Source organism: Bufo bufo, chromosome 2 (assembly GCF_905171765.1).
Source record: "Bufo bufo chromosome 2, aBufBuf1.1, whole genome shotgun sequence".
NCBI lineage: Eukaryota > Metazoa > Chordata > Amphibia > Anura > Bufonidae > Bufo > Bufo bufo.
The window spans coordinates 378,349,871-378,421,959 of record NC_053390.1 but is presented as its reverse complement, the minus strand read 5'-3'; the positions used below and the strand labels follow the sequence as shown (position 1 = coordinate 378,421,959).

The window sequence follows — 72,089 nt, the reverse complement described above, 5'->3', positions numbered from 1 at the left end:
AAGTATTCCTGAGAAGATCAATGTCTGTATTGTTAAAAATGCCTATAAGTCTGGGAATTATATTCCTTTTGGTGGGCCTGTTACAGGTACTACTTTAGCTCCTTTACACACTGTCTAGTCTGGACGTAGAGCTGTACTGCTTTTTGACAGAAATTTATACTTGGTTGTATAATTTGATATGTATTTTTTCCTATCTTGGTGTAAATGTTTAATAAATGTATTGTCTTCAGCAGGTCCTGGCGACAGAGGTTCAGAGGGAAGGAAAGCAACTTCCAAATGAAAGCACCTAGTTGCAAGGATTGTGATACTGTACGTCCTTGTCTGATTGCTGCATATTTTAGAATCTCAGCTAAGGTGGTCCTACTCCTGAGTGAGGAGCAAGGACTTATGCTACTGTAATTGTAGCTCTTGTCTCTGGTGTCAAGATTGCCTACCCAGTCTCCTATATTAGAGAATGTTTAAGAACAACTGTTTATAAAGCAGACAGTGTCATGCTCCTGAAATTCACAGCCCATCTGTTCAGGATCTCCTCAGCTATTCCTTTATACAGGTGAATTTCTGTGGCTCCATACCTGGATGATTGGCCATCTTCAGTCTACTGGCCAGTTAGGGCGGATTCACATCAACATGGTTATAACAGAAAATTACAGCATTCATAACGTTGATGTGAACCCTTTCTTATTTCAACATTTGTGCTGGGGAAAGCATCTTGGCATCTTAGTGTTTCAGGCATCATGTGAGCAGTTGCAGATACAGCTTCTTGAACCTCATGGCGATTACACCCTCTATATAACGAAGAGATACTGACCCTGTGGAAACATAACTCAGAAGGGTTGAACAATAGCTACATCCTATCATTTCAGGCTCATCAATCCCGGACCCTCAGATGGTAGAAACAGAGAGACAAGTCTTCCGTGTTCCAACCGATCTGTTTTCTGTTGACTAGTAATGACTATCAACTAGGTTGAGAATTGCACCCGGAGGAGCATACAGCGAGCTCTTGGAGTCTTTTTAGAGGTCTCTCTCTTTAAACTGCAAAGAATTTAATGCTATAAAATATGCTGTCTGACTCTCCCCAAAGACTGAGGGATACAGTCCGCGTAAGACTGGACAAGCAGGGTGGCACCAAGTCAGAACCTTTTCTTAAGGAAATAGAATGATCATGGCATGGTCATAATTGAACCTGGCCGATCTGTCTGCTATATTTTTTTGAGGCTCCCTCAACACTGTCGCTGACCAACAGGAGAATGGTCTCTGAATCCAGAGAACTTCAAGCAGATTACCAAGATGTAGGAAATACCAGATATTTATCTCAGAGCAATCAGGTTCAACTGCCAAGATGGAGACATTTCTTTTCCTTTCTCAGAGGACAATCCCTTGGCAGCATTTTCCCTATCTATTCCTTGGAGGTCCAGACCTCCATTTTCCCTCCATTTTCCTTGATACCTAGGGTATTGATGAAGATCAGGCTAGACCAGGCCACAGATATCATACCTTTTGGGCTCAAGAGGTCATGGTTCCCAACTAATTCAGATGAGTTGAGGGTGTTACTGAGACTTTACCCAGTGCAGATCTTGAGTGTCAAGGGTACTCAACTCTGCCAAGATCTGAAAAGATTCAGCTTGACAACCTGAAGGTTGACCAGCCTCTATAACTAGTTAGAGGCATCCCTGACCGTCATGAAGACCTTACCAAACTTTGGATCTCAATCTACTAAGAGGTCTTGTTCCCCAACTCATTCATATGAGTCATGGATGTAATGAGACTTGTCCCACTGCAGATCATGTGTGTTTAGTGCACTGAACTCTGCCAAGACCTGAAGAGGTTTATTATGATTGCTGTAAGGTTGGCCAACCTCTATTACTATCCAGATGCCTCTCTGATTCAGTCATGAAGATCTTGCCACACTTTGGGTCATAATTCATTCAAATGAGTCAAGGGTGTAACTGGAGACTTCCCCCACAGAAGATTGTGTGTCTAAGGCACTAAATTCTGCCAAGACATGAAGAGGTTCCGTCTCATAGCCTGAAGGTTGATCGGCCTCAGTCATTTTGTTTGCACCTCATTCAGATGATTCAAGGGTATATCTGAAGACTTCCCCCAGTACAAATTGTGTGTCTAGAGCACTCAACTCTGCCAGGAGCTGGGGGAGACTCAACCAAACAGCCACTATAATAGCCTAGTGGCCTCTCGGCCGTAGTCGTGAGGATCTTGTCATAGCCAGGTCTTAATCTACTTAAAAGGCTTACAGAAGGAATACGTGAATCCATTCATTTGGATTCTACTCGTGAAGTGGGTAGATGCAAACCACAGATTATCAACCTCTGTGGTTTGGGAAAGGCCTGAGTTTGTCAACATAAAAAAATCCAAATTTTGTCCATATCTATTCTTCGCGTGTATCCTTTTCACAAAAGTCCTTGATGAAAAGGTTCCTGAAAGGATTGCTAAGATTTGGCCTTCAATACTCAGATTTTAATCTGTATCAAAATAGGATTAGCCTTAGTCCTAAAAAATTTAAGCTCATCTCCCTTTAAACCACTTTACGAATATTCGCTTTATTGCTATATATTCTTGTTTTAGAATATGACGAATATTCAAAAAAGTTATAGCAATATAATATTTGTAAAATACACATATAGACTGTAATTTAGCTAATATAGTGCTATAATATATTTTTTTTATAGTCACATTTTTTTGTCTCTTCTGAACTTCATATTTGGAAAAAATTGACACTATAAAAAAAATACTATAGCACTATATTAGCTAACTTGCAGTCTATATGTGTATTTTACAAATATTTGCTATATTGCTATAACTTTGTTTTTTAGAATATGACAAATATTCAAAAAAAACGAAGTTATAGCAATATAGCGAATATATTCGTTATTTAGAATATTTGTCTTTTTTTTTCAATCTGTACTGTTATTCCACTTTGGCATACTCCTTCCCGACTAGCATCCCCATCATCATGGGAACGCCTGTGGGTTAGAATATACCATCGGATCTGAGTTTTCACGATCTCAGGGAAAACTCAGATCCGATGGTATTTTCTAATCCACAGGCGTTCCCATGGTGACAGTGACGCTTGTCAGGGAGGAGTATGCGAACAACTGTACAGATTGGGTAAAAAAGGGCGAATATTCAAAATAATGAATATATTCACTATATTGCTGTATATTCGTTTTTTAGAATATTCGTCATTTTTTTTCCATGTGAAAACATGATTCCTTCCTGCTTAAGTTGCTTGTGGGCCAATGACTCATTGACCCACAAGAAAGAAGCAGGGAGGAATCACGTTTTAAGATGTTAAAAAATGACAAGTATTCGATATAGCAAATATATAGCACTATATTCGAAATATTCGCGAATTAGCAAAATTGCGATATTCGCGATTCATATTCGCTATTGAAATATTCGCGCTCAATACTAGTTAGGAAAAGGTAAAGGGTATATTAAACTGCCAGATTTTATGCCCCATGATCCGTAATGAATGTTCCTATGGACGCTCGTTACTGATCATGTGGCAGTCTAATACAGCCTCTAAATGCCCAATGAACAAACAAGCTCATTCATCAAGCAATCTAGATCTTTCAGCATGCTGAAAGATCTGAATTTGCCGGTGGCAGATCGCGCTTTCTAATAGCAATCTGCCGCTGGCACTCCGCTGTCCTGCCGTAAAATGATATGTGATATAATATTATATGATATATGATATAATCTATAGTGATACACAAGGGCAATGGGAGGTCTGTATGGGAACGTCAAGACGTATATTTGAAGTCTCCATATATGACAATGTAAAAGCACATACATTAGTAAGACATGACTGTATCTATGGTATAAATGACTGACAGTGACATACAAGGGGGTCGGTCGTCTTCTTACTCTCACTCTGTTGGGGGTTGCTGCTGAAGAAGATGGAAGACACACATGGAGCCTGAGAAGGAGGTTTCTACCCTTCAGAAAGGATACTATAAGGACATTCATATTCATGCGTGGACAATAAACTAAGACTTTTCCTAAACAATTTTCAACTAATCGACAAGTAATCAACTTTGTTAAAGACCGAAAATAAATCACATTTTTCATTTTTTTATACAACTCTTGTTGAATCCTGGTGAATGAGTCCTCCAGGTGTTCCTTACTCCAAATAACGCATACACTATATTTGGAGACGATTAAAAAACCATATTTTTCATATACATATTACACCTGCATGGGGATGAGTGATGGCATAGTGATCGCTCCTCCCAATGTTGCTGAGGCTATCGCTACAGCTATCTGCATGTCCATTCACACGTCCGTAAGTGTTTTGCGGATTCGCAAAACACGGACACTGACAATGTGCATTCCGCAATTTGCGGACCGCACATCGCCGGCACTATAATAGAAAATGCCTAATCTTGTCCGCAATTGACGGAAGATGGCAACAGATGTAGTGTCACATCTGTGACAGGTCCCAGAAGGTCTGAAAGATTATCTACCCATTAGTGATCTGACAGCCTCTTTCGATTTCACTTTGTCTGTGTGTTGCTGGTATGTCGACACCTCCTGTTCATGTGTGGATCATGTGACCTTTAACTCGCCCTATTTAGTCTGACTTTTCCCATTACTCCTTGCTTGGGAGAGCTGGAGTGTGGTTCGTGTTGAAGTCCTGTTCATCCTTCATTCTCTGACGTTAAGTGTTCCTCTTGTCGTGTTTTGTATTCCCCCCCCCCCCCCGTTGTTTACTAGGCCTCAGTGAGATGCTAGTTCCTTCACCAGGGATGGAACAGGTGGTCTCTGCACCGTCATTATCTTTAGGGCATCTGAGGGTCACCAGGGTTTTCTAGGTTCCCGTGTATGGGTATCTCTACCATCGAGAGGTGCCCATACGGATAGGAGTTAGGGCCAGGAGCAGGGTTTTATAGGTGGTGACCCTTTTCCTTCCCTAGCGGTGAGGCCTAGTGTCTTTCCCCTTGCTTCTTGATTGTCTTTTGGTGTTCTCCCCTACTACATCCGTGACATTATCCCAAGCCAATACCTCCATTTTTGTTCTGATCTGTGCCGCTATGGATACTATGTCTGCACTGATTGAACAGATGCAGAATCTGACTTTGGAGGTAGCAGACCTCTGCGCAACTGTCTTGCAGATTCAGAGGCCACAGGCTGCTGGTTCCGGTGGTGGGTCCCAGGCCTGTCCTGGTGGTTTTCCCGGACAGGTTTTCCAGGGGTAGTGACAATTTCATCTGATTCTTTAAGCTGCGTCCATACTCTTCTGGGGATGAGTGTCAACGTGTGTTATGATTATTTCATTGCTTAAAGAGGACGCCCAATCTTGGGCTTTTTCTCTGCCGACCGGATCACTGTCCTTCCGGTTGGTAGATGAATTCTTCAGAGCCTTGGGTCTCATCTACGATGACCCGGATCGGATCTCTCAGGCCAAGACCAAGTTTCGGAGTTTGCGGCAGGGAGATCGTTCCGCAGAGACCTATTGCTCTGAATTTAGGAGATGGGCTACCGATACTGAGTGGAACGATCCTGCTCTCCACAGCCAATTCTGTCAGGGTCTCTTTGATAGACTGCAGGACGCGTTGGCCTTTCATGAAAATCCTGTGTCATTGGAGGCAGCTATGTCCCTTGCTGTACGTCTAGATAGAAGCCTGAGGGAGAGATCTAGGGGTCCTTACCTTCAGGACGTACTGTCCAATAAGGGTACTGCTTCCTTTGACACTTATGGTGGAGAGACACTGGTAGTTGCGCCTTGTTATGAGCCTATGCAATTAGGAGGAGCTACTCCTGGCAAAATCTTGGGTCATGTGAAAGGAGTCTTCTTTTACTGTGGCAAGAAGGGACATTTTGTGAATATTTGTCCGTACTTGCAGCATCAAGGTGTAAACAAAAAGAAAAAACCTTTTAATCCTCAAATTACTATTGGTGGTGTGGATGGGGAGCAAGAAAACCTACATTTTTATTTTACTAGTAGTACCAGTTTTCTCCTGTCTGCCGAGGTGGCGCTAGAGTCCAAAACTGTGAAAATCAAAGCAATTATCGACACTGGGGCAGGAGTTAACTTGATTGATGGAGAGTTTGTACGCATTAATGGGTTGACTACTAATGCATTAGAGAAAAGTATTTCTGTCTTTGCAATTGACTTAGCACCTCTCGCCCAAAAATGCCTGTCGCAGGTAGTGAATGACATCCATTTAAGAGTGGGTGATTTGCATCAGGAATCCATCTCCTGTTATGTGTTGGAGGGTCTGCCTGCTCCGTTGGTGTTGGGTTTACCATGGTTAAGCAAACATAACCCTATCGACTGGCAAGCGAGACAGATTCTTGATTGGAGTGATTTTTGCATGGACAACTGTCTTAATGCATCATTCTCTATGGTGACCACTAAAACTGTACCCTCGTTCATTTCAGAATTATTTGATGTTTTCTCTGAGAGTGGTAATCAGGAGTTGCCTCCGCACCGGGAGTATGACTGTCCCGTCAATCTTATTCCCGGAGCAAAATTGCCCAAATCTCGGTTGTATAATCTTTCGGAACCCGAAAGAAAGGCCATACGATAGTATATTACCGAGAGTTTGGCAAAGGAACATATTAGACCATCCAAGTCCCCAGTAACTGCTGGGTTTTTCTTCTTAAAGAAAAAAGATGGTACTCTGAGACCATGCCTGGACTTACGTGAGCTCAATCGTATTACCGTCCGTGATCCTTACCCCCTTCCTTTGATTCCGGATTTGTTTAGTCAGATTGTTGGTGCCAAGGTGTTCTCTAAGTTGGATTTGAGGGGGGCATATAATCTGGTAAGGATCAAGGAGGGGGATGAGTGGAAGACCGCATTTAATACCCCTGAGGGCCATTTTAAAAACCTGGTCATGCCCTTTGGGTTAACCAATGCTCCTGTGGTTTTTCAACACTTTGTCAATGACATCTTTCATCATCTGGTGGGGAGGTTTGTCGTTGTACACCTTGATGACATACTAATTTATTCGCCTAATATGGAGACTCATCAGGATCATGTGAGACAGGTGTTACAGATCCTAAGAGAGAATAAATTGTACGCTAAGATGGAAAAGTGTGTATTTGCTGTACAGGAAGTGCAATTTCTGGGTTACCTGCTCTCATCCTCAGGATTTCGTATGGATCCCGAGAAGGTGTTGGACTGGGATCGACCCGAAAATCTGAAAGTGCTTATGCCGTTTTTGGGGTTTACCAACTACTACCGTAAATTTATCTTGAACTATTCATCGGTGGTTAAACCTTTAACAGACATGACTAGGAAGGGTGTGGATATTTCTGTCTGGTCTGATGTGGCATTACAGGCCTTTTCTGCTGTGAAAGAATCTTTTGCTTCGGCCCCTATTCTGATGCAACCGGACGTGACTGAGCCATTTATTGTTGAGGTTGACGTGTCCGAGGTAGGGGTAGGAGCAATCTTGTCCCATGGTCCTTTACCTAGTAAATGGCGCCCATGTGCATTTTTCTCTAAAAAACTCTCTACTGCTGAAAGGAATTATGATGTGGGGAATAGGGAATTGCTGGCCATTAAGTTGGCATTCGAGGAATGGCGGCATTTGTTGGAAGGAGCAATTCACCCTATTACGGTAATTACGGATCACAAGAACCTGGCCTACCTGGAGTCGACTGAACCCAAGGCAGGCCAGATAGTCATTGTTTTTCCCCAGATTTAACTTCATCGTCACTTACCGCCCTTGGGTTAAGAACGTCAAGGCAGATGCTTTATCGCGTAGCTTTCCTGGGGGGGGTGAGTCTAATGACCCTAGTCCCATTTTATTTGAAATGGTAGTCATATCCGCTCTTTATCCTGATCTTGAGGCCAGGGTGTTGGAGGCACAGGAGGATGCTCCGGACTCTTGTCATTCGGGGAAGTTGTTTGTTCCCTCCGAATTACGTCACAAGGTGTTCGAGGAATATCATTGTACGGTGCTTGCTGTGCACCCTGGGAGCAGATCGACTATCGATCTCATCTCTCGCAGATTTTAGTGGCCAGGGTTGCGTAAGTGTGTTGAGGACTGTGTGTCAGCCTGTGTTGCCTGTGCACATGCTAAGGTGACACATACTCGGCCTTCCGGATCTCTGCTTCCATTGCCCATCCCGTCCAGACCTTGGACCCATTTGTCCATGGATTTTATTACGGATTTACCGAATTCTTCGGGAAAAACTGTGATTCTGGTGGTTGTAGATCATTTTAGTAAAATGGCACACTTTATTGTATTACCTAGTCTACCCAATGCTAAAAATCTTGCACAAGTGTTTGTCGACATCATCGTGAAACTACATGGCATTCCCTCTGATGTGGGGTCCGATAGAGGGACTCAGTTTGTTACCAGATTCTGGAAAGCGTTCTGTACTCGTCTAGGTGTACAATTGTCCTTCTCTTCGGCTTTTCATCCTCGGACAAACGGACAGACGGAGCACACTAATCAGAATCTGGAGACTTACTTGGGATGTTTTGTTTCAGAGAATCAGGAAGAGTGGTCTTCATTTTTGTCGTTAGCTGAGTTTTCTATAAATAACCGTAGACAGGAATCCACTGATGAGTCAACGTTTTTTGGGGCATATGGGTTCCATCCACAGTTTGGTACATTTTCTGGTGCTCAAAATTCCAGCAGTCCTGAGGAGGAACGATTTTCCTCTTATTTGTCTTCTATTTGGCAGAAAATCCAAAATAACCTGAAAAAGATGGGCAACAGGAATAAGCGTGTGGCTGACAGGAGACGTATGAGTGGTCCGGACTTTAGAGTGGGTGATTCTGTGTGGTTATCTACAAAAAACATTAAACTTAAGGTACCTTCTTGGAAGTTCGGCCCAAGATTTATTGGTCCATATAAGATCACTGCCATTGTTAACCCTGTAGCCTTCCGTCTTGAACTTCCTCAGGCATTGAAAATCCATAACGTATTTCATAAGTTGTTGCTAAATAAATGTGTCGAACCTGTTGAGCCGTCCTCCTTGCCTTCCACTCCTGTCATGGTGGATGGCAATTTAGAATTTCAGATCAGCAGGATTGTGGACTCCCGAGTTCTCCGGAGATCCCTCCAGTATCTCGTTCATTGGAGAGGGTACGGACCAGAGGAGAGGATGTGGGTTCCAGCGACTGATGTTAATGCTAGTCGTCTGGTGAAAGCATTCCACAGAGCTCATCCTGATAAGGTCGGTCCTGGGTGCCCGGAGGTCACCCGTAGAAGGGGGGGGTACTGTCACATCTGTGACAGGTCAAAGAAGGTCTGAAAGATTATCTACCCATTAGTGATCTGACAGCCTCTTTTGGTTTCACTTTGTCTGTGTGTTGCTGGTATGTCCACACCTCCTGTTCAGGTATGGATCATGTGACCTTTAACTCACCCTATTTAGTCAGACTTTTCCCATCACTCCTTGCTTGGGATAGCTTAATTTGGTCTTGGAAGAGCTGGAGTGTGGTTCGTGTTGAAGTCCTGTTCATCCTTCATCCTCTGAAGTTAAGAGTTCCGCTTGTCGTGTTTTGTATCCCCCCCCCCCCCGGTTGTTTACTAGGCCTCAGTGAGACGCTACTTCCTTCACCAGGGAAGGAACAGGTGGTCTCTGCCCTGTCATTATCTTTAGGGCATCTGAGGGTCACCAGGGTTTTCTAGGTTCCCGTGTATGGGTACCTCTACCTTCGAGAGGTGCCCATACTGATAGGAGTTAGGGCCAGGAGCAGGGTTTTATAGGTGGTGACCCTTTTCCTTCCCTAGCGGTGAGGCCTAGTCTCTTTCCCCTTGCTTCTTGATTGTCTTTTGATGTTCTCCCCTACTACATCCGTGACATGTAGGCAGGGCCAGCAGATATAGGCAGGGCCAGCAATATCATAATGCAGAGCAATATATCACCCCAGCTAAACCAAATACCACAGTGCAGCACAAAATACTGCCACCTGTTTTATTCAACTGTATCGCCTACCTCCCAATTTTTGGATGGTCAAAACGGACATTTATGGTTTATCGTGTGAAAGATCTATTTTTCCTGCATATCTATAAACTTTAATAGTTTTCTCTTATGAAATACTGCAAAAATAATCTGAATGTAGAAATTTCTAAAATCCCAATTGCATCAAATAATGAAATAATATACAAGACTGGCTCGAATATACAGAGAGGAACCAAACACTTTCTGGGTCAATATTGTGAATGTAATAATGCAAATATATACCTCATATGAAAAAGAGGGACATTTAAGGAGCGAGGAGAGACAGAAGGATTTGGGTAAAAAATAGGGACTGTCCCTCCAAAAGAGGGACATTTGGGAGGTCTGGTATCGCTATCCTGAGGACGTCAATACAGTTGAATATACTCAATACCCCATAATGAGAAAGTGAAAACAGAATGTTGGAAATTTTGGGAAAACAAAAATGTTGCATGGACATTAGGGTGTTTAATTTTTCCAAAGATGTGATTTTCATATGACTTTGGTTACGCCATGGCATGTATATCTTATACAGTGATGTATAAGATATACATGCCGCATTTCAAGAAGATTGGATAATATTTAGTGGTTGCATACATTGATCACTTTTATTACTACTCTCACTCCTGTACCTAGGAGGTTGGTCTAAAAACAATCCCAGGGACTCTGCATCAAGCAAGATGGATGGCAAAGGCATATATGCACTTAAAATTGTCCTCTTCATTAAACAGTTGAATATTTCTCAACGAGAATTGAAAGGAATGAAACGGGTTGCACATTTTGTCAGCCTCATATATGTTTGCATTTTGCACGAGGCAATTGTAAGTCGATGGGCTCCAAAGAATGATTTGGATATGCTATAGCTTCTGAGCACCTACTCAGATGCAGACATCAAAAAAAGTGCTCTCACAGTTGCTAAGAGACACCTTTGGTATCTGTCAGAAACAAACGTAGGGTTGGCTTTTTTGGACGAACGTATTACTCAGAATGTTAAGAAAAATATAACTAAACATTTTGAAACCAAACCTGCAAAGAAAAAGGAAATGAAACAATTATAGGGTAAAAACCTAGTTTTTGAAGGAAAAGACCTGAGCCATTTTGTTACTAATTCTTTGAATTGTTTGGGATCCACGACGTGACAGAATACTGCAGTGATTCTCTAAGAAGCCATGTGAACGCTCTTAAGGTGGTCAATGATACTGCAGAAAGAGGAATTGCTCTGATAAAAAAGTTGAACGAATCGGTCAGGTATGAACAACCAAAAGAATTCAAGCATCACATAAAAGTCGTCATCAAGCTAACAAAAGAAAGGATTAGATCGTTCAAAGTTGATTAATACAACACGTTTTGCCTATCATACTACCTATTAATCTTAGTGTCTAGTTTTAATATTATTTTAAGTTTGTGATTTCTAGTATTCCCAATAAAAGTAATTAACATTGAAAAATCCTATTTTTTGCCTACTTTTACAAAATTTATCAAAGTGTGCAACCTCTAAATATTATCCAATCTTCTTGATATTATATATCTTTTACATCACTGAAACTCGGGGCCTAAGCAAAGTCTGCAAAAATTTTAAATTTTATTTTTTCCATTACAAAATTAAACACCCTAATGGAAATAAGTATTCAGACCCTCTACTATGACATAAACATTAATAAGGAAGGAGCCCAACTGGCTCCTTGTATTGCCCATATGGCACAGGTAGGTTAGCGTTAGGTCCCGAGCTACTTGAGATACCTTGGCACGGTGCTTGGGCTTAACATCCTCAGTAGTTCACCTTCCTTATTAATGTTTATTTCATATAGCTATTTATATTCAGAAATTTTTCTATCTTGTGTAGGATGTCTTTTTGTGGTACTTGTGGTCCGCTGCGGGCATCCTCCACTGTATGCATTTTTGCTGGGGATCGCCATTAGCAACAGGCCACAAGTGCAGGATCTGCTCCCATGGGTGTAGATGCACAACTGCATATGGGGTTGAGCACTTCCTGCCTTTTGACACTACGCCATTTTTTGTAGTTCCTTTACTATAACACTTGAAATTTAGCTCTGGGGGCCTCCAATTTCTCTTGATTATTTTTTAAGGTGTTTTTTCAGTTGACTGGACATGATTTAGAAAGATGCACCCTTTTCTAGATAAGGTCTAATAGCTAACAATGCATATCAGAGCAAAAACCAAGCCATGAGGAGGAAGGAACTGCTTGTACAACCCAGATACATGATTGTGAGAAGGCACAGATCTGGAGAAGAGTACAAATAATTCTGCTCCACTGAAATTTCCCAAGAGCATAGTGGCCTCTTTAATTCTTTAATTGAAGAAATTGGAACAACCAGGACTCTTTCTAGAGCTGTCTGCCCTACCAGACTAAGTAATCAGGGGAGAAGGGCCAGGAACCCAGAAATCAGAAACCTAATGGTCACTCTGGGATACCTCCAATGATCCTGTATGCATATGGGAGAAATGCTCAGAAGGTCAACCATCACTGCAGCACTCCATAAATCTGGGCTTAATGGCAGAGTGGCCTCCTTAGTAACATGAATGTTTGCAAAAAAGCACCGAATGGACTGTCAGACTGTGAGAAACAAAATTATCTGGTCTGATAAAACTAAGATTAAACTTATTGGTCTCAATTCTAACCATCATATTTGATGAAACCAGGCATTGCCCAATACCATCCCTACAGTAAAGCATGGTAGTGACAGCATCTTGTTGTGGGGGTGTTTTAAAGCGGCTAGGAAATGGACACTAGTCAGAATTGAGAGAAAGCTTTATGGAGAAAAGCGCAGTGATATTTTTTAATAAAAACTTCAGTATGCTGTGGACCTCAGACTTGGTCAAAGACTCTAAGCACACAGCCAAGACAACACAGGGGTGGCTTAAGGACAACTCTGTGAATGTCCCTGAGGCCCAGAGCCTTGACTTGAACCCAATCGAACATCTCTGCTGACACCTGAAAATGGCTGACAAACAACAGTCCCCATCCAACCTGGCAGAGCTTGAGAGGCTCTGCAGAGAAAAATGGCAGAAAAGCCCCAAATCCAGGTGTATAAACCTTGTGACATCATACCCAAGAAGACTGGAGGCTGTAATCACTGCCAAAGGTGCTTCAACTAATTACTGGGTAAAGTATCTGAATACTTATGCCAATGCAATATTTTAGTTGTTTACTTTTTAATAAATTAGTAAAGATTTTGAACATTTTGTTTTCAGTTTGCCATTATGGGGTATTAAGTGCAGAATGATGGGGAACATTTTAAACTTTTTTTTTTTTTTTGCACAAGGCTGCAACATAAAATATAAAAAAAATGTTAAGAGTCTGAAGACTTTTTAAATGCATTGTATATGTTGTATGGTGCATAAGGAATAATAATACATTTTATTATGAAGACACACAGAGTGCTGTCTCAAATGTGAACATTGATGACTTTGACCTACGGGTGTTGGCTTTGTTGATGTGTGCCGACAAAATCAAACTGTTAAGTGGTGTGTTCACGTGAAATAGCAACCTATATATGAATATTCAATGTTTTTTTTATATATATATATATAAAACTTTTAGCATTTACCTGTTGTATTCAGAACATCATTATGAATAGAGAGGCCCCCCCCCCCCTGTAGTGACTCAATTAGAGCATTACTCATTACACTAATCAATGTTCTCCTGTGAGTATCTTTATCTAGGTCTATTAAAAGAATAATAGAGCTGTCAAACTGTATTTCTAGGTCTACAGTTATCATGATTATTACCTTATAGATAACACCCTCCCATGTATATGTTTTAATGGTACTGCCAAAATGAAATAGCAGCCAAAGATTCTACAATAAAAAGGTTTTCTATGAATATTGAGTTAAAAAAAGATGCTCCTTTTTGGTAGACATAATTTTTTAATGTGCAAGCATTCCTTTTAAAGGGCATCTGTCAGCAGATTTGTACCTATGAAACTGTCTGATCTGTTGCATGTGCACTTGGCAGCTAAAGGCATCTGTGTCATCCTCATGTTCATATGTGCCTGCCCTGTTGAGGAAAAACAAATTTTTGGTATATGCAGATGAGCCTCTAGGAGCAATAGTGGCATTACCGATACACCTAGAGGCTCCTTTTTCTCGGCACCTGCAGCGCTCTCTTGCAGTTTGATTGACAGGGCCAGGCGTGATGATGTTTTTACTGCCTGGGCCTTTCAATGGTGGAGTGGAGAGGGAGCAGCAGTTGCAGAGAGAGCTTATCTCTCTGCAACGGCATAGGTAGGTTTAGAGTAGGACCTGCCTGAACTGAGACCACCTTGGGGCTGGGTAGGTGGGCACAGATGTATTTTTATCAAAATATATTGGCTAAGAGTCTCAGATTTTATCATTAGAGTGAGGGCTTAGTCCATATGTTATGTTTGCATCTATTATTATAGTGCATTATTTTCTGTGAATTTATAAATGTAGCCATGTACATCCGCAACATTCACCATCATACCGTGCAGGATGTTTATATCTTTTTTCAGTGATTTGTCTATGGTCATAGGGACACAAAGTGATATCATTTGATTGGCAGATGAAGGATATAATCTGGAGGGAAGTGGCATCACACAGGAAATATGTTGCAATCATGTTACAAGGCATATTGTATCTTACATAATTCAAGTGTCACTTTACCATGTACAGTATGCTGCATCCATAATTTAGCAGCAGTGTTGTTTGGTACAGAACATCCACAGTAGTTAACATTACACAGATAAATAATTTGTCCCTTTTTTAATGTCCAGAAGTCATCAGGATTTTTAAGTCTAGGAATATAGCTTTGTTATGCCAATTATATGGAAAGTGAAGGCTAGACATCAAAACATATTGCTGTGAGACTGAAAGCCTAAGTAAAATACTGCACATTCCGCAAAATCCATTACTGTACTACCTCAATGTCTTAGCATCCTTATGTTGCAATGCTGATTGGGCAGTATTAAGTAAATCTTTAGTGCTTTCTTCTGGGAGCGCCTGAATAGAAGTGCAACGTCTGCACTACACAAAGCATTAATAACTTGGTTTTCTTGTTAAATACCAGTAGCTTGTCTTTTAAGATAAGTTTCATTAAGCATTTATTATTATAATGAGAAGTTCTCATATTTCAATGCATAAACTGTACATAGGCACCAGCATATTAAACTTGATGGTGATCATGGCAATTTTCATTTCTAAACCAAATTGAAAAAGTTACATTTTTATAAAGACAAATTAAATCTTACTGAAAACTTCTGGCCAATTCAAAGTCTAACATTATAGATTGTTGTCTATGATAAAAAAAACTATACTATTGTATGATATGCTCTTTATTTATTATGTCAATTTATAGATCAGTTCATCAATTTCAAGATATCAACTGCTTAAATTGGATAAACAAAAAATCAAAAGTTTTTTTTAAATATTTTCTTGAGTGTATAAATTGATTGGATTATTTACAAACTACAGTTTACTGCTTAGTTTACTGTACTTTAGAACCCCATCAAATTAATATGCATTATATTATGCAATGGCATGTCATGTGAAAGGTGTGGCATCTGCCAGATTTATCAACAGGGTGCAAAAGTGATAGAAAATGTTGGTAAAAAAGTTGTGGTCAATGCTACTTTGAAGCCCAGACAACATTTTAGGGTACCCTAACCATTGAATGTAACCTCATAACCTGCCATGAAAACAGCCTTACCTTCTTAAACTTACTTCTTGTTACCACTTCTTGGAAGCATACCTGGTTTTAATTTTATTCACCATTTATTATTTCTGTTCTCACCCCTTTGATGTACCCTGAAACATGCCTTTGCCCTTCAATGTATAATTTAGCATTAATGTGACTAGGAACTAAACAAAGACCACAGACACTTTTATATTGAGTGGCAGGGTTTCCCATTTTTTGAGGGGGTCATTTGATGCTTCTGAGGTAGCTGAATGATTATTTGTTTAAAGTGGTGGCAGGTTTCACAAAGATTTATGCTATGATCAAGGATTGTTTCTGTGTCTGAAACATGTACACATGCATACCTTTTGGATAATCATCTGGTTTTTAAAGTTTATGCAAAATAGTCTGGAGTATACTTTTCATCCTTGAGCAAGATAGTTGCTATATTTTCCTGGTTGAGAATGTCTGGTTGGGATAAGATCTGTGCACAGGGAACTGTAGTACCGGTAACTGGTGAGCTTGTATTGCTTTATACTTTTATACACCTTTAAGATTTGTTGCAGATTTTTTCATGTGAATTCCACACCAAAACCTAGCATCATAGTACAATACAATGCTAGTGAATGTGATTTATAAATCCCAATTCACAGATGGCAAAAAGCATTTCCTCATGACATCTTTTCAATTTTAAAACCAACACATTTCAGATGTGTCCTCTTAGCAAAAGCAACAGGATTCTTTCACATTATGAGGAACTTTCAAAAGATCCTAACATTCAAACAAGCTATGATCAAAATAAAATTTTCTTATATTAGATAATGAATACATCCATATGAGCATAGGAGAACTCCAAGGAAAATAAGTGAAAAACACATGGACCACCAAAGCTATCACCCTCAGGCAAGCAGCAGTAAGCAGCTTTTATATTAAAAGGAGTTGGCCTATCTGGGACATTGATGGCCAATTACTAAGATATGGCATCAATGTCAGATAGGTTGCGGTCTAAACTCTGTGACCTGCTCCAATCTCCAGAATGGGGGCCCAAAAGTGAAGGAGAGCATCCATGTATGTACTGTGAACTCTCCATTCATTGCCATGGGAACTCAGAAAATAGCCAACCGAGCACACTCAGCTATTTTCAGAAGTCCCATAGCAGTAAATGAAGAGTGCACCATGCAAGCACAGCCACCTATCCATTCACCACTCTGATACTGCCTGAAATAGCTGAGCCACTGCTTGAATATTTTCACAACTCCCATGGCAGTGAACAGAGTATGACAGCACATGCACGGCTGGTATGTGGTCACTTCATGGGTCCCATTCTGGAGAAATTTGCAGGTCGCGGTCTGACATTGAGTACATATTCTAGCGATATGCTATCAATTTCCCAGATAAACCAACCACTTTAAAAAAAGAAATGAGGAAAACTAAGGCCTACTCCTGATCAACTGTATATCAGAAAAAATCCTCAAGTGTTTCTTGGCATCATTCTACTTTGAGAAGACACCTCAAACATATGCGTCTGAGAGAATGAAAAAATAAGGCAGTAGAGCTTCAATACTGAACACTTGAGATGTGGATAAGGTTTTATACACTGATGAGTCTATCAAATATTTGTAAGTACAAATCTAAGAGTCTACAACCATCAGTCAAGCATGATGAAGGATAAATGCAAGCACTTCAAGGGTAGGTAATTTGTTTTTAACAGATGGGTTAAGTATAAGCCAATGTCAATATATCCTAAACAAAAACCACAGTTGCTATTTTGAGAACAATGGTCTGGCCTCCCAAAGCTCAGACCAACAGAAGAGACTTTAGAAAACTGATAGTCTAATTTTCTAATACAAAGCATAAACCACAACTCCGTAATATGAAATTCACTTACCAATGAATGTCAATGAAAAAGATTTTCACAGATGTGCTTTTTCTATTTAACAATATGGAATGTGTTTATAGTTCTTAGATCATGAGACGCATACTCCTATAATTGGCGATAAGTGATGTTTTTAAAAATTTGATTAGTTTCGAATTACTTTGTCACAAATCACTTTCCATTGTATGGAGCGGGCTCAATGATGGGGAATGGCAATCGCGCCGCCCCCATCATTTAACCCCTCAGATGCCACGTTCAGCTCTGATTGTGGCATTTGTGACTCACATTAAGCCTTTAAGGGTTAATCAGGGGTTAAAAAAAAAACCTCATCCAATTACTTGTGTGGAGGCCATCCGCTCCTGTCTTGATTGAAGAAAACCTGCCAAAGGACCTGCAGCAAGCATGATGATGTCACCAAATGATCACGCTGGGCATGCATGGTGACATCATCACTGATGACATCACCGTGTGTGCCCAGCGTGATTACATGTTGAGGTCATCATGCTCACAGAAAGTGCTTTGGCGGAGAGGGAGCGGATGAGATGAGCATAATTTTGTTTTACTTTTTTCAGCCATTGATTCGTTACCATAATGCACGGGGAAATTCGGCATCATGACGAATTAAAATTTTCCTGCATTTCGGATCAAATCCACTTCGGATATTACCTATAATTTGTATGGAAGCTCTAGAAAAGGCAAAGAGTGGACATTTTTTTTTATCATCAATTGTCCAAAACTATAGCTGGGCGTTACAAATCTTTATGAATGACCACATCTGCTACAAAGGTTATCATAAAAACAACATGAGTGCATTTTACACAGTGAACCACAACACAATATTTTATGTAGAAAGGCCCACACATGCAGTTCAATAGAGAATGATTCAATTTTATTATGATTTTTGGCTGTTATTTGAACATGTTTAGCACTTGAAATGTTATTGGTGTTTCAGTTATTTATAACTAGAAAAAAAAAATGTAAGCATTCAAATCAAAATTTGCACAAATTACAGGTATTTTCACTGACTGGAACATTAATAAACAGATACTCTTATCTGGATCAATGTGAGTTAGCATTACAGCACTGGGACATAATGAAGCTGAATTGATATGGTTCAGTAAGAATTATGATTTTTTTTTTTCATATTTTGAGCCCTTTGGTCATTATTTTCATGAAGCAGAACAAATAAGATTTCTTGATTTAACAAACGTACACTCAAACAAGTGTATTGTAAGAACTGTGAATTACATGATATTAGTCACTTGGAGAAATAAATACATCTCTCCTGAAGCTGAACAGTTATCATTCCACCATTAAAGGGATTGTTCAAGATTTTGAAAAAAATAAATAAAAATTATATGCTTTTTTTTCTTTCAGAAACAGCAACATTCTTGTTTATGGCTTTTGCCTGGTATTGTAGATCAACCTTATTTAACAAAATTGTACTGGATCTACAGTATCTGACACATTCCATGGACATGATTGGTGCTGTCTCCCAGGAATCATCTCTATCAGGAAGGAAAATAAACAGATTTTCCTCTTTAGGAATATACCTTTTAAATGCCACATATATAGAAATTAGCACAGATAGATACTTTCCATAGTGTCTGACACATATATGTACTGTATATAAAATAATTATTTTTATTTTAAACAAAAACACTGATGTGTTTGATGGCTTTATGCATACTTTTTTTAAAATATTTTTTAGTGGACAGCCTATTAAGCTTTATTTATTTCTATTGCAAAAAAGAGTTTGTCTTAGATCTATATAGACATTTGCTAGAATACTAAACTTTTAGCATTTACTGCAATTCATAAGATACAACTATGTAATTCTGACCTGCACTCTTGAGTCTCACTGAATAAAATTGGTCAACAGTATCCTCCAGTTTATCAGCTTGAGTAAAGACCATATATTTTTTTTTTACAGTAAATGGATTGTTTGTGATACTAGGTATAAAAAATAACTCAGCTCTGTATCAAATTAGGTACATGTCCTTATAAATATTGTCACAACCAAGCATTAGTTTAGCCTTAAAGTGGTTTTCTGTGAGCTAGAAACAAACAAACAAAAAGGTGTTTGCTCAATCGAGTTTCCTATGGTTACCATATTAAAAACCATGCAGCTGAAAAGGTAATCTCTATAAAGACACATTGGTAAAGGGGGCATTGCAATTTCAAATATAAAATAAATTTCAAACATTTATAATTTAGATTAAATAGAAATATGGATCTCTTTATACAGATAAAAATATTGTGGCATTTCAACTTGAACCCACTGAGTCATTTCTGTAAGGTTGACCAGTCATTGATCAGCTGCATGTGATCTTTAGTATGAGAGCCATGGTTGATTATATTAAAGTCATTTTTCAGTGGAGATTAAGCACAATTTCTCTTTTGTATTGCTTCAGGTTGGGCAATTGTATAAAATAAACCATACCAATTCATTTATAGAGTGGAACCAACAAGAAAGAATGATGCTCAGCTTAAACAAATGATATCTATAGATACAAAGTACACTCTATGTTTTGGACATGTCATTTTATATGTAAAGCCTACACTGTAGGTTTGTTTGCTTGTTTAGCTTTCAGAGTGGTAGAAAATGTTGAGTATGTGTCCATGAGAATGAGCCAAGAGTTTGTTACTGAGATCCCCAGAATGCCAATATTTGCAATGCAAACAATTAGTAAAACAACTCCATGAAATGCCCTAATGTTCTTGCCCATAGATCACTGGCCTCTTTTGAGCATCTCCAGATGGTCTTTCCAATTCCATAAAAAAATGTTTGACACAGTTACAGCTACATATAGCTGTCTTCACCCAGCAATCCAAATTGCCAGGCTGTATTAGTGGGTAGAAACAATACCACGTGAAAACAAAGCTCTGTAGGCAACTATCCACTATATCATTTTCATATTAAATCTCCTGGGTACAGTGCCTGTGACATCGGCTTCTACTACAGCCCCATTGTTTTTCCGAGGAACATATTCCAGGTCAATGTTGTTTTTATGCTTTCCTTTTCCACGGCTCCACACAAAAAGCAGTAAGAAGCAAAACAAAACCACTCCAAGAAATGTAAAGCAACCCATTGCTGTAGACACCAAAATTGTCTTGAGGTCAAAGGAATATGTCATGTTTGTATTGGTTACATTGCTGTTTGTTTCATTTAATTCCGTAATGAACATAGGTGTCATATTAGTGTAAGAACGATCAGGAACAAATCCTTTCACAGTAAGAGAAGCTGAGAAGGTGTCATTTCCAGCAGCATTACTAGCAATGCAAACATAGGTTCCAGTGTCTTGAACTTGAGCATACCTTATTTCCAGAGTGCCATTTCCAAGAACTGTGGCTCTTCCATGGGACTTTGGAGAAACCATTCTCCTACGTGGAGTAACCCATGAAATCATTGGTTGAGGATCTCCATCAGCATTGCAGTTCATCTGAACCCTCTGCCCCTCATCTACATGTAGCTGCAATATTTCTCTGTCCCTAATTTTAGGTTTTTTACATATAAAGTAAAAGGACAATACAGTGGCATGGAATTCCTTAAATTGTTTCTCTTTAATATTGTCTGGACTAGCACACATTGGCTGTTGGATACCAAATTTCAACATCGGATGCCTCTGTAACATCCAAATTAGGCGGCAGTCACATATTAAAGGGTTATTATCAATGCAGAGCACTTCCAGAGCTTTAGGGGAGTGAAACACATTCTCCTCCAATGTTTCCAATAGGTTTTGAGACAAATTAAGTACGCGCAAGAACCGTAGTCCTTGGAAAGCATGTGGCTCAATAATGCGCAGCTGAGCTCCTACCATGTGTAATTCCTGAAGTCGAACCAAATCTGCCAGTACTCCTGATTCAATAACAGTAATGGGGTTAAATGAGAGGTTTAAGTGCGTTAGATAAACCAAGTGTTTTAAAGCATGATAAGGAATTGCTGAAATATTGGTATTGGTGATTGAGAGAAACGTAAGGTTTAGACTGTAAAAAGTATTAGCAGGCACCGTGTCCAGCAGAGGCCAGTTGCTTATTTCCAAGATTTTCAGACGATACAATCTCTTAAAGGCAATTTCAGGCAACACATTTATATTTAGATGTTTCAAATGCAAACTATAGAGGTTGTGAAGGTGTGAAAGGGCATCAGTAGGAACGGCTGTCAAGTTACATTTCTCCAAAGTGAGCTGCTCCAGGCTAAGCAGTCCATTAAATGCTCTATGAGATATAAAAACTAACTGATTATCTCCAACTTCTAGGGACTTTAGATTATGAAGACCTTGAAACATATAGTCTAGTAAAATAACTATTTTGTTTTCACTTATATCAAGCATAGTCAAATTCGACAAACCTGTGAAGACACCTAAGTCCAACAGTTTTAAGCGATTTCCTTTTAAGTTCAATGACCGAAGATTATAAAGATAATTAAATGCTCCAGGCTCCACGTTTGAAATGATGTTGTCACTAAGGTCTATTTCCTCCAACAAAGGATAAGATGAAAAATTATCTGGTCCAACACTTTTCAGTTTGTTCTTACTTAAATCCAGAATTTTAGTCTCTATGGGGATTCCTTCTGGCATCAAGGTGAATTTTTTTCGATGACAGCTGACTGATTTGTTTTGTGGTAAGCAATCACAACGACCTGGACAACCAACAGTGGATCTCACATAGACCAAGACCATGGTCACACACAGGATTGTTTGCCAGCAAGATGTGGCCGTGTGAAGCATGACTCCTCCCATGAAGTACAACTCTCCGGTCAGGGACCTGAAATGGGAAAGAAAAAATTGTGTAAATGATATAATAATAATAATAATAATAATAATAATAATAATAATAATAATAATAATAATAATACAAATAAGAAATTATATATTTTAAACAGAGAAAAATCTGAACTCTATCACTGACAAAAACTGAATAAGAATACATAAGCATTCACAAATGTTGCCCATCTTTTATGCAATCACTGAAGTTAAACATCTGACTCATATCTATAGTTCTTCCCTCTCCTCTGATGAGTAACACTGATGGCATCATGAACGTACTACTCCTACTATGAAGTACTTTTGTCACCAGACCTCATTAATGCCAAGAGCAATGAACTTACATGAAGACTTCAAGTGGCATTAATAAAGCCTTAGTAAAAATATGAATCAACAATGCATAATGTTCTATTTCATACTTCAGGAATGTACATATGTTTCTCTGCAATTATCTGGATATCTCAACAGTTTGGATACAAAACTTAATTCTAAAGATTTTTGTGAGACCAAGCTGCATTTTTTGTTACTTGACTCCTGTAACTGATGATAATACCCACAGCCTGTTCTACATATCGTCTCACTAAATTGGAATAATGTAACATTTTACAACTGAAAGCTGCAATGCTGTCATTTCAGATCCAAATTTTGATTTTGAAAAATAAAACAATTAAAAAAGATATATTGTAGGTCAAAGTGAATTCCAAAGACAGATTGGAATCTAATGACAAGACACCTGTTTCCAATATGTATAATTTCAAGGAAGATTGAGCAATATTTTCTATGATGATTATCCTATATTTCTTGTCTTGACAGTTGTCAAACAGGCTGCCTGAAATATTGACATTGATGAAGGTAGGCTCTTGTTTGCATTTATTCCAATGTTACATTCATAGCATCCACATTTTCAATTTATTGGATCAAAATTTCTCTTTCTACTAGTCCATCAGATGCTTCTAATTTTACCCATTAAACATATTCTGATTAAATATATAAAAATAATTTGGGGAACAGTCTGTGTGGGGGAGGAGAAGTGCTGTTTATGTATGGTTACTCAAGCAGTCAGTTATGAGAATTTTGCCTCCATATAAGCAGTCCACTTGAATGTGAATATGCTGACTCATTTCTGTTACAAAGTAGATTTGGATCCATGGTTCCACTTGGACAGATTTACCTTGGGGCTACTCCTGTGTAATCTAAGTAGCCCCCCTCCCACCCCTGTCTTCACCTTTTAACCCCTGTAAAAGCATCTGGACTCTATCAAGCTTCTCTAACTCTTGGATTAGTCTCTTTTTAAGTGACCTTTGACACATAGGGGTCAAAAGACACTGGTGCCAGGCACAGAGGGATTAGGCAAAACTGTAGTCAGGGACAAGCAGTGGTCAAGGCAGCTAGCGCTTGTGATATTTGATAAACAGTCCAAGGTCAGGGCAGACAGTTTAGGGTCAGAATGGAAATCAGAGGGAGATCTGGTCAGGCAGCAAAGGATCAAATCCAGACAACAGGCAGAAGTTGGTGCATAAGCAGGTGAACATAATAAACAACACACCTTTGCAGGAACCTAGCAAATTAGAACATATTGCTTAGATACCTTCCCACAGGGGGAGGTGCCTTAAGTACTCCTAGGTGACCATTGGCTAGGGAAGATTAGGATGCAAGCACTGGTCATTAAAGAGCCGGAAAGTTCTTGTGCTCTACGGGCAGAGCATAGGTAGACCTCAGCTTAGAAGGAGGAGAGGAATGCCAGCAAGAAGCAGGAGACAGCCTACAGTGGAGAACTGAGCTACTCCAGTGGTTGAGTCTGCCAGGAAGGAGAAGATATACAGTATGCTGGCCTGTCCAAGCCACCAGACCCTGATTTAGAGTGGTTATTTGTCACTTAAATAGGGGAGGATTCCTCATTTTTTAATCCTCGCTCCCCCATAGTCCTTGAATTCCCACTAATCACACATTTATAATGCAGCTGTATACTAAAAGCAGTAGGAATATATGTTTGCTGCCCTCCTTCATGTATAAATGTTACCGAAGAGAATTGTTCTATAGCATCACTCTGCTGCTGCCTAATGGTAATTACATATTTCATTTTAAAATATTTTTGTAATCTTTCAGGTTTTTTTTCTCTGCCACTGATAACACAGCACTATTCTACCTCAACAAACTGATAGCACTTTTATAAATTTTGATTGATGAATAGAATAATATAGCAAAGAGTGATAGAGTACAATTAAGGGAGTCGTAACAATATAGATTTATATACCATTCACATAAGATCTATGCCCTGAAATGGCTGCCAGCAAGTATTTTTAACCTGTGTACGAGGCAAGGTTAACTGAGAAAAACTTCAGCAGAATATGAAAAGACTTTACACAAGAGAACAACTCTGTTAATTTCAAGTATTTGGTGGAAATGTTCTTTGAAGAAGAACAACGTGAGAAGAAGAAGAAGCTGTGAATGGTATCTCTTGAAATGCATCAGGTCTAGAAAACAAAATGTGCTAATAAAGGAGCGCACTTTATGGGCATTACCACTGGGATGTGCATGACTGCTCTCTGACATGTCTGATTTCCACAATGTATTCCTGAAGATTAATTACATAGGTTTCAGAGGGAGTCTGAGATGCTGTAGGCTGAATAAGAATGGACTTAAATACTCTAGTTGATTGTCTGATATTGTAATTGCAGCAACAGTATAGAACATAGATACTTATAGCTATAGTTTGTTAATTCTGTAAACAATTTAACTACCGTATTTTTTGCTTTATAAGACGCACCCAATCATAAGATGCATCCCAGATTTTAGAGGAGGAAAATAATAAAAATATATTTTTCATCAGACCTCATATCAGATCCTCAGATCAAACCCCCATAAATATCAGGACATCACATCAGACCCCCATATCAGCCCTCCATGTCAGAACCCAATCAGCACTCCATGTCAGACCCCCAACAGACCTCAGATAAGCCCTTTTCTTTCAGACCCCCATCAGTCTTCAGATCAGCCCTTTTCTTTTGGACTCCTATCAGTCCTCAGATCAGCCCCTTTCATTTAGACCCCCATCAGACCTCAGATCATCCCTTTTCTTTCAGACCCCCATCAGACCCCCATCAGCCCTTTGCTTTCAGACCCCAATCAGACCTCAGATCAGCCCCATTCTTTCAGACACCCATCCGATTTCAGATCCGCCCTTTTCTTTCAGACCCCCATCAGACTAAAATAAAAAACTTCTCTTATCTCACCTACGCCGTGGCTCCGCTCCGGGTCCGGCAGTCTCTTTAGAAGTCATGCTCCTCTGTCTTCGCCGGCCCACACTGCACTGTCACCTGACTGTGTGCAGCGTCAGGTCATAGTGTGCGCACTACGTCCTGCTGCTGTACTGGATCAGGATGCAAATATTTTATGCCAGAAAACTATCGTAGGGGGAAGATAAGCTACATTTCTTACAAGCTTAGTTATTTTTGAGAAATGATTTCTCCTGGTGCAAGTCACCTTTCATCCGAAAATTACATATTGTAATAAATCACTTAAGAAATTGATGGTTTATGCATATACTCATTGTATACAGCTCTTTGTTGCTCTACTGTATACTACCTCCCTTGTGGCATGAGGAAATTCCCAGCCGTCTGTTCCATTGAAGTATCAGGTCCTGAAACACAGACTATGGGATCACAATTAGGGTTATTCACGTTAGAAAAAAGACGACTGAGGGGAGATCTAATTACTATGTATAAATATATCAGGGGGCAGTACAGAGATCTATCCCATCATCTATTTATCCCCAGGACTGTGACTGTGACGAGGGGACATCCTCTGCGTTTGGAGGAAAGAAGGTTTGTACACAAACATAGAAAAGGGTTCTTTACGGTAAGAGCAGTGAGACTATGGAACTCTCTGCCTGAGGAGGTGGTGATGGTGAGTACAATAAAGGAATTCAAGAGGGGCCTGGATGTATTTCTGGAGTGTAATAATATTACAGGCTATAGCTACTAGAGAGGGGTCGTTGATCCAGGGAGTTATTCTGATTGCCTGATTGGAGTCGGGAAGGAATTTTTTATTCCCCTAAAGTGAGGAAAATTGGCTTCTACCTCACAGGGTTTTTTTTGCCTTCCTCTGGATCAACTTGTAGGATGACAGGCCGAACTGGATGGACAAATGTCTTTTTTCGGCCTTATGTACTATGTTACTATGTTACAAGGTATAAGTAGGCGTCTTGATTACCATGGATGAAAAGGTCCTGATAAATTACCCCATGGGAAGAAGTATGGTGTTAAAGATTGCAAAGGCCATCATGATTCCAAGGATGACAAAATCTACTAGATTCCTAGGGATAAAACATCATTGAATCAGAGGGGATGGCAAGGCCAATGCAGCAGAAGGCATAAAGTGGTAGAATGCTCGTCTGGCCCCCAACTAGGAATGTTGACAATACTACTTGCTTCTAGTTACCAGATACTGTATCTACTGTATACCACCATGAACTGGAGTCCATACCCTAAACTGTCAGGAAAACCATACCAAAAATGCCCTCAGATCAACTTCTCTTAATAATACACTTGGGGTTATATGACAAGTTGATCAATGTGTGATAGGACGTTACTGACAAAGTCAATGTGGGCTTTCGAGTCATTCCAAGTTATATTGAAATTATTAGGATTTTATGCCATAGAAAATAGTTTTTCAATCCAAATGCAATCTAAACTATCCAACTGGTTGATTTCATCTGAATATGACAAATATAGACTTAGGATAATAGTTATTTCACTATTTCCACTTAAAGCATGGTTGCACAAAAAAACAAGCAAAATTGCACATTTCATTTGCATCTAAAATTGGATGAAAGATTAAGTCAAAAAACAGTATTTGTTAGATTTTCTGAAGCATGCTGGAAATAATCATATATCTCAAGAAATGATATAATACAGTAATTAATAGGTGCAGATGATGTGTACCTACATGTGCGCATACTTTTCAGTATTTTCATATAGTATTTAGCTGTAGCTTGAAACTGAGACACTTCATTAAATTGAATCCTTCCTGAGATTTTGCATTCAAAGGATTATAATTACAAGCAACTGTGAAAGGCATTGATCAGATCAACTGTAGTTCATTAGCAATACAGATAACAAGAAGAAAATCTTGGACTCTGACTCCGGCCTTTAGAAATGAACCCTAATCAAAAGGATTTTTTTTCGCCACTCATTGTGATCATAACTCATTGAATGGGGTTTCATTTACTGGCAATCTCATCCTATTGACAGAGGGGTACTGGAAAATCAGATATTATTCCTATAGTATGTGTGATAATACATAATCCTATAATGATTTAGCTTTAAAACACTTATTTTTTTTATAAGCTTCAGTTTCTAAAAATCTAATTGCACTGCCTCTTCTGCAGCTCAGCGATGCTTTGCATAGTATAGACAGATACACCTTATTCCTATATAGAGTTTCATGCTATTGTGATTTAATTTTATGGAAATGCAAGGACTTTATTTTGTCATTAATACATCACAGATTATTTCTAATCTTGGCATAATTAGGTTTCCTATAAGCTTGACTGCTTCCTTTGAATGCTGCAGTTTACATTACTATGTTCACTAGTGTTGGTCGAGCACCAAAGTGCTCTGGTGCTCGAGTAGAACACTTCCGGGTGCTCTACAAAGCACCCGAGCACAATAGAAGTCAATGGGAGAACCCGAGCATTAAACCAGGGACCTCATGCTCTGAAGAGGGGAGTGTGTCAGGACTCTAGTTTGGGTTAGGAGTCCCTGCTCTGACTCCATATATAGCTATGTCTATATATAGAGTCAGTGCTTGGGGACAACCAGTGTATTTAAATCTAATTTATCCTCTATTTCTGAAAAGATTCTGGTGGGATTCAAAATCACAACCTTCTATATTACAGCCAAGCATCTTATCCACTACACTATAGAGCTGCATGGCCAGTTACTAGAAAAATAATAATATATGAGACTTCTGCTGTATAGGAATATTTACTACTAGTAAGTATTCCTACACAGCAGAAGTCTCATATTTAAAAAAATATATATGTTATTAACTGGCCATGCAGCTCTATAGTGTAGTGGTTAAGAAGGCTATAATGTAGAAGGTTGTGAGTTTGAATCCTGTTAAAAACTTTTCTGAAATAGAAGCTAAATTTAATTTAAAAATACAGTATATATACGTTTTCATATTTAGAATATATGTTATAATATATGTAAATATATTATGGCTAAAACATTAGTAGCAGTTTCCCACATATTATGCATTCATAAATAATAGAAGCATGATTTTATACACATATATATATATATATATATATATATATATATAAATCATCAACGGTCTCAATTAAATGGTACACTCCCGAAATTAAGATAAATCACAACAGAAAAGGAGTGCGAAACACACCATATATGAATAAGAAAATGTCAAGTTTATTAATATCATTTTTTTTTTTATAATTCACAGTACATATTTGTGAACAAGCGGGGACAAACCACAGTAACACACCACCCTGCTAATAACCCCAGCGCAATGAATAATGAGCAACAGTACAGCAAATGACCACAACAGATGTTAATGATAAGTCCCAGAATGGGTACAAGAGGTCGCATAAATAAAAAATGGAGGAGTCCTCCTGAGGAAGCGATCACACGCGAAATGTGGGTCGAGGAGCGCCACCACCTGGCTTTTCATCCCCTGTTTCCCTGGTATGTTGCCATTTAAGCTATTTGCACCTTATAGCTAGTATACTTGTCTGTCACTTAGCTATGCTGGTCTTGCATTTGCTATTTTTTGGCATATTCACCATGGCACTCGCACTTTATATTTAGGTGACCTCTTGTACCCATTCTGGGACTTATCATTAACATCTGTTGTGGCCATTTGCTGTACTGTTGCTCATTATTCATTGCGCTGGGGTTATTAGCAGGGTGGTGTGCTACTGTGGTTTGTCCCCGCTTCTTCACAAATATGTACTGTGAATTATTTTGAAAAAAATGATATTAATAAACTTGACATTTTATTATTCATATATGGTGTGTTTTGCACTCCTTTTCTGTTGTGATTTATATATATATATATATATATATATATATATATATATATATATAGTGGATATAAAAAGTCTACACACCCCTGTTAAAATGTCAGGTTTCTGTGATGGAAAAAAACAATGGAAAAACAAACTGAAATCTTTTAGGTAGAGGGAAGAAAAAATATAAAAATAAAATAATATGGTTGCATAAGTGTGCACACCCTTAAACTAATACTTTGTTGAAGCACCTTTTGATTTTATTACAGCACTCAGTCTTTTTGGGTATGAGTCTATCAGCATGGCACATTTTGACTTGGCAAGATTTGCCCACTCTTCTTTGCAAAAACACTCCAAATCTGTCAGATTGCGAGGGCATCTCCTGTGCACAGCCCTCTTCAGATCACCCCACAGATTTTCAATCAGATTCAAGTCTGGGCTCTGGCTGGGCCATTCCAAAACTTTAATCTTCTTCTGGTGAAGCCATTCCTTTGTTGATTTGAATGTATGCTTTGGGTCATTGTCATGCTGAAAGATGAAGTTCCTCTTCATGTTCAGCTTTCTAGTAAAAGCCTGAAGGTTTTGTGCCAATATTGACTGGTATTTGGAACTGTTCATAATTCCCTCTAGCTTAACTAAGGCCCCAGTTGCAGCTGAAAAAAAAAACAGCCCCAAAGCATGATGCTGCCAACACCATGCTTTACTGTGGGTATGGTGTTCTTTTGGTGATGTGCAGTGTTATTTTTGCGCCAAACATATCTTTTGGAATTATGGCCAAAAAGTTTAACCTTGGTTTCATCAGATCATAACACCATTTCCCACATGCTTTTGGGAGACTTCAGATGTGTTTTTGCAAAATTTAGCCTGGCTTGGATGTTTTTCTTCTTAAGAAAAGGCTTTCATCTTGCCACTCTACCCCATAGCCCAGACATATGAAGAATGCGGGAGATTGTTGTCACATGTACCACACAGCCAGTACTTGCCAGATATTCCTGCAGCTCCTTTAATATTGCTGTAGGCCTCTTGGTAGCCTCCCAGACCAGTTTTCTTCTCGTCTTTTCATCAATTTTGGAGGGACGTCCAGTTCTTTGTAATGTCACTGTTGTGCCATATCTTCTCCACTTAAAGATAACTGTCTTCACTGTGTTCCATGGCTCAGTTTCATCAGACGGACACCAAAACCCTGCAAGCAGCGTTTTGGTGTCCGTCTCCAAAGCGGAATGGAGACTGAACTGATGTAAACTGATGCATTCTGAGCAGATCCTTTTCCATTCAGAATACATTAGAATGCAAGCTGATCCGTTTTGGACCACTTATAGGAGCCCTGAACAGATCTCACAAACGGAAAGCCAAAATGCGAGTGTGAAAGTAGACTTATAAAGTATTTTTCACACCAAAATGTTGCAGCTTTTCAGCGCTAGGCTTGTGTACAAAACCAGCCACCCAAGCATTAAAACAAAAATCACTTGGGGCCTCTTTTTACCTCTTTGAACTGTCATTTCTACAGAGAACATCATGCAGCCTGGGAGCAAAATGCAGAGCTTTGGGCATTGGAGATTGTATTTATTTTTTTAACCCCTTAAGAACAGAGCCTATTTAGATTTTACTGACTGAATCCTTAATTATCAGTTTTGCTTCACTGCCTTTAAAGAGCCATAACTTTATTTTATCTTTAACATAACTATAATAATTTAGATACAAGCATCACTAGGATAGGAAAATTGAGGTACAGTGATTATGTGGAAAACCAAACAATTCTCAATATAAAGAAAACAATTGCCCAAAAAGTAAGATATTTTATTTAATTTAAAATGAAAACTGAAAGCACTAGGGACCTCTTATCAAAGGTTAAAGGGGTTGTCCAGGTCCTAGAATTGTATGATCTATTACAACGCGCAACAATGATTTTGCTACTGAGAGAAAAACATGTGATTTACACTAAAATGAGCACGCTGATTCCAAATATAAACTTGGTATTTGCCTGACACGTCTAGATTTTAAGTTATACATGCAAAGCCTATTCAGTTATAATATTAATGCATTATATTGGAGATATTCCAATGGACATGTCCAGACCTGTTCGGACACACTCAGGCTGATGTTAGCAGAAAATATATAAGGCAAGCTGGACAGATTTAGATAAAGTTATCTGCTATAGTGCTATCAGTTTTGAAACTCAAGATGGATAAACGCAAATATGTTAACGATGCAGACAATTTCTGCTACATATGTGGCAAATACACTACTTATGATCAGTGCAAGAATCTGACAAAGCTTGGGATGCATTTGTGCTAGTAGTGCAGAACTTCCTTGGGAACAGACGAGCGCTTAGTAGACAACATGCTTACAGCATATGAACAACTTGGCTGCCGAATGTGATTGAAAGTGCATTTCTTACTTATATCTTACATTCCCACCCAATTTGGGACACGTAAGTGACGAACATGGAGAATGTTTCTATAAAGATATTTCTACAATGGAGAACAGGTATCAAGGCCGCTGGAATCCCAACATCATGGGGGACTACTGCTGGTTTTTGCAACGGGAACATATGACCGTTCACAAACGCAAAAGCAGATGCCTGAAGCACTTTTAACAGTACTGGGCCTTGCTCAAGTAAGACTTTTAAACTGAAAAAACAAGACTTTTTCACATTTTGTTATTCCATAACATTTTCATACACTGTTTACTACGCAAACTTTGATGTAGATCAGGTAATTGTTGGAGTAAAATTTGTTCTGTTCAAAATTATTCAATGCTTTCCAAGTGCTTAATTCATTTAGGCATACTTATTCATAGCAAAATTTCAACTTCGGATTTGTAATGCACACACTCGATTTAGTTTAGGACAAATGTTTTATTCCCAGTAGCAGACGAAAAGTTTTTTTTTGTTGCGTGGTGTTAGGGTCTGGCACCTAACAACATCCACCATTAGCTGTTCTCAGCAGTCCCTGGCGCCCAGTGGATGGAGCTCGAAGCAGAAAACTCTGTCCACTGTATAGTGGCCAGGGTATGTTCCTGGAGCTCAGCTCAAATTTACATTTTATTTGAGATAAGGGAAGTTTTCCCAAGCAACTTTGCTCATCTCTAATCAGCACAAAAACTGTGAGCTGGGAGCTTCATGTTACAGGTTTCCATGGCCAAACAGTTGCATGCAAGCCTTAAATCACCAAGCACAATGTCAGGTGTTGGATGGAGTGGTGTAAAGCACACTGTCACTGGACTTTAAAGTTGAGCCCTGATCTCAACCCTATTGAACACCGTTAGAACTAACTAGAACAGAAATTGTGAGCCAGTCCCTCCCATCCAACATCAGTATCTGACCTCACAAATACTATTCAGGATGAATGGGCACAAATTCCCTCAGGCACACACCAAAATGTTGTGCTTCGGCTCAGGAGGAGTGAGTGGAAGGTGGAAATAGTGGTTTTGGCTCCCTAAGGCCATGCAGGACACACTCTTGTATTGTGGCTCCTGCCTGGTGCTGGTTGGGGTACCCTTGATGTTAGATGATTTACTGAGTGCAAGGCAGAACCAATGGATAGTGGAGACAATAATCAGACCCATTAGTTGTAATAAATGAAGTCTCACTTTAGTTGATGTTAGGGGTGGTAGCACAAATAGCAGCAAAAAACCTGTTCCACAGTATTTCACAGTGCAATATTCTGTCAATTGCAGCGTAGGGACATCAACAACGATGGTGGTTAATCTTTCTTCCTCAAGAACACTTTGCAGTATCTCAGCAGAATCACAGTCACGCAACAAGGTTCTTATTTAGTCCTTCTGCAGTTCCTAGACTGAGGGGTGCAGAAATTTAGAAACAGAAGGCCAATCCATCTTAAAGGTAACCTGTGATGTTGAAAATCGTGCTTGTGCTGCAGGAATTATGGTATAGCACAGGAAGAGCTGAGCAGGTTGAAAATAATGTTTTATGAGAAGAGATTCAGTAAAAGTTGTATTTTATATATTTAAAACCTTGCTCATTTTGGCCTTCAAAGTCAAGGAGGTGATCCTATCAGTGATCGACAGCCTTTCCTCTATGGCTATGTATACAGAAAGTGCTGTCAATCACTGACAGGGACGCAGCCTTGAGTTCAAAGCCCAGAACGAGCAGGAATATAATTTACTGAATGTTTTACTATAAAACTATATACCAATCAGCTCAGCTCTTCTTGCTCTATAAGATGGTGCCTGCAGTTTACATCGCATTTTCCTGGTGACCGGTTCCCTTTAAGGTGCTATAGGATTTTTAGAAATACTCCCTTCCACAGCAGCAATGGCTTTCTGCATTTAAAGACCACAATACCAGTCTGTCTAAAGCTTGCATGGCCTTGTGAACTTTAGACCTTCTTAGATGTCTGGTCTTTCTCTTTCCAGTGGTACTTTAGTATTATGGTTACTTCTACAGTAATTGTATGCTCAGAGATTAGGGTTCACTGAACTTGGGCCCAGTTATAAAGGAGATCTAACACACCTAACTTATCTATTGCAATGCTCATACTAGACTCTTTCTCACTGATTAGTCAGGGGGAGGATCTGGTCCATCCTCTGACAACCTAAAACAAATTGCCAAGCTGTTAAGCATTTGTTGTCCATACTGTGCGATTAAGTGCACACAGAAAACAAATCACATTTAACCAAAAAAAAAAAATTTCATTAACTTTGTCAATGTTAATTAACCCATTGCAGTAGTTCCGTTTGAGGTAATGCACCTGTAGAAAACCTTCCCAGAAAAGTAAAAGCTGTTTTAGGGGCAAAGGTGGGAACAAGCCCATACTAATGCCTATGGGTTTAGAATAGGAAGTCATAAAAAAAAAACTGTGGGTGCAATATGTAGGTGTCCCAATAAATATGTCTATACAGTATAGGTTGCTTTATGGATGTAATGAGGACATTTTAAAACTGACTACAGTTAAAAGTTAAAGAGGACCTGTCATGTAGAATTCTAAAATGGCAATTTTTAATTAGTATCGCCATATTTGACACAGATTAGATTATTAGGCTGTATTTGATATAGACGATATGACTATGTTTTGTACAATCATTTTCCAAGTCAAATCCCCATAGAATCATGTTCACTATGTCCACCACCACCTTTTCTCTCCTCCCCTTGTCGTTTGCCTTCCACGGTATTCCTTTATTTAGATCCATATAATCATGCTCCATAAACCATCATGTTCTTTCTACTACCATAAGTATATGAATTTCGTTTCACGGACTCTATGTATTTATATTTATGTATATTTATGTATTTACCAACCTCTGGACACCTGCCTACCTTGCTGCTATAACTATATCAAATTTTGCTTGTAAATTATTTATTATGTTATATTATTATTACAAATACGATACCTAACTTCATACTCTGCCATCTGTAAAAGACCTAATTAAAACATGTATTGAATACTATTCCAGATAACATGACCGCTGATGAAGGTCCATCGTGACCGAAACGTCCGGTCAGAAATAGTCTGTCATTTATATATACCACGGGCAAATGGATGATGCAGATAAATGAAATAAAACTATACATGAATTGCAAAACTTCCAAACTGAGTGCCTCAATATTTTATTACCTGGATCACGGCCTAACAGCCCTTGATTGGCACCGGTGATATCCCTTGAACAGAGTGCGGTTCCTCACTTTACTACATGGTTTCAAATCATGCATGGCACGGAAGGTTCCCCTGCTCAAGTCATCACATGTCCAAACCCATCTGAAGTTTGCCAATGACCATCTGGATGATCCAGAGGAGGCATGGGAGAAAGTCTTGTGGTCAGATGAGACTAAAGTAGAACTTTTTGGTCTAAACTACACTCGTCGTGTTTGGAGGAAAAAGAAGGATGAGTTGCATCCCAAGAACACCATCCCTACTGTGAAGCATGGGGGTGGTAACATTATGATTTGGGGGTGCTTTTCTGTGAAGGGGACATGATGACTGCACTGTATTAAGGAGAGGATGAATAGGGTCATTTATTGTGAGATTTTGAGCAACAACCTCCTTCCCTCAGTCAGAGCATTGAAGATGGGTCATGGCTGGTGTCACGTACCGGGGACCAGACCAGCCCACCGCGTCACGTGACAAGTGTTGCCCCTCGCCCTTCAGGCCGATTCACCTCACGTCCTAACACGCTGTTACGCCCTGCGCCGAGCCGTAACTTGAGCATAAATCGCCACCTGAAGCCTGCAAGCACACCCACGCACTAACACTAAACTTTCACTGCCACCACCCGTCAGTTATAAGGTCGACAGGACACCCCTGAGTGTTCCACTCGCAAGCAGACACACACACACGGCAGTAAGCCTCATGGAAAACAACATACAGTCTCAGACTGCACACACACTCTTCATGGAGCTAACAGGTTCTTAAGGTTACAAGACAAACCATCAAACTTTTAGGTTTAATGTATTAAAAATAGATAGCACTTGGCTCCAAAAAATGATTAACAAGAGACATACATAAATGGAAAACAATTGTAAAATAAAAAGGAGAAAACCTAGAAAGTTCTGATACTTAGCAGTTGCGTCGTAAAAGTCCTTTCCTCCCAGGAGATTTGGGCAGAATAATGGTGCACAAGCCAATTCAATTGGATCTCCCACTTTGTGACCCCCAAATATCCAGAGATTGCATGCTTATGCTTTCCTCCAGGGGAAGGCCTGAGGGGGATTTTCCCTCCGACCTCTGACTCAGCCCCTCTGGCCGAGCTTCATTACCCATGCAGCCGGCCCCCTGGCCAACTAGAGAACAGCTATGAAAATATCAAAAAGATATCTTCACCAGGCCAACTGGGAAACTACAGACCCCAGACCTTCTTCATAATTCATATCTCATCGTTCCGAGTCCTAGCATATCAAACGAGACACCTCCAGGACGCTCAGAAGATGAGATCCTTATTTTAAGAAGATGAAGGCGAGTTGATACGCCATGTCTGGTGTCCATGCGATGCCCCAATCATACCAGATATGATGAGCTAGGTTTTGGAGATGTCAGCCCCATCCTGAACAAGTTATGAAGGATTACAACTTATTGTTCATTCTCTGGTATGAAGCTCCCATGCTGACACACGGCGCCAGAGAGCCTGCTGTCCCCTGTCCTGAGTGTGATCAGCAAAAGGGCCCATCCTGGCTAGCATCTCTGTGCTAACTAACCCCCCGGGGAGCAGTTTGCTGTTTTCACAGGTATGAGGCAGACATCTCGGCACTATATACAGCCTTCAACTAATTCATCAATGGCTGCTTACCTGGCAATACAAAACATAAATACATACTGTATATGAATGTGAATCACACTGGACTGTTACACTATGACATATACCCATAAAACATATAATATCACAGCAATCATAATAGCTAGGAATAAAGCGGTCATTATTCCTGACAGCTGGATTTTCCAACATGACAACGACCCAAAGCACACAGCCAAGGAGTGGCTCCGTAAGAAGCATATCAATGTTCTGGAGTGGCCTAGCCAGTCTCCAGACCTAAATCCAATAGAACATCTTTGGAGGGAGCTGAAACTCTGTGTTGCTCAGCGACAGCCCCAAAAACTGACAGATCTAGAGGAGAGGTCAAAAGAAGGACTTGACAGGCTCAGAAAAGTCAAAAATAGTGAGATATCTTGCAGAGGGATGCAGCACTCTTAAAATTGCAAAGGCTCTGAAGCGTGATCATCGAACAATCAAGCGTTTCATTCAAAATAGTCAACAGGGTCGCAAGAAGCGTGTGGAAAAACCAAGGCGCAAAATAACTGCCCATGAACTGAGAAAAGTCAAGCGTGCAGCTGCCAAGATGCCACTTGCCACCAGTTTGGCCATATTTCAGAGCTGCAACATCACTGGAGTGCCCAAAAGCACAAGGTGTGCAATACTCAGAGACATGGCCAAGGTAAGAAAGGCTGAAAGACGACCACCACTGAACAAGACACACAAGCTGAAACGTCAAGACTGGGCCAAGAAATATCTCAAGACTGATTTTTCTAAGGTTTTATGGACTGATGAAATGAGAGTGAGTCTTGATGGGCCAGATGGATGGGCCCGTGGCTGGATTGGTAAAGGGCAGAGAGCTCCAGTCCGACTCAGACGCCAGCAAGGTGGAGGTGGAGTACTGGTTTGGGCTGGTATCATCAAAGATGAGCTTGTAGGGCCTTTTCGGGTTGAGGATGGAGTCAAGCTCAACTCCCAGTCCTACTGCCAGTTTCTGGAAGACACCTTCTTCAAGCAGTGGTACAGGAAGAAGTCTGCATCCTTCAAGAAAAACATGATTTTCATGCAGGACAATGCTCCATCACACGCGTCCAAGTACTCCACAGCGTGGCTGGCAAGAAAGGGTATAAAAGAAGAAAATCTAATGACATGGCCTCCTTGTTTACCTGATCTGAACCTCATTGAGAACCTGTGGTCCATCATCAAATGTGAGATTTACAAGGAGGGAAAACAGTACACCTCTCTGAACAGTGTCTGGGAGGCTGTGGTTGCTGCTGCACGCAATGTTGATGGTGAACAGATCAAAACACTGACAGAATCCATGGATGGCAGGCTTTTGAGTGTCCTTGCAAAGAAAGGTGGCTATATTGGTCACTGATTTGTTTTTGTTTTGTTTTTGAATGTCAGAAATGTATATTTGTGAATGTTGAGATGTTATATTGGTTTCACTGGTAAAAATAAATAATTGAAATGGGTATATATTTGTTTTTTGTTAAGTTGCCTAATAATTATGCACAGTAATAGTCACCTGCACACACAGATATCCCCCTAAAATAGCTAAAACTAAAAACAAACTAAAAACTACTTCCAAAAATATTCAGCTTTGATATTAATGAGTTTTTTGGGTTCATTGAGAACATGGTTGTTGTTCAATAATAAAATTAATCCTCAAAAATACAACTTGCCTAATAATTCTGCACTCCCTGTAGTGCTATATATTCGCTATATCGAATATTCGGCATTTTTTAACATCTGAAACCATGATTCCTCCCTGCTTCTTTCTTGTGGGTCAATGAGTCATTGGCCCACAAGCAACTTAAGCAGGAAGGAATCATGCTTTCATATGGAAAATAAAATGACGAATATTCTAAAAAACGAATATATAGCAATATAGGGAATATATTTGTAATTTTGAATATTCACATTTTTTTTTCCCAATCTGTACGGTTGTTCGCATACTCCTCCCCGACAAGCGTCCCCGTCACCATGGGAACGCCTGTGGGTTAGAAAATACCATCGGATCTGAGTTTTCCCTGAGATCGTGAAAACTGAGATCCGATTGTATATTCTAACCCACAGGCGTTCCCATGGTGACGGGGATGCTTGTCGGGGAGGAGTATGCCAAAGTGGAATAACAGTACAGATTGAAAAAAAAAAAAAAAGATGAATATTTTAAATAACGAATAATTCGCTATATTGCTATAACTTAGTTTTTTTTAGAATATTCATCATATTCGTCATACTCTAAAACACGAAGTTATAGCAATATAGTGAATATTCGTGAAATACACATATAGACTGCAATTTAGCTAAGATAGTGCTATAGTGATTTTTTTTAATAGTGTAAATTTTTTCCAAGTCTGAACTTCAGAAGAAACAAAAAAAATTAGACTATAAAAAAATACTATAGCACTATATTAGCTAAATTGCAGTCTATTTGTGTATTTTTCGAATATTCGCTATATTGCTATAACTTTGTTTTTTAGAATATTTGTAATATTCTAAAACAAGAATATATAGCAGTTAGTGATGAGCGGGAGGTGCCATATTCAATTTCGACGAAATTTGCGAATATTCGCTTGAATATTCGTCTCATATTCGTCAAAATCGAATATTAGTCATTATTCTAGTTATCGCGATTAATATGTGATTTAAATAATCGCGTATTGCGATTTTAACTTAAGGTAACTTTCCTATTGGTTTGATATCTAGAATTAGCGAAGATGACGAATATGACGAATGTATTCGTAATATTCCTCAAAACGAAGATAACGAAGTATTCTCCATCTTCGTCAACTTCGCTAATTCTAGCAATCAAATAGGAAAGTTGACTAGAGACAGCTAAGTTTTTAATTCGCTATGCCATAATATTACTTTGCATTTTTTTAAATAAATAAAATAATTATAATACTTGATAATTATTATAATTATTCTATTTATAAATAAAAAGCAAAGTAATATAATCGCATAGCGAATTAAACACAGCTGTCTCTATAGTCAACTTTCCTATTTGATTGCTAGAATTAGCGAAGTTGACAAATATGGAGTTAAAATGAAGATGGAGAATACTTTGTTATCTTCGTTTTGCGGAATATGACGAATACATTCGCCATATTTGTCATCTTCGCTAATTCTACCAAGCCAACAATAGTAAACCAGGTCTAAGTTGAAATCGCAATGCGATTACTTCAAGTTATATTAATCGAATTACGATTTCAACTTAGAGCTGTGTTTCTAATGGGTCTGCTTGCTAGAATTAACAAACTTAACGAATATGGAATATAGCAGTGCTAAGTTAAAATCGCAATTCGATTACTTCAAGTTATATTAATCGAATTGCGATTTCAACTTAGAGCTGTGTTTCTAATGGGTCAGCTTGCTAGAATTAACGAAGTTAACGAATATGGAATATAGCAGTGCTAAGTTGAAATCACAATTCGATTATTATAACTTGAAGTAATCGCATTGCGATTTCAACTTAATTCTCACGTCCGACAGTACATTCTAGTATGGAGGCGTTCCAATGGTGATGGGGACGCTCCATGAGCACGGAAGTCGGCAGAAGCGGCAACGGGCACTGAATGGAGCAGCCAGAAAGCCAGGAATCCTCAGGACAGGTAAGAACTACTTTTGGGAAGTGGGAAAGAAAAAAATATAACAATAAAAAATAAAATAAAAAAAAGAATATTCGAAATAGAGAATTTATAGTGCTATATTCAAAATATTTGTGAATTAGCCAAGTGCCGATATTCGCCCAAAAATTTGCTATTCGAATATTCGCGCTCAACACTAATAGCAATATAGCGAATATTTGTAAAATACACATATTAGCCATAGCCATAGCCAACCAATGGGAAAGTTGCCTTATACAGTTAAAAGAAAATCGCAATACGCAAATAATTAAATCACATATTATTCGCGATAGATAGAATAATGACGAATATTCAATTTCGACGAATATAAGACGAATATTCAATCGAATATTAGCAAAATATTGCAAAATCGAATATGGCACCTCCCGCTCATCACTAATTAACACAGATTTTCTTAGGTGTTCAAATACTTATGTTCAGCAGTGCAAAACAAAATAATTCTTAAAAAGTCATACAATGTGATTTGCTGATTATATTTTTTTTTATTCTGTCTCTCAGAGTACAAATGCACCTACAATGTGAATTTCAGACCCCTACATGATTTCTAAGTGGGAGAACTTGCAAAAGCGCAGGGTGTTCAAATACTTCTGTTCTTCACTGTAAATCCGTCTTGGTGCAATTCCACACAGTTCAAATTTAATATATTTTTGGGTTGAAGTTTGGGAAAACAGTACACGTGTGTCTTACAATACACAGGATAGTGGACAGTTTACATCTCTGAGTGATAACATGATATATTAGACAGAAATCCATGTTGGTACATCTCCAGGCAGTTCAAATATTCTTTTTTTATGTTTGCGAAAATAGCATACGTGTTCTTACAATACAAACGGGTAGAGGATGGTTGGCATTAAATCCTTGTCGGTCTATCTCCAGTCAGTTTGTGTGGTGATGGGGGAAGGGAAAAATAATCGCATAGTAAAATGACAACTTGTGTTTTACACTAGTGAAATCTTTATTCTAAATCTGTATATTTTAATGCACAAAAGACAATAGACCTGACTCTGTTAGAGATGCCGATACTCTGATATTTCTAAAGTCAACTGTCACTAGTAGTGTTTTCAGTGTGCTTGTGGAAATGGAAGGATATCGTATTACGCCTCCCTGTCTTTAAGCTGAAAAAAAAAGATCTGCAAATCCATTCTATACTTTGTGTGACTGTGTACATTTAGGCCTAAAAATGTCAGGGATACGGAAAGGTTAAAAAAAAAAAAAACAGCCAGAATGTGGGTAGTAGCTGAACCAGCTATTCGACCAGAAGTAGTAGTAGGCCGCAGTTGTCCCTGCTGGCTTTGGAAGGCCACAACATTATCATTGAAGAGAATGAGGAAATTGCGGATTGGATGGCTCACTCCTCCTCTCTGTCACAGCAGTATGGTGTTGTGGTGACTTCAGAGTCTGACACAGTGTCATGGAGCCAGGGGTCACAACGTTCCTCCTGCTCAACCTCTCTGCAGCCCCAGAGAAGGCTTTTAGTTGAGTCCTCTCTGTCTTCACTGCCTTCCTAGTGGGGCACATCGCTTTTTCCTAAGAAGTGGCAAGGAAACCCCACCATGCATTACAGCGGACAGTCAAGAAAGACCCCCTGTTAATGATATGTGTGACAGCTGTCACCATTTGGTCTGCCCTGAGGAGGAAGTTCAGGTGGAGGCTGGGGACTCCATGCATACAGTAGCTATGTTGATGGTGGTGGTAATAATGCCACACGTAGCCACGGCACTGGCATTGGGGACAGAGAGTCTCAGATCCTAGATATGAAGTTGCTTCGCTCAAAATTTCGGATTTATGCTGTATGGAAAGGCAAAGTCAGTTATTCCTGAAGTGTTGTGAGACTTCATTGAATAACTTCAGTGTTTGATTTTTAAAGTGGAAAACCACTTTAAAACTTGGATCTGAACTTGGCTTCTCTTCCAACTGGTATGTCGGAATCAAACCTGAGTTCGAATCCAAGTCAATCTCTGGCCAGCATTTTTACTTTCACCATTGCCATTTGGTGCCCCCTTCTGGATCTGACTAGACATAGATTTGCACAGCCTGCCTTTTCTGACGTTCCTGTAAATATGTTGGGTGTTACATAATGTACTGAATACTGAATGAAGTTCAGCAGTAGAATAAGGCTATGTTCACATTAAGTTTTAGTCCAACTTTTCATGACGTATTCATTAAATGGGTGCCTCCGACGGATGCTATACAGTTGCATTTGTCACTCTTGGGTTCCATTGTAAAAAAAATTAAGGCATATATTATTTACTGGACCCTAAAGGATAGAAAAGCATAGTGTACTGTGGTTTTCCATCCTTTTTTTCTTAACGCATATGTTAAATATTGGACAAAAATTTGATGTGAACAGAGCCTAAATGATGTGGAAGTCAGTGACATTTAATACATGGTAATAATTCCTTAACAAGCATGCAGTTTAGGATTCATAAGATCTTCACTCTATGTATGTTTGATTTGTAGGAAACCATTTTGCTTGTTAGAGACGCTATACAATTCCCACTCATGCATAGTCCCAGCAGCATGCTTATACCCTCAGGGAACGTCTCCAATTTCTTTTTATTTTGCCAACATGCTCAGAGAGCATATGGTCATGCTTGTTTAAATTCAGTAAGTGATGCCCGTGCCCGTGTGCGAAGTCTAGGTAATAGAAATGCAACACATAATAAGCTGTTTAACCAGGTGACTGTGTATATGTGATAGTAAGATTTCATGTTTACAAATGCAGAAGAGAGAAATTTGCAATTTAACTCTTTACATTTCATTGTGGGGGCAAAATAACTCCACAGAAATTGTAATATTTCAAAAGATTGTACCAAATGACAAACTCAGCTCAAACCTAAGACTGCAACTTCAAATCACATTTCTAGTATTGTAATCCAGCATCTCCACCTTGCTTTATCCTCATTTTATACCAGTTCCTATATCAATCATTTTTAAGAGGTTTACTGTATATATTTCTTCATGCTATAACTGTTCACCAGTTTCCCACCTTATCCTCCAGCCAAGCTGAGACAGGGAAAAGTCAAGCAGAAGGCGAAAGAGACAGATAGCTATTTGACTGCACTGTTCTGCCTCAGATCACCGTAGCATCCCTTGAGTCCCTCACATTCCCTAAATGCTGAATAGCACTGGGAAATGACAGGAGAAGCAATTCAAGCAAAAAGCTTCTGGAATTTTTTCAGGCAGTTTATTATCTGACAGCTATTCTTTGCAGGAGGAAGCCTAGAAAATCATAGAACATCAAAAAAGGAAATTGTTAAGTTGGTATTCTATCAGGTTATTTTATGAATAGGGGGCAGATTTAATAAGTATAATGAGGCAAAAAATGTCATCCATTCCAAGCAGAAGATTTATGATGCTTTCTGGGCACTTTGCAGGAAGTCTATCATCAGGGGAAGTTTTCTAAGTCAATTTTGCTTGAGTCTGCATTGTCATTTTTTGCACCAAATTTCAAAAATTTTGCAAGTCGTTTAATAAGTTAGGTGTAGTTTTAAATACGTATGTCTCGAGGTTCTACTCCAGTTATTATGCCCCCCCTTTTTGCAGTGAACTTATGATATTTGTGCACCTTTTTAATATCCTAAATATGGTCTACACTTTATGAACATATCTGACCACACACACTTAAAAAAACTGGAGTCAGTGAATGTTTTAAAACCACAAAGAGTTGCCAATTTTTGTACAACGAAGCCCAAAAGGTTGCAAAAGCTCACTCTCTGAGGCCAGAATTCTATAAATCCTTCCTTTTCTGTCTTTCTAGAAAAAGGGTTGTGTCTAAAAGATACCATGCAACAAGGTACTAATGGTGCGTGCCATAATGTTGGTGCAAAATACTTGTCTAAAGAAAATCAGCCAAGACTCTGTAAAGAAGAAAAACGTGTCTAACACGTTTAGAAAAAAAAAAAAAGAAGTATCACACAACGTGCACCATTGTGAAATTAGGGACAACTTCTACTTGTCTGGTCTAGGTTTATTAACAATATTCTAGACAGTATTAACAAACTGGGCGCTATGTACCTGTTATCACTGCAAACAACATGGTTACACAATTTAATTCTGATTACTTTATAAAACACACCATACTGCAAATTCATAAAGGTCCTCTACCACCACCACCACATGTCCAAGGTACCAATCTATAGCAATAATGTAGGAATAGTGAAGAGTTTTGTCAAAGATCAGCTCCACTCAGTCCTTTACTACCTTAAGACATGTATTTCAAGGGCCATCAATTTCTTTTCCAAAAAATCTATTTCATGTGATGCCGCAATATTTAATTGGACTGTCCACGCCAGATGACTCCGTTAACATCTTATCACAATAAACACTGTAAACCATTTGAAATTAAGAAAAGAAAAAGTCAAGAGAGTACAATTGATTTACAACATTTTAAGTACTTGAACTTATAGCTGACATGCTACCAACAGCTCACAGCAATTTTCCCCAACACCCCTCTGAAAATGCCTATTTAGCTCAACGTTGAGGATAGAAAATAATGTCAGACACCTATGGCACCACATGTCTTGTGCAAAATAAAAATCTTTTTTTTTATAAATCTATTTCTAATCACCGTTTCATTGAAGGATGGTCTCAGGAAACAGTCATGCCATTTCTATAGCCGTGACAATGAAGGCACATCCAGAAGAAATAAGTAAATCCTATTACAAAATTCTCACACCCTATAGTCAGTTTAACTTGCACATTAAACGTAGGTGTGCTGGTTTGATTTGCTAAATAAAGATAAAATGTATGTTATATAAATTGCTTGATATGAAGTTAAACAAAAAAAATAACAAAAAAACAACAACAACAAGACACTTAAAGGGGTTGTCTCACTTCAGCAAATGGCATTTATCATGTAGAGAAAGTTTATACAAAGCATGTAGTAATGTATTGTGATTATCCATATTGCTTCCTTTGCCGGATTCATTTTTCCATCACATCTTACACTTCTCGTTTCCACGGTTATGACCACCCGGTAATCCAGCAAGCGGTGGTCGTGCTTGTACACTATAGGAAAAACTGTTGGCCTCTCTGGTGACCGGGACCGTGGGAGTTCACATAGGCTGGTGCTTTTTTTTTTATAGTATGCAAGCACGACCACCACTGATGGATTGCAGAGTGGTCAGTAACCATGGAAACGAGCAGTGTTTAATGTGATAAAAAAATGAATCCAGCCAGCAAAGGAAGCAATATAGATAACAACAATACATTAGTAAGTTGCTTGTATTGACTTTCTATACATGATAAATGCCCTTTGCTGAAGTGACAAAACCCCTTTAAGGGTATATTAGACTGCCAGATTGTATGCCCGATGTTCGGTAATGTGTGTTCCTATGAACGCTTGTTAGTGATCATCTGGCAGCCTAATACTGCCTCTAAATAACGATCGCTCTTCCCCATGTTACAGAGGAAATCACTGTATGTGTCCTTTACTAGCTATCTGACGATTGCCATGAGGGAACGCTTCCCTCCCGACAATCGCTAGCAGCATCGGGGTGTCTAATAAACCCTTTCTTCTGTATGTTCACTAATATGATTATGTCCTGAATGTGGCATGATATGTGATATTATGACACAATCACCACACTTGTGTCAAAATTTTGGCAGGTGAAAAGTAAGCTAACCAATAATTGGTGGAAAAACAAAAATGTCCAATAATACACCAAGTTTATACCACTGTGATACATTGGCACATCTTTAGACTTTCTAAATTCATGCTGTCTTCATTTTAGGCAGGATTGGTAAATCTAAACCATAAAATCGCTAATACTTGCATACATTAGATACATACATCAAGCAATACTATATAATATCATAGGTAGTTATATAATAAAACTAGTTATAGTAATCTAAAAGGCAGTGGCCCACATTTACTAAAGCCGATGCACCTAGATTTTGGCATACATTGTGCCTAAAATGTGCATTTTGGTTCATCTAGGTTTAGATAAATTTTCTGTGCTAGTCTGAAAGGTGTAGGACTTAACTTACTTTAAGGGTAAGGGGTATTTCCTATGATGCAGTAATTCAGCATTCTGTGCCTAAATTAGGCCACAATTGTGCGATACAATTCTGTCTCAAACTAAGCCAACCCAAAGTTGGTGTAGAGTTATGCCTCATTCACACGTCAGTGTTTTGGTCAGTGATTTCCATCAGTGATTGTGAGCCAAAACAAGGATTGGAGCCTCCACAGACATAAGGTATAAGGGAAAGATCTGCACCTGTTCTGTGTTTAGAGCCGCACCTGGTTTTAGCTCACAATAACTGATGGAAATTACTGACCGAACACTGATTGTGTGAATGAGGCATTAGACAAAAGTGTCAGCCACTGTGATAAATCTGGTACAGGTCTAGGTGGCTTATCTAAGGGGATAATGTAACAAGATGTGCCTTTTTGATGTTTTTTTTGAGTGTCTGCTTGGTTTGAAGCAATTTTTTTTACAACTTAGCAAACTGTCACATGCTATTTGTTAGATTTGTCACACAAATTTTCAGTCTAAAGCTTAATGTTCTTCATTGCAAAGGTTCAATTTGTATATCAAACTTTTAGCAAAAAGTTGCAATGGTAAATCAGACCAAAAATGTAGCTCTGCCCAAAAAAATCTGGCCTCCCCTCAGTAAACGTTAACTGCCAGGCATGACACAAATTACACAAAAAATGCTGCAAACACTTCAGTTTTCTGGACAGTGCATCTGATCCAGTACCCTCTTGGTTTACACCGTCTACAGGCTTAGTAAATCTGCCCAATACTTTGCAAATCGGTATAAGCATAAAAGGGTAAACCCTAAAATATATTGCTTTTGCTCTTTTACCCTATGTAATGCACTATGAAAAATGCTGGAGAAGGAAAAGCCTTCAAATCAATGAGACTAATATCTTGTCTGAAAGACAGGTGAATAGATATTGCTAGATTTAGAGATTTAAATCAGGCAAAGGATTTGACACACATTGTAATCCAATGTATCATTTTTAGAATTTCATTCTGTCACTGTGTGTCAATAAAACTGCCAGATGTAAGCACTAAAATTGTCTGTCAAAGAATATTATGTTCTGAACCTACAAACCAACTTATTACATTTTACACAACTCCTAAAAGATGTTATATTAAAGAAAGAGCTTGAAAAAGATGACTTTTTTTGTAGTATAATTGACAGCAACCAGGTAGCATTAATTATATTTTCCTTCTTGGAGTTTGACAAACAGTAGATATAGCTTAGTGCATAAAGTACCATAGTAACTAACTAAGGGGTGGAATTCAGCAGGAATGAAATAAACAAGAACTTTTTCATTTGTATCACTCATACACATATCTGAAGCTGATGTCATATATCTATATCCCTGGTGTCAATTACTACTGTGTGTATATTAATGAGGTTTTCTGTAATTGGTGTATAATTGTTCTTATCCCCTGAGACCATGACACAATTTGGTTTAATTAACTTTATGTGATAGTCAAATTAACAAGGGTGATGGTCCTAGCAAGCAAACAAATGTAGTGGCAGCCTGGCAAAAAATGAGCCATATCTGTAAAAAGCTTCTTTGGGATTCAAGAAAATTAACAGTATATTGACAATTTGTTATTATGCCCCCAGCAGCACTAAATACACGCTCAGACAAAACGCTGGCGGCAGGGCAGGCAAGCACCTCCAAGGTGTAGAGCGCCAGCTTGGACACCCAGCCTGCTACGTACTCCTTCACCATCTTCCAAAATTTTTCCCTCCTTGTGCCACTAGGCCGCACATCAGGGAAAGAGTGCTGGTGGGGTGTCATGAAACTGTCTTAGGAATGAGAGATGAGACGTTCTCTTTGTAGGTGGATTTGAGAAGGGTGAACAACCAGTAATCGGTGTTGTCCAAAATGCGTAAAACACGTGAGACACGGGAAAGGCAGCCTAACATAAAGTCAGCCATGTGTCCCAGAGTCCCAACAGGAACTGTCGTCATCAGGAGGATGAGTCTCAATCTCCTCATCCTCTTCTGCCCATCCACACTGAACAGATGGAATTAAACTTCCATGGGTATTACCCTTTGTAGCGGAGGCAACCATCTTCTGCTTCTCCTCATCATCATCCAATTTGCGCTTAGAAGATGAACTGTGCGCTGAGAAGATGAACTGAGGGTAGTCTGGCTATCACCCTGTGTAATCTCTTTCCGCATTTCCACCTCTTTCACATGCAAAGCGTTGGCCTTAATTGTGAGCAAGGAGCGTTTGAGTAGACAAAGAGGTGGGATGGTGACGCTGATAATAGTGTTATCGCCGCTCACCATCTATGTTGATTCCTCAAAGTTTATTAAAACCTCACAGAGGTCAGACATCTATTCCCACTCCTCGCTTGTGAAGAGCGGAAGCTGACTGGAAAGGTGACGACCATATTACAGCTGGTATACCACTTCTACCCTCTGCTGCTCACAAAGCCTGGCCAACATGTGAAATGTCGAGTACCAGCCTGTGCTCACGTCGCACAACAGCTAGTGAGCTGGCAATTGTAAGCACTGCTGCATCGTTGACAGACCGGCGGAAGCTGTCGATGACTTGCGGATGTGTGTGAGCTTGCCGAGCTCCAAAGCCGCCACCAAGTTACGGCCATTATCAGACACAACCATGCCTTCTTCTAGGTTGAGTGGCAAGAGCCACAGCTCAGTCTAGTCACTTATCCCCTGCCACAGCTCTGCCGCGGTGTGCTGTTTGTCACCTAAGCAGATCAGCTTGAGCATGGCCTGTTGACGCTTCGCCACTGCAGTGCTACACTGCTTCCAGCTGCCGACTGATGACTGACTGGTGCTGCAAGAGGATAATTCTGAGGTGGAAGTGGAAGACGAGGCAGAGGAGGAGAAGTGGGGGTTGGAGCCACTAATGTAGGTGCTGGCAGAAACCCTGATGGAATTAGGGCCCACAATCCTTGGCGTCGGTAGCACCTGTGCCATCCCAGGGTATGACTCGCTCCCGGCCTCCACAACGTTCACCCAGTGTGCCGTCAGGGAAATGTAGCATCCCTGGCCGAAAGCACTTGTCCATGTGTCAGTGGTTAAGTGGATCTTCTCAGTAACTGCATTGGTCAGGGCACGGGTGATGTTACGGGACACATGATGGTGTAAGGCGGGCATAGCACACCCTGAACAATAGTGGTGGCTATGGACTGCGTAATGAGGGACAGCCACCGATATCAGGCTGCGAAATGCCTCAGTGTCCACAAGCCTAAATGGCACCATTTCCAAGGCCAGTAATTTGGAAAAGTTGCGCAATTAGTGCTATAGCCTGTGGGTGGGTGGCTGGGTATTTGCACTTTTGTTTAAATGCCTGAGGTAAGGACATTTGTACGCTGCGCTGGGACACGAAAGTGGATGTGGTCGCTGATGGCGCTTGCGAAGGTCCAGGTGCAGGGCGGGAGGCATCCGGGCCTGCGGCTATGACAGGGGATTGGCCAGCATGTAACACAGGGGAAGAGGAGGCAGTGGTGTGACCCGCAGACACAGATTGTAGACCCAGGCATTTGTCACAACCTATACGGTGCTTTGATGCCATGAAGCTGATCATGCTGGTGGAGGTGAGGTTGCTAGTGCTCACACCCCTGCTCATTTTTGTATGGCACAGGTTGCAAACTACAATTCTTTTGTTGTCCGCACTTTCCTCAAAAAAGCGCAAGACTGCGGAACACCTACCGTTTGGCAAAGGAGATTTCCACAAGGGTGTGCTCCATGGAACAGTTTCGGACCTGTTTGGTGTGGCCTGCCTTCTCCCACCCCACTGCCTTTTCCAGCCTGTCGTGGTGCTGCGGATTTCTCGCCCTTTGCTGTCCTCGCTCGGCTTGCCACCTTCCCAGGTTTGTTGAGTGACTTCATTGTCCACCACATCCTCTTCCACTTCCTCACTCTGCACATCCTCCTGACTTGTTGACCTAACAACAACCTCAGTTATTGACAGCTGTGTCTCATCCTCATCATCAACCTCTTGAGACACTAATTGCTGTTGACTTATTGGCAACTGTGTCTCATCATCATCATCATCCACCTCGTGAAACACTAATTGCCGTTCCCCACCGGCATCTTCTTGTGATGTGAATGCTTAAGAGTTTGGGAATCAGGGCACAAGATCTCATGTCAATCTTCAAGCAAGCTTGTCGAGAGGCCCAAATGAAGGAATGGCGCTGAAAAGAGCCCCTCGGAATATCCGAGTGTGGAATCACTTGTTTGGCAAGACTCTCCATGGGGGGAGGAAGGAGGATCAGGGTGAGGATTGTGTTGACCAGACTCTTGGCTACTGAGACTGGACTTGGTGGAAGACAGGGTGGTGCTTAACCGACTGGAAGCATTATCTGCTGCAATCCAACCAACCACCTGGTCGCACTGGTCTGACTTCGAGAGCGTTGTCCTGCGCCGCCCCGCAAACTGGGATATGAAGCTAGGTATCGTGGATGATTGTTTTTCTTGTGCTCTGACAGCAGGCACAGTTTCAACGCATCCAGGGCCACGGCCTCTGCATGCACCATCAGCATCATGGCCACTTCCCTGTCCCTTACTGCTCGCCTTCTTCATATTAAATGTTATATATGCTTGAAAGTATGTCACACGTACAGTAGCATAGGATTTGTAAGTGTATGTGCCAAAAAACTAAAAAAGGTATTTGGGATGTGGAAACGTCACACAGGAGATATACCGCAGATAATGTCGCTGATGTCAGCAGCGGCTAATAAAAAATTACAGGAATGTAATAGGTATTTGGGATGTGGAAACGTTACATAGGAGAACTTCTGCAGAAAATGTTGCTGATGTCACCAGCGGCTAATATAAAATTACAGGGAATGTCACAGGTGTTTGGGATGTGGAAACATTACACATGAGATGTAGCGCAGCTAATGTCACTGTCCTCAGTGGACACCGTCTACGGAATAGTACACTGGATGTCACAGATATTTTTGGGATATGCACACATTGCACAGGAGATGTAGCGCAGATAATGTCGCAAACTATTGCACGCTATTTAGCGAAAGATGCGCTAAAAATAGATATTTCTGCCACACTGACTAACACTAAGCCGAACACGTGTCATCGGGTGCTATATAGCACCTGATGACGCGTTCTGGCTAGCCAAGTACTGTAATGCCAGTAACCAACATGGCTGCAGCATTACAGTGAAGGGCAGTACTTACCTGCATGTTTATTGGCTACGTAGCAGCCAACAAACGTGTGGGGAGGAGACCTGAGCATTGCGCTTTAGCACATGCGGTATTCGGCCGAATACCGCCATGTGCCGAGCATCTCGATGATTGAGCCAAACTGGTGTGCGGCCGAGCATGCTCGCTCAACACTACATATCATACTTGAGCTTGGTGAGGCACCATTTATTTAGCTAACCCTATTGACATTTGTAAAATAGAACTCAAAATTTCTCATTTATTAATGGTCCCTGTGCTAAACCCCCCTATTACAGTCATCATATCCTTACCTATATAGTTGTACCTTGTGTCCTCAACCAATTGTGTTCATTATAGTTGGACCTTGTGTCCTCAAGCAGTTGAGTTTATTATAGTTGTACCTTGTGTCCTCAAACAGTTGTTTTATTATAGTTGTACCTTGTGTCCTCAACCAGTTGTGTTAATTATAGTTATACATTGTGTCCTCAACCAGCTGTGATCATTATAGTTATACCTTGTGTCCTCAGCCAGTTGTGTTCATTACATACTTTATAGTATATACAAGTGTGTTGCTTCCTTCTGAACAAGTTTAATTACAACACCAAGTCCTGCTAAGCTCATTGTTACTAGCAAAAACCTTTTGTAAGCAAAGTACAGTACAACCCTTATTGTCATGATTATTAATAGCTTCCCAGAGGGTTTAGTGTTGCCAGATGAGCACCACCCATGGTGCAGAGGCTCAAAACGCATGCAATACAGCAGGAAACTGAGAATTACAACTAGTGTAATAAGGTAACAGTTTAGCATCTCCATGCCCTCCTTGGCATATTGAATTTATTGTCTCTATGTTAAACTAATAGTTCACACAATTTACTAGAATCCTAAAATATCATGGATACAACTCAAATCAAAGGAAAACATTAAGAATGCATATTGATAAAAGGGCCACAAACATAGCAATATACAAGCAGAACCATCCTGCCTGATATACGTTTGCATGTCCCTGAAGTGATTCATTCTGGAGGCTGAACTCGGAGCAGCCAGATGCAAGAAATAGCCAGTGCAATTTATCCCATTAATGTAAACACATTAGCCAAGGCAAATAAATTAGATTTCAGAACGTTCATATTTCTCTGTTAGATTACTGAAAACAAAGTTGGAGTATAAAACACAAACATTAATATCTTTTTGCTGGTATGATTAATCTACATAAGAAAAATGTGCTCTGAACAGACTTCTGGCGTTGGCTGGGAATCTAAAGTATCCAGTTAAAAGCAAGAAAGCTAATTAAATACTAAATACATCCAAGATCCAAGACACTTCCATTTGTATATCTGAAATAATTTCATTAAATAAATGTAGACACACGCAAATAAATATATGTACATGTACTGTACATACAGTTTTATTAAGATGGAGAGAGAAGTGAATTTTCACCATTTTCCACCATTCACGTTTGCATTATATGATTATTTGTCTGGGGTTCCACGGTTCTTACCATCAAAATCTGGAATCATGACTGAAACATGATGAATCCCATAAGAAGTATAATCCATCAGGATGTGTTATACTAGTCACAGCTGTTATGAGTGGTGCCACTCTGCAGTTCCCTACACAGTGAAGAGCTAAGATGCCACTGTGCATGGAAAAACATTGCAGAGGAGGCACCCAGGGGCAGACTGGGAACTTAAAGAGGCCCAGGAAAAAATATAACAGTCGCCTCATGTTGTAGGTGAGGCCAAATTATCATAAGGTGCAGTAACACAAGTAGGCAGGGTCAACGCAAGCCACAAGTAGGCTGGGTCAACGCAAGCCACAAGTAGGCAGAGACCACAGAAGTGGGCGGGGCTAGCAATACCATTTTGCAGCGCAAAATACTGCCCCAGCAAAAACAAATACCACAGTGCAGCATAAAATACTGCCCTATGACCATACTCAGGACATAGATAAAGTGGAATTCAGGAAGGCACCAGCGGCCACTGGCCATGTGCATAAGCATTAGTTAATACTGAGAGCATCAGATTGTTATGTATCCACCCAGCGGAGGGCTTGGGTGGCCCCCAGTGCATTGGCCTGCCAGGAAATTACCCTGTAGGATCAATGGCCAGTCCGCCTCTGGAAGCATCAAGATGCCTTTCATTCTCCAGAACTTTAGAAGAAAGAAATATCTCCATATAGGGGTTTTCCAGGATCAGGCAAAATTTGAACACAGTGAAAAATGGAATAAAGTTATAAAAGCTGCAGTAGTCGCCTGGTATCTGCCATGTGCTGTCTCCAAATGTCTGATCAATGGCATCTGCAAAAATACAGAACATGTTATATTCTTTTCCGCATTACGGACAAGGATATAACTGTTCTATTATGGCCTGGAATAGAGATGAGTGAAGATTTGAAAAATTCTATTTGGCAGCTTTGACAAGAAATTAAATTCTTTACGAATTACTTCATGACGAATCCCTTTCCAATGACGGGGAGCGGCAATCACACTGCCCCCATCAGTTAACCCTTCAGATGCCACGTTCAACTCTGATTGCGGCATCTGTGACTCACATTCAGCAGCTCAGGGATTAATCAGGGTTTAAAAAAAAATTATACTGAATAGAGTATAATTATTTTTACTTCCAACCATTTTAGCAAAAATGAATCCGTTACCACGAAGCACGAGAAAATTTGTCTTTCTAGCTAATCAAATTTTACCAGAAATTCGAATAGAAGTCCACTTTGGATACTTCGATTAGCTCAACAGTAGCCTGGTTGTTTCATTCTGTAAAATGTGGAACGCACACGGCCGGTGTCCATGTTTTGCGGATCTGCAATTTGCAGAACACAAAACAGGCAAAGGACAAGTGCATGAGCCATTAGGCTGAATTTACATGTTCAGATTTCTTGATGCAGTTTTTGGAGTCAATGCCAGAGGTGGAATCAAAGCAAGGAGAAGAATCAGCCTGTCCTTTATACGTGTCCTCATTTCTTGAAGCATTCTTGGCTTTGGCTTTAAAAACTGCATCAAGAAACCTGAATGTGTAAAGCCATTTCCTAGAGCAATTAAAATGACGTAAAGATATTGTGTCTTTCCGTAATGCATTGTTCAAGAATATCCTTTAAAAGCATGTGCAATTCAAATTTTTAGCACCATATCTCTCTTTTTTTAAATTATATTTGGAAAAAAAAGTAAATTTGATGCATTTCCTACAAATTCATATAGCATAATTTTTCACCAATCAAAAATCTTTTATGCTCCCCAGTGCTTTTTCTAACCACCATCGGAATTTATTTTAGCCTAGCCGTGATTTCAAAATCTGGATAACTGAAAATGATTATTATCCATGAGGCATTTGAAACTAAAAAAATCACAATGAGAAAATTTCTGTAGTTCTGAACACATACTATAAATCTGTGACTTTTGCTTTGTTATCGGCGAGGATATTAACAGCTTTTATACATATGACAATACTTACAAATGGGGCGACTAATGGGGAACTAATAATGAGTTCAGAAATAAAACTTTATCCTTCTAAATGACACACATTCAGATACTAATGCAAACTCATTTCAATAAAAAAAAAAAAGCTTAAAAACAAGTAAATGAAAAACAGCTGAGTCAGAATACAGATTGCAGTCTCTAAAAATAAGAGGAAAAAAGTGTGGGAATATGCAAAGAGTACAGTGGTGTGTCTTCACCAGTAGTCACAGGCTGAGGCTCATTAGCTGAGTTAATAGTGTGCTCACAACACCTGCACACCTCTCCTGAAGGAAAAGACACAAACCAAGTTCTACAGATACGAAAAGCTTTCATTTTTGTATTTTAAAGTTCCAGAAAAAGCAGCCTTTGTAAAAGGCCTCATGCACACGGCACGGCCGTGGCCGTATTGCAGCCCGCAAACAGCTTGAATGGGTCCGCAATCTAGAGCTGCTGTGCGGAACGGAGGATCAGAACCCCACGGAAGCACTACGGAGTGCTTCCGTGGTGTTTTTCTGTCCATGCCTCCCCATCGCAAAAAAATAGAACATGTTCTATTTTTTTTGTGGTGCGGACGGATCAAGTTGAATGGGTCTCGATCCGTCCCGGCCGCCACACGGCCATTGCCTGTGCATTGCGGTCCCCAATGCACGGAACGGACGCACAACGGCATGAGGCCTTATTGGTCACAAATTGGTCACAAATTGGCACAATTCAACACATATATGCAGTGTCGGACTGGGGTATCAAGGGCCCACCAGTAGAAGTGACTCTAGGGGCTCACCCTATAGTTTCATGCAAATATGGACACTTAAGGGTGTTTTCCGATTTGCATCAACATCCTTTAAAATAATCCTTTTTATAGGAAGCTGTAGTATAATAGGACAACTGACCGCTGCAGCTAATCACTGGCCTTGGTGCTGTACACCACTGAGGCCAGTGATTAGTTACAGCAGTCAAGTGCGGTACACAGGCATTTTACCACGGCAGCCAAGCCGAAACATTATGTCCCAGTTGCAGCCTGGCGGGGAGAACAGAGTATTGGTGCGGGATCGAATAGTGATCAGAATGGTGAGTTTAAGTGTTTTTTTTATTTTTTTATTTTATTTTAACAGCATCCCTGTAGTTTGGCCTCAAAAGATGTAACTTAGGCACCCCCTTCAAGCTCAGTACTTAGATACCATAACAATACCAAGCTCTGTACTTAGATAAGGTAACAGAACCAAGCTGTGTGTATAGATACAGTAACAGAAGCAAGCTGCGTACATAGACACAATAACTGTCACGGATGTTCCTGTGACAGGTGGCAGGAGATCTGTGAGACTGGCAGCACGTGGTTTAATCTGACATGTTTTCCGTTTCGATCAAATGACGTCTGTTTTGTTTCTGGTGCTTGTCACACCTTCTTTCCCTAGGTGTGGCTATTATGGTCATTTAACCTTCTCTATTTATTGTTGTTTCTCCCACTATGCTATGCGGTTTATAGCTTCAGTTTGAGTTGTGGATAGCTGGTGTGTGGATCTCGGCTGAGTTCCTGGTGCTGCCATAGCCACTTGAAGTTAAGTGTTTTCTTTCCCTTTTGTATTTTGTTTGGATTATTTTGTGTGTTGCATTTTCCTGTCATTTGTATTAAGGCCTGAGGGAGACTTCTTTTCATCCTTCCTTGCTTTTGGAGGAACAGGTTGTCTCAGTCCTGACATTAGTACCAGGGTCCTTTAGGGTTGAGTTTGGACACTAAGTATTCCTGTGTATGAACTCACCTACCTCTGGGGTTCGTTCATACTGGTAGTTAGTCAGGACTTTGATAGGGTTTTACTAGGAGATGTTCCTCTCCTTTTCCTAGTTTACAGGCCTTGTTCCCTCACCCCTTTCCCTCCTATGTTCGGTGTGGTGTTTCCCTCCCACACCCGAACATGACAATAACAGAACCAAGCTGTGTGCATAGATATAGTAACAGAACTAAGCTGCATACATACATACAGTAACAAAAACAAGCTGCCTGCATAGATACAGTAACAGAACCAAGCAGCGTGCATAGATACAGTACCAGAACTAAGATGTGTGCATAGATACAGTACCAGAACCAAGATGTGTGCATAGATACAGTACCAGAACCAAGATGTGTGCATAGATACAGTAACAGAACCAAGATGTGTGCATAGATACTGTAACAGAACCAAGATGTGTGCATAGATACAGTAACAGAGCCAAGCTGCGTGTATAGATACAGTACCAGAACCAAGCTGCCTGCATAGATACAATACCAAAACCAAGCTCTGTGCATAGATACAGTACCAGAACCAAGATGTGTGCATAGATACAGTAACAGAGCCAAGATGTGTGCATAGATACTGTAACAGAGCCAAGATGTGTGCATAGATACTGTAACAGAGCCAAGATGTGTGCATAGATACTGTAACAGAACCAAGCTGCCTGCATAGATACAATAACAAAACCAAGCTGTGTACATAGATACAGTACCAGAACCAAGCTGCGTGCATAGAAACAGTAACAGAACCAAAATGTGTGTATAGATACAGAAACGAAACCAAGCTGTGTGTATAGATACAGTAACCAAACTCTTTTAGGCTACTTTCACACTAGCGTTCAGAGCGGATCCGTCTGATGTTTCATCAGACGGATCCGCTCCGATAATGCAGACGTTTGCATCCGTTCAGAACGGATCCGTCTGCATTATTACTTAGAAAATTTTCTAAGTCTGAAAGTAGCCTGAGCGGATCCGTTCAGACTTTACATTGTAAGTCAATGGGGAACGGATCCGCTTGAAGATTGAGCCATATAGTGTCATCTTCAAGCGGATCCGTCCCCATTGACTTAACATTGTAAGTCTGGACGGATCCGCTCGCCTCCGCACGGCCAGGCTGCAAGCAGCGTTCAGGTGTCCGCTCACTGAGCGGAGCGGAGGCTGAACGCTGGCAGGCGGATGCATTCTCAGTGGATCCGCCTCCACTGAGAATGCATTAGGGCCAGACGGATGCGTTCGGGGCCGCTCGTGAGCCCCTTCAAACGGAGCGCACGAGCGGACACCCGAACGCTAGTGTGAAAGTAGCCTTACACGCACACTTATACACATGCCAGCACTCTTTTACACGCATACTTATACACTTGCCGGCACTCTTTTACACACATACTTCTAGACATGCCGGCCTTTTTTTTTACACGCATACTTCTACACATGCCAGCACTCTTTTACACGCACACTTATACACATGCCGTCACTCTTTTACATGCATACTTCTACACATGCCGGCACTCTATTACACGAACACTTATACACATGATGGCACTTTTTTACACGCATACTTTTACACATGCCAGCACTCTTTTACATGCACACTTAAACACATGACGGCACTTTTTACACGCATACTTTTACACATGCCAGCACTCTTTTACATCCATACTTATACACATGCCGACACTCTTTTACACGCACACTTATACACATGCCGGCACTCTTTTATATCCATACTTATACACATGCCAGCACTCTTTTACACGCACACTTCTACACATGCCAGCACTCTTTCATACGCACTTTGTCATACATGCAGGCACTCTCACATACACACACTGTCAGACATGCAGGCACTTTTACATACACACACTGTCATACATGCAGGTACTCTTACATACACACTATTTCATACGTGCAGGCACTCAATCAGCGTTGGTATGGAGCCCTCCTTCTAATTTAGGATGAATCGCAGGCAGCATGCATCCTACTATGTACTGGAGGCGGAGCTTATTGCAGACAGCTTCTAAGCAAGGAAGGTCACTTGCTGGTTGGGGGGCCCACCGAGGATTTCCCCGACTCCCCAGTGGGCCAGTCCTAGCCTGCATATATGGTTTCTACACATTTCCTCCAACATGCTTAAAAAGGGGCCGGGCTTAGCAGAAAGTGAGTAAAGCTTTGTGAAAAAAGGGACAGGGTCTTAATATGTGCCATTTGGTGCCAGAATACTGGTACAATTCTGGTGTATAAAAAAGTAAGCCAACCAATGTTTGGTATGGAGACAGAGAAAAATGTCTATCCCTGCACCAGATTTATTATTCAGCCTAAGTCACTAATCAAGTGCAGGTCTAGACAGAGGGAGTAATTTACTAACATTTTTACTCCAATATTTGTTGTAAAAATTGTCAAAAGAGCCCTTTTTGTGACTTTTTAAATGTCCTTGCCACAAGATTTTGTAACATGGACATTTTAACCCTGTCTTCTACACTTGGGAGTGATGGGGGTGTGGCCAGGGCCAGGAATTTGGCCTCACAAATTTATTATCTTTTAGGCCTGAAAACAGGCTAGAGTTGTTTTTTACTCTAGGGGTACAGACTGCCAGAGGTGCACCTACTTTATTACAAAGTGCACGCCTTGTCACATCATAAATTAAGTGAACGGGAGAAACAAAACAAGCATAAAGCACAATTTTTTGTAAAGGACCCCCAGACTGTCTAGGTTTAAAACATCTACAAGATTAGTAGATCTGGGACATTTTGTGTCTTAAGGTGTAGTGATCGCTTCAACCATGACCCTTTAGATGCGCCGATTATCGTTTACAAAATTGTAATTTTGATCCCATATTCCATTGTTTGCAAAGCAGACAGTTGCATTTACACAAAGCGATAACTTGAGTGGCGTGTTAAAACACACCCACGGTGTAATCGTCCGTAATCGTGCATGCAGTGAACGATTCTTGTTTACATGTATGAAATTGTTAGCCTCCAACGATGATTTTTGTGCCCGCACACTATTGAACCAATGAGAAATCTACCCATTGTCAGTTGTCACTCTATCGTTCACTGCTTTTACACTGCTCGATAATCGTGCAGTTTCGCTCGATTTAACTATAATTTACACGATAATCGCCATGTGTAAAGGTACCTTTACGACTAGCATTTTTTGTTTTTTCCCTACAAAGCAAGTAATGTAAAAATGCCTGAAAAAAACACCAAGCGCTACAACATGCTGGGTAGATTTATCAAAACTGGTGTGAAGAAAAACTTGTTTAGTTGCCTATGGCAACCAGATTCCACCTTTTATTTTTCAGAGCTCCTTTAGAAAATTAAAGGTGATAAATATTTACTGCGTTTTTAAAAAGACGCCAGAAAGACAGAAAACTGGTAAAAATCACTTGTGTGTACTTTGCTTCATTAAAGGGAACCTGTCACCTGGATTTTGTGTATAGAGCTGAGGACTTGGGTTGCTAGATGGCCGCTAGCACATCCGCAATACCCAGTCCCCATAGCTCTGTGTGCTTTTATTGTGTAAAAAAACGATTTGATACATATGTAAATTAACCTGAGACGAGTCCTGTCCCTGAGATGAGTCCAGCACAGCCCCGCATCCTCAGAATCTCCTCCTTGCTCCCCGACATCAGAAAGCTAGAGCGCCGTAATCTCGCGATGCGCGAGCTAGCGCATGCGCAGTTCCTTCCCTGAGGCTAATGTCAGCACAGGGAAGGAACACAATGACGACACTGCGCATGCCCTAGCTCGCGCATCGCGAGATTACGGCACTCTAGCTTTCTGATGTCGGGGAGCAAGGAGGAGATTCTGAGGATGTGGGCGGTGCTGGGCTCCATCACGCTGGACTCATCTCAGGTTAATTTGCATATGTATCAAATCGTTTTTTTTACACAATAAAAGCACACAGAGCTATGGGGACTGAGTATTGCGGATGTGCTAGCGGCCATCTAGCAACCCATGTCCTCAGCTCTATAACCAAAATTCACGGTGACAGGTTCTCTTTAACATCTGGAGCTGGAGTTTTTACTGTAAAAAGCATAGGTGCTAAAGCACCACAAAAATATAAAAGTAAAAAAAAACGCAGCTAAAAACCCTTGAGCAAGTTTTGATTTACATTCAGCAATATTCAGAATGAATGTGGCCATATTGATGGTGGATCATTGGATAGTGATAGAAAAGTATATAAAAGCCATAAACGGTTACAAGCAATTCTTAGGCCTCTTTCACACGGGCGTCATGTTTTTGGCCCGGATAAGATGCGGGTGTGTTGCACGATTTTTCCTCGCGAGTGCAAAACATTGTGATGCGTTTTGCACACGCGTGAGAAAAATCTGCATGTTTGGTACCCAAAACCGAACTTCTTCATAGAAGTTCGGGTTTGGGATCGGTGTTGTGTAGATTGTATTATTTTCCCTTATAACATGGTTATAAGGGAAAATAATAGCATTCTGAATACAGAATGCATAGTACTATAGGGCTGGAGGGGTTAAAAAAAAAAAAATAATAATTTAACTCACCTTAATTCACTTGCTCGCGCAGCCCGGCTTCTCTTCTGTCTCCTTCTTTGCTGTGCACAGGAAAAGGACCTTTGATAACGTCACTGCGCTCATCACATGGTCCATCACATGATCCATCAGCATGGTAAAAAGATCATGTGGCAGACCATGTGATGAGCGCAGTGACGTCACCACAGGTCCTTTTCCTACTGCACAGCAAAGATGAAGACAGAAGAGATGCCGGCTGCGCGAACAAGTGGATTAAGGTGAGTTAAATTATTTTTTCTTTTTTTTAACCCCTCCAGCCCTATTGTACTATGCATTCTGTATTAAGAAGGCTATTGTTTTCCCTTATAACCATATTATAAGGGAAAATAATAATGATCGGGTCCCCATCCCGATCGTCTCCTAGCAACTGTGCGTGAAAATCGCACCGCATCCGCACTTGCTTGCGGATGCTTGCGATTTTCACACAGCCCCATTGACTTCTATGGGGCCTGCGTTGCGTGAAAAACGCACAAAATAGAGCTTTTTCACGCAACGCACATGTGATGCGTGAAAATCACCGCTCATGTGCACAGCCCCATTGAAGTGAATGGGTCCGGATTCAGTGCGGGTGCAATGCGTTCACCTCACGCATTGCACCCGCTCGGAAAACTCGCCTGTGTGATAGGGGCCTTACACTGTGATCATTAAGTCATTTTTCAAATTTCCCCAAAAACTGTAACGTAACTGCAGGGAGATAATCTGTGTCAAAATCCCACACCTTTTCTGTTTTTTTATAATGTGTTTTTCCATCTGGTGCAGATTTTGACACAAATTTTAATGTCATTTTTAGGCCTCCCATTGATTTCAACTGGAATTTCCACATGCGATGTGGAGCAGAATAAACATATTGCTTTTTTGCAAGGAAAACCTTCAATCTATGAACTACAGTGTGAATTTCCCATTGAAAACATCGGGGGGCAGACTGAGAGCATATACCATGCAAAGTTTCATGTGAAAAACGGCCATGGCCTGGTTCACATGCAGTCGAAATCGCATGAAGACCACACTGTCTATTTCATATCCGCAGCAGGCAAAATCTGCAGCAAAATCTGCATGTAACCCACCTGCACTTTGCCATTGATTTGTTGGAGATTTTCCACATCAAAATGGATGTACCCTAAGGTATTAGGTATGAGTATTAAGCCTCATTCATACGTCAGTGTTTAACGTATGTGTGCTGAACGTGTTCTCCGCGGACAGCACACGTCCCCATTCATTTTAATGCATGTATTCACACATCAGTGTTTTAGCGCGGTCCATGGGTCCGTTTTTTTTAGCACGGAAGCATGCTCTGTTTTGTCTGTGTTCACTGATCCATCACACCCAATGTAGTCTATAAGTCCGTGAAAACCATGGATGCAAAACGGATGGCATCCGTGTTTCACCCGTGTTTCACGGATCATTAGGAAGAGATGCTTATTTTTCAGCTGCACAGTGTCCGTGAAACACGGATGACACATAGACAGCAAAGAATGGACACACGGATCCTTCACGAATGCATCACTGACCACCTTTTCACGGATTTGAGAACGGACACGAAGGCTTTACTTGCAGATTTGCCATGTGAATCTGCATGTGTAAAATCACATTTCACAGCATAAGGGCTCATGCATTTTGCGGTCCACAAGACATGGCTCCGTTTTTTTTTTTTTTGCGGATCCATTGTAACAATGCCTATCCTTGTCCACAAAATGGACAAGGATAGGACATGTGGCATTTGTTTGCAGAACTGACTTGCAGACATACGAATACGGAATGCACACGGTGTCATTTCTGTTTTTTCTGCGGTCCCATTGAAATGAATGGTTCCGCATAATGACATTTTCGAACATCTCGCCTACACATTGCAGAAATGTTCTGTGTGTACACGAACCTGCGGTGCGGATTTTGAAATCCGCAGGAGGTCAATTCTTTCTGCTGATTTGCATTGTGGATTTAACTCTTTGCAACCCATACAGTAGAGTGAAATCCAGAGCGAATCTGTCGCAAAAATCCACAAGTAACGTGTGTATTTTGATGCAGGTCCATTGGGGAAATTTTAGCGAAATTCGTACGCAAATCCACATGGAAACTGCTTCGCCTTATATGTGTGTGTGGCCTACGACAGTTTTTCAGCCGCCAGATTGCGACCGTTTTTACGGAGCATGTTAGCCCTATGACAAGAAGATAGTTACAGTACAATATGGCAATTTAAAGCGAGCCAAGAGAAAGACCAACAGCAAATGATATACCATACACAAAGAAAAGATCACACACGTGCAAGCAGAATCGTCCTCCACCCAACCCACCTAAGGGCTCATGCACACGACCATATGGATTTTGCGGTCCGCAAAACACGGATCCGCAAAAAAAGGGTGACATGTCTGCGCTGCATCCTTTTTTTTTTGCGGATCCATTGTAACGATGCCTGTCTTTGTCCACAAAACGGACAAGAATAGGACACGTTGAAAAAATTTTGCGAAACAGACATGCGAACATACAGACACGGAGTCATTTCCCTTTTCTTTTCCAACCCCATTGAACTGAATGCTTCCGCATCCAGACCTGTAAAAAAGGGAATGGAATCATAAAAAAAAAAAGATACGTTTGTGTGCATGAGCCCTAAGGCTGTAATCGCACACGCGGATTTGACGTGGAGCAGATACTTTTCCTTCTTTTCGGATCCACTACAAGTTTTGGTTCAAAAACTGCATAAAACTGGCACAAAAGCAAAATGTGATTCCAGCCTAATAGTGCCAAATCATACAGTACAGCAAGAACAGCATAATGCTGGCATCTATCACAACCTCTCCTCCGTGTTAGCGTTCTCGTTCTCCTGATCTTTTAAGGATTCTGTCCTTACCTTAGAATGACGGCTGCGATCCGAGCACATTGCCACCTCTTCTGACAGACACTGTCCTCCAGTGCTGAACGGAAGGCTCTCAGAAGGCCTTACCAGCGAGCAGCTGATGTACAGACTACTGTATGCACAGACGATCCCTCCCCAGCACTTACACGGCATCAGGGGTGGGCTGTCACCGGGGCTGGAGGAAGCAGGCAGTGCTCATTTTTACTGTGCCCCAAGGGACACGCCAAGAATCATCTCGCCGTCTTATATGAATGCAGACACTCAACCCTTTCATGTGTCCATGTCTCACGGTAGAAGCTATCACTTATCCATGCCTTCTGAAAGAGACCGGCTCTTTGTCTAAATTCAATGCCTACTACATGTGAAATTACCTCCCCTTTAATTAAGCTCCATTCAGAGCCCTATTACCAATATCTGCCTCTGAGTCCGGTTCACACATCTGCATATAGTTATGATGGAGATATGGGTTTCCCTATCTATGACTAATCCATAACACTATAGTCAGCCTGTAATGGCTGCTCCCAGGGAACAATAGATTGTATCCAGCCTCACAACAAAACGAAGATCCACCTAATATCCCTCTACGGAGGACCTTTCACGTCTCCTGGTATTATCCATGGAATAACACCTCTGGCTCTGTGTTGTGCTGTTCCTTTATTATTCCTGCTGGAAGTTTAGGATTGCATTTTCCGCAGTCTGCAGCAAAGGTCCAGCTGGGTGTTACAAGGTAGTGGCGGGCTCCCCGCACAGTCTCTCAGTGTCAGCAGCGATTGAAGAGTGTCCGAGTGTTTTGCAACCTTTACTTCAAACTACTAGTACTGGTTAGGGAAGGGTTCACATCAGCGTTACGAATTCTGTTATTGTTTTCCGTTATAACGGAAAATAACGGAATTTGTAAGACGGAATTCAAAACAGAAACCTTTACAGGCATTCTGTTTTCATCCGTCATGATAGAGATTTATGGGTAAGCATATCGGATCCGTCCGGTCCTGTCGACAGGACTTTCTTTTCCGTCCTGGATAACAGAAAGCAGACGGATCTGTTCTGCTTGCCCATAGACCTCTATTATAAAAGATCAAAACTAAATGGCTCTAAATGTTTCTGTTTTGAATTCCATCTTACAAACAGTGATGGCCAGTTCGCCGTGTTGGCCCGCGAACACATGCGGGCTGCCATCTTAAATCACAAGTCCAGCGATGCACAGGTAAGCCCTTACCTGTGCCTGCCCTGCGAGCCGGTCTGAAACAAATGCGGTCACCGGGAGCAGGCAGTTCCGAGAACAGCCCGATGAAGGCCTCCGGCGGCTGTTCTCAGAACTGCCTGCTCCCGGTGACCGCATTTGTTTCAGTCCGGGTCCTGGCGCAGGCACAGGTAAGGGCATACCTGTGCATCGCTGGACTTGTGATTTAAGATGGCAGCCTGCATGTGTTCGCGGGCGAACTGGCCATCACTGCTTACAAATTCCATTATTTTCTGTTTATAACATGGTTATAATGGAAAATTACAGAATAATGGAATAACGGAATGCATAATGCTCATGTGAACCCGCCCTTACTGGTACAGCATAGGACTATAAGAATAGATGTAATTGTTATTAGAAACAGACATGTTAGGAGAGCAGAGGTGAAGGGCCCTCTTTAAAAGTAGAGATGAGTCCTTTAGAAAAGATGTAACAGGGAACCTGTCCTTGTTCTATTTGTATACTGTTGATAAGTATATGCTATTATGTATACTGTCTTAACTTTACATCTGTAATGACTTTCATTCTCAATAAAAAGTTAAAAAAAAAAATAAAAAAAAAAAAAAAGGAGAGATGAGTTATGGAAAATTCCATTTGGCTGCTTCACCGAATTTCATAAAGAAAGAATTACTTTGCCATAAAGCACATTTCTTTGTATGTAGCGGGCACAATGACAGGGAACTGCGATCATGCTGTCCCAGTCATTGAACCCCTCAGATACCACGTTTATCGCTGATCGCGGCATCTGAGGCTACCATTTAGGCCTTTCAGGGGTTAAATAAATAAATACACTATCAATTTGATCACATAGAGCAGGCATCTTCAAACTGCGGCCCTCCAGCTGTTGTAAAACTACAACTCCCACAATGCCCTGCTGTAGGCTGATACCTGTAGGCTGTTCGGGCATGCTGGGAGTTGTAGTTTTGCAACAGCTGGAGGGCCGCAGTTTGAGGATGCCTGACATAGAGACTGTTGCAGCCATCTTGATTGAAGACACCGTGCGAAATCCCACACAGTGATGTGATGATGTCGCACGGTATCTTCAATCAAGATGACCACAACGGAGGTGTGTATGTATTTTTTGTTTTTACCAACATTTTAGGAAAAATTGATTCCTTACCCGAAACAAGAGGAAATTTGGCTTTGCAGTGAATCAAATTTTTCCTGAAATTCGGAACAAAGTCAATTCATTTGACTTTGATTCGCTCAAAACTATTTAGGGTTGTCAATTTATTTTTTTACTTTTAAAATTTGAACCCCAGCACCTATCTACCTAACATACCTGCTCCCTATCACTCCATTCTGGCTCCCTTTGGCGTTATGTGCTGCTACAGCCAATGACTGGCCTCAGTGGTGACATGTCCTCAAGTGGCACAAGACCTACATAGGCGTGCGCACGGTGTGTGCCGGGTGTGCCTGGGCACACCCTAATCACACCTCTGTGCTCCTGCACCGCCGCCTGCCGCAGCTGCCTCTTAAACCCCGGCTGCCCCGCACACTCGCACAGCTTCAATGACATCTGCTCGACTGCTCCTGGGGAGTCCTGTGCTCCGTGTCCCGGCAGCCGGCTGCATAACGTCACTCACTCCGACGTCACGCGCCTGCTCCACCTGCTTCATTAATAAAGTGGGAGGAGCAGGCGCATGCGGCGTGAGTGACGTCACGTTACGCTGCCGCCGGCCTAGTTTGAATGTTTGAGAGCCCGCGTGAATACTAGCTGGAGGGAGTCCCACTGTCCCAGTAAGTTAGTAATAGTAGTACAACTACAAGTTTATAACACTTTACCAAAGGAACGCAGCGGGGTCTATAGTTGCCGGCCTGAGGCCTCCACCCCCCCTGTTGGGGGTCCCTGTCAGGGACACTGTTATGGGGGGGGGAATCTGTGGACACATATATAGCACAAGATGCTGCTATATATGTGTCATCCACAGATTTCCCCCGGCCCCCCATAACAGTACCATCCACAGATATCCCCTTAATACACTGTTAAGGGGATATCTGTGGTCTGTGGATGACACTGTTATGGGGGCATCTATGGAATATGACACGGTTATGGGGGATCTGTGGATGACACTGTTAATGGGGCATCTGTGTGGAATATGACACTGTTATGGGGGATCTGTGGATGACACTGTTATGGGGGGATCTGTGGCTGATACTGTTATGGGGGGAATCTGTGGATGACGCACTGTTAATAACAGTGCGTCATCCACAGGTGCCCCCATAACAGTGCCATCCACAGATATCCCTTTAATAGACTGTTAAGGGGATATCTGTGGTCTGTGTATGACACTGTTATGGGGGCATCTGTGGAATATGACACTGTTATGGGGGATCTGTGGATGACACTGTTATGGGGGATCTGTGTGGAATATGACACTGTTATGGGGGGGATCTGTGGATGACACACTGTTAATAACAGTGCATCATCCACAGATGCCCCCATAACCCTGTGTCATCCACTGATACCCATAACAGTGTATCATCCACAGATGCCCCCATAACAGTGTCATCCACAGATGCCCCCATAACCGTGTGTCATCCACTGATGCCCCCATAACAGTGAAGTGTCATCCTCAGATGCCCATAACAGTGTCAACCTCAGATCCCCATAACAGTGTCATCCACAGATGCCCCATAACAGTGTCATCCACAGATGCCCCCATAACAGTGTCATCCACAGATGCCCCCATAACCGTGTCATCCACAGATGCCCCCATAACAGTGTCATCCACAGATGCCCCCATAACAGTGTCATCCACAGATCCCTTATAACAGTGTCATCCACAGATCCCCCATAACAGTGTGTCATCCACAGATCCCCCATAACAGTGTGTCATCCACAGATCCCCCATAACAGTGTGTCATTCACAGATCCCCCATAACAGTGTGTCATTCACAGATCCCCCATAACAGTGTATCATCCACAGATCCCCCATAACAGTGTGTCATTCACAGATCCCCCATAACAGTGCACCTGCGCACTGAGGAGAGACTGAAAGCAGGGGAAGATCCGCGGAAGCAAGCAGAGGATGGCACAGTAGACTTCTTTTGTAAGTAAATTATTTTATTATAGTGCTGAAACTGCTTTAAACTCTAAAGAAAAGTTTTGGAGAGTGTTTCTCTCTTTCTCAGGTCTGAAGCAATACCGAGGAAAAAAGGAAAACTCTTGAAAGCTTGTCTTTTAAGTATTAGGATAGTACAATAAAAAGGTATCCCTGCATACCGCAATACTCTCCTATTTTGTATTCTTATTTATATATACTTATTTCGGGTTTTTTCAGTAGCATGATTAAGTGGTGAAAATTTTTAGTGCCCGCCCACCTAATTTTTGACTGTGGTATCTTATGTGCCCCCCCTATATATTGTTCCTAGAGTCGCCACTGCGCAGAGGCGGAGTCACGGCAACGCTAGGGTGAGGCCCGGCCTGTGTGTGTATGTATATAATATATATATACATACACACGTGCGCGGGGCGTGTGTGTTTGTACTTTAGGGTGCACACCCTAATGCAATAGGCTGCGCACGCCTATGATGACCTAGCAGCGACATGCGTCTAAGGCTTCATGCACACGGACGTTTTTTCTTCCGTGGGTCTTCCTTGATTTTAGGAGGATCCACGGACATGAAAAAAAAGTCATTTTGGTGTCCGCCTGGCCGTGCGGAGCCAAACGGATCCGTCCTGACTTACAATGCAAGTCAATGGGGACGGATCCGTTTGATGTTGACACAATATGGTGCAATTGCAAACGGATCCGTCCCCCATTGACTTTGGGCTCATGCACACGCGGTCCGCAAAACGGATTTCCGTTATTCCGTGATCCGTGACTGTTTTTTTGTCCGTGGGTCTTCCTTGATTTTTGGAGGATCCACGGACATGAAAAAAAAGTCGTTTTGGTGTCCGCCTGGCCATGCGGAGCCAAACGGATCTGTCCTGACTTACAATGCAAGTCAATGGGGACGGATCCGTTTGACGTTGACACAATATGGTGCAATTGCAAACGGATCCGTCCCCATTGACTTTCAATGTAAAGTCAGGAGTCCCTATTATACCATCGGATCAGAGTTTTCTCCAATCCGATGGTATATTTTAACTTGAAGCGTCCCCATCACCATGGGAACGCCTCTATGTTAGAATATACCATCGGATTTGAGTTAGATCGTGAAACTCAGATCCGACAGTATATTCTAACACAGAGGCATTCCCATAGTGATGGGGACACTTCAAGTTAGAATATCCGACGAACTGTGTACATGACTGCCCCCTGCTGCCTGGCAGCACCCGATCTCTTACAGGGGGCTGTAATCCGCACAATTAACCCCTCAGGTGTAAGAGATCAGGTGCTGCCAGGCAGGAGGGGGCACACCCCCCTCCCTCACCAGTTTTAAATTCATTGGTGGCCAGTGGGCCCCCCCTCCCTCCCCTGTATTACTGTCCATTCATTGGTGGCCAGTGCGGCCACCCTCCCTCCTAATTTAAATCTCCCCCCCCCATCATTGGTGGCAGCGGAGAGTTCCGATCGGAGTCCCAGTTTAATCGCTGGGACTCCGATCGGTAACCATGGCAACCAGGACGCTACTGCAGTCCTGGTTGCCATGGTTACTTAGCAATTTTAGAAGCATTATACTTACCTTCGCTGTCTGTGACTGGCCGGGCGCTCCTCCTACTGGTAAGTGAAAGGTCTGTGCGGCGCATTGCTCATAGCACAGACCTGTCTAGTAGGAGGAGCACCCGGCCGGTCACAGACATCGCAGGTAAGTATAATGCTTCTAAAAATTGCTAAGTAGCCATGGCAACCAGGACTGCAGTAGCGTCCTGGTTGCCATGGTTACCGATCAGGGCCCCATCGATTAAACTGGGACTCCAATCGGAACTCTCCGCTGCCACCAATGATAGGAGGGGGATTTTAATTAGGAGGGGGAGGGAGGGGGGCCCACTTGCCACCAATGAATGTACAGTAATACAGGGGAGGGAGGGGGGCCCACTGGCCACCAATGAATGTACAGTAATACAGGGGAGGGAGGGGGGGGCCGCACTGACCACCAATGAGTTAAATACAGGGGAGGGAGGGGGGGCACACTGGCCACCAATGAATTTAAAACTGGGGAGGGAGGGGGGGGGTGCCCCCTCCTGCCTGGCAGCACCTGATCTCTTACAGGGGGCTATGATGCGCACAATTAACCCCTCAGGTCTTGCACCTGAGGGGTTAATTGTGCGGATCACAGCCCCCTGTAAGAGATCGGGTGCTGCCAGGCAGCAGGGGGCAGTCATGTGCACAGTTCGTAGTATATTCTAACTTGAAGCGTCCTCATCACTATGGGAACGCCTCTGTGTTAGAATATACTGTCGGATCTGAGTTTTCACAAAGTGAAAACTCAGCTCTGAAAGAGCTTTTATGCTGACCGCTCTGCGGAACCGTCTGTGTGAAAGTAGCCTACGGCCACGGATCACGGACGCGGATGCAAATCTTGTGTGCATCCGTGTTTTTTCACGGACCCATTCAAGTCAATGGGTCAACCGTTGTCCGTCAAAAAAATAGGACAGATCATAATTTTTTGACAGACAGGAAACACGGATCACGGCCGCGGATGAACAACGGTGCATTTTCCGAGTTTTAAACGGACCCATTGAAAGTCAATGGGTCCGCAGAAAATCACGGAAAACGGAACAATGGCCACGGATGCACACAACGGTCGTGTGCATGAGGCCTTAGGGTGGGTTCACACTAGTGTTATGGAGTCCGTTATGGCTTTCCGTTATAACAGGGTTATAAAGGAACATAACGGAATCCATAGGATGGAATGCAAAACGGAAGCCTTTAAGAGGCATTCCGTTTTGCTACGACCTAATAGAAGTCTATGGGAAAACATAACTGATCCGTCTGGGTCCCGTTATGCAAGACGGAAAACAAAGTCCCATCGACAGGACTTTGTTTTCCGTCTTGCATAACGGGAACCAGATGGATCCGTTTTGATTCCCCTAGACTTCTATTAGGACGGAGAGCTAACGGAATGCCTTTTAAAGGCGTCCGTTTTGCATTCCGTCATAATGCAAGTCTATGGGCAGCAAAACGGATCCGTCCTTCCGTCTCATGGATTCCATTATGTTCTGTTATAACCATGTTATAACGGAAAGCCACAACGGACTCCATAATGTTAGTGTGAACCCACCCTTAATAAGCTTGTCACATCTGTGCTGTCCCTGTGCCAAAAACGGAAATATACACCAGCTAGGAGCTAGTGTATATTTTAGATATAATTTGCGCAAGTTTTCTGGCATAAATTATTGTAAATTTGTCGAGCTGTGGTGGCCCACTTCCTTTTAATAAGCTTTGCCTACTGTTTTGAAAAGTGGTGATAGGAGCAAGAAAAAGTCAGCAAATCTTTGTGCAAAATGCCATTTGTGCAAAATGTTACAAATTTTTTACACCACAAACCTGGCATAAAGGGGGAAATTTATTATCTCCATGGACCTCTTTTTTGGTGTAAAAAAGATGCAAAGCTAGTGTTGTCGCAAGTGCTGTTTCTGCGCCTCCCCTGCCACTTTCTGAAATAGGGGCATGGCAAGATCAGGGAGTGCGCAGGGTCAGCAAGTCCACTGCATTTATCTTCATTTGCACCTGTTTTCAGGATCTGCCGTAGATTTTATTCTAGCGCACCGACAGACTGTGTCTCGTCATATAATATTCACATCCTCCGGCAGCGCAGGGGATTTTGAAGATCGGTATAAAATGCCAATCAGTGATAATCTCCCCCAAAGACTTAGTAAGTGACCCCCAATAATTGATTTGTTCGCCTGAATTGAATCTACCTGGCTATAGTCAAAAGCATTAGATTCAATGCCTTTCAATTCTCCACTACCAAAAAGTGTGAAGAGAGGCAATAGATACATAAATCAGAGCATTATTAGATACATCCCAGTGACCCCAGCTCATTATCTGTTGCACAGAATAATTTAACACTTATGTCAATTTCCCATATTGAGAAAATCAA

General features: G+C 41.1%; 1 protein-coding gene across 1 annotated transcript; it reads right to left on the bottom strand.

The window, feature by feature from the left end:
- Nucleotides 1–19,184: 19,184 nt before the first annotated feature.
- LINGO2 (leucine rich repeat and Ig domain containing 2) lies at nucleotides 19,185–63,956 on the bottom strand. Its single transcript, XM_040420331.1, has 2 exons — nucleotides 63,851–63,956; nucleotides 19,185–22,223 (listed from the first exon to the last, which is right to left on the bottom strand). The coding sequence occupies exon 2, from the start codon at nucleotides 22,196–22,198 to the stop codon at nucleotides 20,360–20,362; it is 1,839 nt and encodes a 612-aa protein (XP_040276265.1). The 5' UTR covers nucleotides 22,199–22,223; nucleotides 63,851–63,956; the 3' UTR covers nucleotides 19,185–20,359.
- Between the last annotated feature and the right edge of the window lie 8,133 nt (nucleotides 63,957–72,089).

Coding starts and splice junctions, on each gene's coding strand:
- LINGO2 (XM_040420331.1), bottom strand. CDS start 22,198: ATGGGAGGAGTCATGCTTCACACGGCCACATCTTGCTGGCAAACAATC.